Source organism: Bidens hawaiensis, unplaced genomic scaffold (assembly GCF_021521415.1).
Source record: "Bidens hawaiensis isolate Kalapana, Puna unplaced genomic scaffold, B.hawaiensis_p1.1 tig00001721_1, whole genome shotgun sequence".
Lineage (NCBI taxonomy): Eukaryota > Viridiplantae > Streptophyta > Magnoliopsida > Asterales > Asteraceae > Bidens > Bidens hawaiensis.
In genome coordinates this window covers 3359437-3431094 of record NW_027491098.1, presented here as the reverse complement: position 1 = coordinate 3431094, position 71658 = coordinate 3359437, and the positions used below count along the sequence as shown (strand labels likewise).

Genomic DNA, 71658 nt, shown 5'->3' with positions numbered 1-71658 from the left:
ATGACACCCCTTCTACCAAATCGTTTGCCATTAGGTAGTTCATCTTTCGAACATGTATATGACCCATTCTTCGATACCAAAGCACTGAGTCTTTCTCGGTTGCTTTCGAGACAAAACACGTTTCGATCGATGTAGATACATTAGTATTCATATTTAAAACATAAATATAATTTGATCGTGATGATCGCATGACAACCATGTCCTCGGGAATCACGTAAACCGGTTTCAGAATCAGACACTCTTTATCTGTAAATACTGCAGTGTATTGCTTATCACAAATTTGCGACACACTCAATAAATTATGGTCCACTTTATCACAATAGTTAACCTTCTCAAAAGTAATCTTCCCATTTAACACATCACCTTCTTGTGTAATCATACCCTCAGAATTCCCAGCAAACGCCACATAACCCCCTTGAATATTTCTCACGTTTGATAAGAGATTGAGATTTCCAGTAATATGACGAGAACATCCACTGTCCATGATCCAGTTTTCACCAGAAATGGTCTTGGATGAACCCTACACACAAAAGAAAATGATTAGTTCAAAAAGGCAGCCCAGGCCTCAGTCTTGGGCACCTTTTGATTTTCTTGAGAAAAGTTAACCTTAGTTGCATTCAATTGTTGTTCAGCAACTTGAGAATAAGTTACAGGTTTCTTAGACTTTCGTCTTAGATACGCAGCTTGAACCACATTTGAATTAATATTTTTGCACAGTGGTTCAGTAGGAATAAACTTAGGTTTAACGGAACCATGAGTTTCATTCACATGAACAACTTTTCGAGGATATATGTTCGAAAACATAATATGAGTATCATCAGCACACAACACAAGTCGTTTCAAACTCTCCTTTACCAAAGGAACCGGTTTGGAATGATCCTTGATAAAAGGATGAAGATTCTGATAGTTCTTCTAGCCACAATTTCTTACTACATGACCCTGTTGACCGCAAAGAAAACAACTTCGCATGTCAACATGATGATGTTGAAAATTTGTTGGAACATGTGACACAGATGATGATTGATGACTCACATTCTTAGTCATGCTCTTAGCAAAATCATCAGATAATTCAGATTTCTTTTTCAAGTAAAAAACTAAATTAGAACAGTTCGAAAAACTTTTCAATGTGTTTGTCCCAGTTGACTTCACAAAGTTAATTTTCTTAGCCTGTTTCAAAACTTGTTTTGCTTTAGTCAATGTGTCAGATGAAGCTGATGAAGCTGATATTTTCGCATGAGCATATTGACGTTCAAGTTCACGAACCTTGGAGGTTTCATTGTAAAACACACTCTCAATGAGTTCAGGTTTGATGATACTTATTGGAATGTCTTTTTCAGTGAACATCGTATCCATCCCCTTTAACTTAAATACACGAGCAGATGATGGCTTAAGTGCATTAGGATTTATAAAACGTAACAAATCCTCATCAGAAATTTTGGGTTTTTCTGGTTTCTTAGCCTTCACTGGTTTGACAAAAACATCTTGTTTCATCTTAGTTGTGTGATTAGAACTTGGAATGTGATTAGAACTTGGAATGTTCTTGTTCTTATGTATAAATTCCGGTTCAAACACATCTTCAATGATAACTTTGTCACATTTTCAACAAAAACTTTGTTGCTTTGAACATGAGATTTCTGAGAAATAGATTGGGTTTTAACAGTTTCAGACTTACTTGGGTTAGAATTTTCTGAAATCACAGGCTCTTTAAGAATAACATCTTTCTCAGTTGGAGAAAAAGGATTAATTTTATAATCATTGTGAAATGGTGGTGGAATTTCAACAAAACCTATACCCTTCTTTGAATCTTTTTGTTTTCCAAAACTTCTATAATTTCATTCAACAGAAAAGATGAATTTTGAAATTTCCCCAATTTGTTATTTAACTCAAGAACCTCATTCTCAAGCTCAGTTATCTTTGAACGATGTTTCAAAATTTCTTGAAACTTTTGGTCATTAATTGTCATTTTCACAGATAACTCAGCTTTGAGATCATGATTACTTATAGTTAAAGCCTCAATTTCTCTCTTGAATTCATTTGAGAAGTCAAGGATTGTCTATAAGTATCTTTTAAGGACACAATCTCTTTTAGCAGATTATCGTTTTGAAGTTTTAATGAATCAATTTTAGATTTATTATAATCACAATCAACACATGATACCTTAAAAGCATAATTACTAACCTCATTTTGCTTGGCCGTACAAGCAAACGTGGAAGAATCACTGATTTTCGCCATACAAGCAAAATTGATTGGAAGATTTGTACTTGAATCATCAGACTCAGATCCAGAATCATTATCAGAAGACAGCTCACTTCCACTATCCTCTTGAACATTTTCAGTAAGTCCAAACATTGCCAGATTTGCTTGAGTATCATTACACAATAGTCGTTGTGACCAATCATCTCCATTAGCTAACATTGCTTGTGACCCTGAACTTGATGGTTTCTTCTTAGCATCATTACCTCGTGGTGTTGAAGAATTTGAAGAATTTGAATTTTGACCACGAGGACCAGTATACTCCTTTTTCGGTTTGTCACATTCTTTTGCAAAATGACCGAATTCTTGACAATTGTAACATTTTACTTTCAACTTATCAAAACCCAACTTCTTGTTTAGAGCGGGAAGATCTTTTCCGGTTCTTTGCATGAATCTTTTCACTTTTCGAACAATCATTGCCATGTTCCACTTCAAATCCATGATTTCTAAGTCATCTGGATCAATTTGATCATAGTCTTCATCAGTTAAATCACTAGTGGCAGTTTTGCTACTAACCAAATTTTCATAAGACGTCATGAAAGCGGACAAAAAGGCAAAGTTTTGTTCAGCTTCTTTCATGTTGACATTTGAAGGTGCTGAGTAGTGATTTGTATTGGGTGAATTTCCAGATACTCCAGTTGATCCAGAAATACCAGAAGATCTAGTACTTCCAGCTGTATAAAAACAAGCTCTTGGATCACTATACAATGTAGTTGCATTATCACTTGCAGCTTGAGTAAAGAAAGCGGTCAGTGGAGAGATGGTTGAACTAAGAGGCATACTACCACCATAGAAAGAAGGATCTTGACTTTCCTTTGAAGATTTCTGACACTTAAGATCATATTCTCTGGCTTCAATCTTTTGTAAGAATTCAATTGCAGTCAAATCTTCATTCAAGAAATAATTGTTTTCCTTGAGAACCATTAAGAATGTGGAATAAGAACTTGGAAGTACACTCTTAATAGTGTCAATTTTATCCCTCTCAGAGACATCTAATTTCATCTTGTCCATCTCAGCAATCAAGTGATTGAATCTCGTTGTCATTTCTTCAACCGTCTCACCTTTCAATAAATTAAAGTTTTTGAATTGAAACTTAAGCATCACCTTTTTGCTTTCAGCTGTGTTACCCATACTTCTCATTCGAATATGTTGAAACAAAGAAGCACATATTTTTATACTACCCACTTGGTGAAAAATATTCTCAGGCAAAGCCATGGTTAGAGTAGAATAGGCTTTTGTCTCTATCTCTAATGCTTTATTTTCTTCAACTGAGTATTGTGAGATAGCTTTTGGTGTAAAACCAATAGTCTCATCCCCAATCATAGGAACAGTATAGACTTCATCTAAACAGTATAAACAATCAGGATGAACTGATCCTAAATGAGCACGAAACCGAGGTTCCCATTTGGCAAAATCACTAAACTTCATCAATCTTGGACATTTCGAATGTGAACCTATCTCGGTATCAAGTTGTAACATTTGTTGCATCAACATGTTTTGAGACACTAATGCATACATACCGGCCATTTTTGACAAGTTTCAAAAACTTCAAGAGTGTAACGAATGAGAATTGTAACGAACTGTAAACAGTTGTAGCGAACTGTGAACAATAGATTAACGAATCAAATCTTAACGAAGCTAAGATTGATCAAACAACGAATCACAGTTGATTTTAACGAATCAATCTAACGAATCAGAAAGTCAACGAATCAGTTTTAACAATGAGTCAAATTAACGAATTGACTAACGAATTAGCAAGCGGATTAATAAGAGAAATCTTGACGAATTAAAAGGTTTTCAGTAACGAATCGCTAAGGAAAACTTAGCGAAATAGATAACGAATCAGCTACAGTTGATTAGCAAATCAACTATAACGAATCAGGTTGTTACAACCGTTTGTAACAAACTCTGTCACCTTATGCCACGTGGCAAAGGTTGTTATGACACAAATCCCAAAGTGGACGCGTGTCACACGAATCAGTTAATCCCAAATAACGAATCAGATAACACGAACTAACAAATAACACGAACTGTCTAGTGAATCACTTGAATGTCATGATGAATCAACTAATTTAGGTAACGAATCAAAGTGAATAATATAACGAATCATCAGAAAGATGATAGCGAATCATATTCATCTTCAAATCTTCAAAAAGAATTTCCAGAAATCTGGAAATTGTGAACATCAACCCAGAAACCCAGAAACTTAAAATTTGTAATACTAACTCGATACCAAACCAAATCAAACAAATAACCAACCAACACACTCGTAATACGATCGCGAACCTAACACACTGATCCTCGTAACCGATTATCTCCGATAACCAACTCGATTAGACCAAAATATACCCCTGTTTCGGCCTTAAACCAAAACTGATACCAATTCCACTCAAAACCAATCCAAACTTCAATTCCAACTCACAAACCTTTACCAATACCTTTAACAACTAAAATCCAATTTCAACCGACCATAAATCATTCAATTAACATTAATTTGATCCAAATTAGCTAAAACAGAACAGTATCAATATCAAAAACTAATTAAACACCAAATCAAGTGTAATTGAGCCCCAACGGCTCTGATACCACTTGTTGGAACCCGGATAGTTATCAATCTAATAACAATTAACGGATCTCGGATCTGTGTTAAACCGATTAATACCTTAACTATAGATCTAGCTCATACTTACCTTAGATTCAGTGTTATATATGTTTATATATTATCAGTATATATGTATTAGTGATGTTATAATGTTAGGATGAAGATCGAGAGAGGATTTGGACAGGGTTTCGTTAATTAACTCTCAAAACTTAAATTAAGCGTGAACAGTGTTCACTATATATAGAAGATAGGTCTGGTTCACTAACATCCCCTGGCGAACCAGACGCTACTTCGTTACATACATAAATAAAACAAAATAGCTTAACGAATCATCCTCTGATTCGTTAACAACCCCTAACGAATCAGAGGGAATAACCTTAGGTCTTAGTTAGGTAACATCCCCTAGCGAACTAGACAATACATATAACGAACTAGACTTTAACTTAATTGTTTATTACATTAAATATAAAACAAATACGTTAACAATAATTACAAAGACTCAAGACGCAAAACCGTGCACTAACGTTTTCAAATATATTAAAATATAAATAGATAGTGAACAATGTTTCTCAAGATTTATTTATCTCTTTAGATTTTCTTCTTTCACTCACAACCACTTACAATCCTTCAAAAAAATTTAAAGAACTTTTCAACATAATTATAGAAGAGCTGCTGAGAATGCTCTAACAACCATATCCTATATTTATAAAATACTCTTATAAAAATGTAGAAAATGAATTAAGAATTAAGGTTGTTTAAAAAGCTCGCGGCTCGCTCGAAAAAAGCTCGGCTCGATTTCTAAACGAGCCGAGCTCGAGCCAGGGTCTGCTCGGTCTTGGCTCAACTCGTTAGCTTGGCTCGTTGGCTCGTTTTGATTAAACCCTAAATTTTAATATCTATATATAATAATAGCATACCAAGAAATAAATAAATAAAAATTATATATATATTATGTCACTCGATACATAAAACCTTATAAAAGAATAACTAATATAATACATATAAAGTTTTTAATTCTCTAGTTTATAAATTTTATATAATATGTATATTAAAATTATAGTTTTTGTCTTTTATATATCAAAATTGGTAGAATATAATATAAAAATAATAAAATAAAAAATAAAAAAATTAAAGGAGGCCGGCTCGACGAGCTCGGCTCGATCTTTAAACGAGCCGAGCTCGAGCTCGATTATTCTGCTTGATAAATAAAGCGAGCCGAGCTCGATTAGGTACTCTGACTTGACTCGGCTCGTTTACAACTAATAAGAATACTAATAAACAACTTAAAATGGTTTTTCCATAATTTAATTATTCAAAATTTTGCCAAAATTGTTTTGATTGAATTATTATTGAGTTGCGCCGATCGTAATTTAAACCTAAATTGCTAATTGCTTATTTTCATAAATACGTATTTTAAATTATTATATATTGTTTTAGGTTAATGATTTGGTTGTCATTGCTTTTTGCCAGACCCATTTTTTATTGGGAAAATTCCTAAAATAAGAGTTTATGAAAACGTTTTTCAGGTTTTAGGTGTCATTTGCAAGAAATTCTCAAAATATGTATTATAAACTAGTCGTGACGAGTAGTTTATGATTACACACGAGTAGTTTGTAGAATCAGTTAAAACTTGCCACGTGCCCTTAAACTAACCGTAACGAGCAAGTTCACTAATCATTTGCTCGTCACGACTAAACAAGTTTCATACATCGTAATCAACGCCCACGATTAATTTATATGTCCTTTAGTTGCGACGACTAGTTTACCTAGTTTACATTCCCTACACGAGTAGTTTATTAGTAGTTAACTCGCCGCGACTAATTTAACCTTACAATATACTCGTCGCGACTAAAGAACTTATGAATTACTCGTGGGCGTTTATTACGGGGCATAAAACTTATTTAGTCGTGACGAGTAAATGGTTAGTAAATATGCTCGTTACGGTAAGTTTAAAGACACGTGTCAAGTTTTAATTGGTTATACAAACTACTCGTCACGACTAGTTTATAATACATGTTTTGGGAATTTCTTGCAAATGGCACCTAAAACCTGAAAAACGTTTTCATAAACGTTTATTTTGAGAATTTTCCCTTTTTTATTGACCCGTAATTAATTGTGCCCACCCTACAAATAAAGTTATGTATCCACCACTAGGGACTGTCTAACTCACCTACTATTTTAAGACAGTTCGTCTAACCTAACCTGTTGAGTCAGGAAAAATTTTTATAAATAGGAAATACTAATGAGGTGTAATTGTTTATAGGAGAGAGAATTTTTTTGGGTTTCTAGGTGTTCCGCCATTTCAAATGGCGGAATCGACCATGGTAGCATAACCTGTCAGAAGTTGTCTGGTGACATAGACGTTAATTTGGTGTTCCGCCATTTCATATGGCGGAAGCCAAATAAAAACCACATGTTCCGCCATTTCAAATGACGGAACACAATTTTCACCCCTTCTAGGCTACCCCTATTTATTTTTATCACTACCGCCATTTGAAATGGAGTGAGTGAATAGTGTAAATCCTGACACATCTAACAAGGGGTGTTGACCAACACTATTCACTTCCGTCATTTGAAATGGCGGATGTGAGCAGTACCGACAATTAAGACACATGACATAACTTTTTGCCACCTTTTTGACCACATATTAACTTTCGCCATTTCAAATGGCGGAAGTGAACAATGTTATTATGACACCTTTTTGTCTGCGTGTTTTTTGACCACACATTTTACCTACCCTCACTATTCACTCTTGTCATTTCAAATGGCATAAGTGAACAGTCACTACTAGAAAATTGATTGACTTCCTACATCAGTTTCCGTTGGAAATGCGTAGGAAATCACCATTTCCAACACATTTCCAACAAAAATGGGTATGTAGGAAAAAGCCTCGTGGGAAATATTTTTTTACGCATTTCCAACACATTACCTACAAAAAATATGTCGTTGGAAGTTTCCAACGCATTTCCAACACAAGCAATTAAAACTTTTGTTTTCATTTTCTTACACTTTTCCTACGCATATTTACACATTTTCTTACGCATTACTTACGCAATCTAATTATTTTCATTATTTTATTTCTTAGAGGTGTCTACGCATTTCCAACGCATCAAAATAGTTTTTGATTATATTTCCTACGCATTTTCAACGCATTTTGTTACTTTTTTTTTTAAATTTGTTTATATTTTTTTTACACATTTCAATATGATTCCAAAACATAAATAAAAAAATCTAGATGTTTTATGTTAAAAATGCATAAAAAGTTAAATATAATGTAAAACATGTTTACAAATCAACCACAAATACGCTAATTTAAATTAAAAGGTTTACAATATAGAATTCGTTTTAAGAAGAATTGATTGCAAAATCAAATTACTAATTTGCAGAAGACTCAAATATTCTTATACTCTTCAAACTTTTTTATCTTTTCATCATTTCTCATATGCTCATTTTCCATTCCTATCACTCAATGTGCCAACTTCAAAGTCTTGTATTGCCTTCCGTTCATTTTCCAGTTGTTCTTCCATTTTGCCCAATTGGTGTCAATATTTTTGGTGCAGCCAAAGTCTAATCATATTCAAAAAGAATATTTTATTGATACAAGCTCCAAGTTTTTCCATTATATAGAGTTGTTAGGTTATATATTAAACAAAATACCTGAAGATTATGATCGATGTAGGTGAGTATTATAGGTTGCGGCGCCATGTCTATTAATTTCATCAAAACATGACCTTTTATTGCAGTTCCACGAAGCTGTAAAAGCTCATGCAGAATTTTTTTCACCATGCACAAAGGCTTGTCATCTGCTCTAGCTCAATAAGTAAGGATGAATTAGTAATACTACAAATAAAACCTAGTTCTAACAACAAACAAAAGGTTTATAACTGAAGTATAGCATACCTTCTCCTGATCTCTTCCATCCCAATTTCTTGCAGATAATCATGAATGCTTAGGAAAATGCAGTCAAAGTGAACCTTAGAAATTGTACTTTGAAGAATCTGTATCAAATTGAAGCATGAAAGCATTAAACTTAATTGCAAAAGAGGCAATAGGGATATTGAATCAATATGTAGAAGTTAACTATAAATATATCTAAAAATGACCTTTGTAAGGTTGATCAAGCATTTGACAACCGAATCTGAAAACTTCATAGTTATTGAAGCAACGTGCTCGAACTAATATTATTCAAGACGTCTAAAAAAATACAATGGCCCTAACCCACTATAGATAATACGCTAACTTGATAAGCAATAAAAATAATCAGAGAGTACAATACACCGCAATATATTTGAAATCCATTCAAATTTTCTTCTCATATCTCTCATTTTGGTTAAACTTCAAACATAATCCAAATTATCCCTTAACGTAGTGTCTGTTACTTTATTCAAGCAATAATTGAACTAGCATTTGGTAAATTTCCGATATTTGATACAACTAAAGAGTCAACATTCTTCTTGGTTCTAATTGGCTTAACAAGAAAAACATATAAACAGCGTTCTCCAAACTGGTTAAAACTTGAAAGTGTACCAAAACATTGATACCTGCAGATAGTTGGTGCTTAGCATTGACCCTAAGATTTGCCAAGTACAGTTGAGCTTCATCTTTAGATTTCATCATTTTTATTCAGAGTTGTTCCTACAAATCAATAAAAAATTATTGTCTTTTGGTTACCAACATTAGGATTAAAGTTGTTGTATAGGTAACCAAAAGTTAGAATAAACTCAAAACAAAAAGACCTAATTTACATACATTTCTTACAATAGAATCAAGAGTTGAACTCACCAATTCATTGCAATTTGGACCAAAATTATTGCCATTTTAAAAACATCGGCAGATGAGCCCAATCCTGCAAGCAATTAACGCAAACCAAAACATTAATTATTAAGAAAGATCAACAACAACTTACATAAAAGATATTTCATAACTATGTTGATTGAAAGTCCATAAAATTCACACCGGCATTTTATCGAACAGTTGGCGTGCATAATTTCTGAACAATGTAGAAACTCAAACTTTGTTCAATTCAGCCCCAAACACAAGAATCTTCATAGATCAATAAGTATCGTTAAAATACTAACTATCCAATCCACCAAATACAAACAAAAAAAACAAAAAAAAAACAACCTGCATGATCAATCAGTTTGCGCTGGGTTGCTAACTCCTCGACTACAATCATAGGAAATCGTAGTCAGTTTATAAACATGATTTGGGAGAGACGAATATGGAGGGTGGGAAACTAGTGAATCAGTTTTGGGTATGGAGTGGGAGGGAAATCAAATATATCAAAAATATATAGCGGGAATATGAAAAAAAACAAAATTCAATTTTAGGTCTTTAATGGGAGGGAAATCAAAGATTTTTTCTTTTTTTAAATTAGTTTAAGTATATATTACTTCTTATTAATAAAATACAATGTTTACATCAAATTATAAAAATATATAACAAATTTGAATGAAAAATTAGAGTTTAATCATCAAAGATATAAAGAGCATTTATTATTTTAATCAAAAGAAACATTAAATATACCTGTAAGTAATAGTTAATCAAAAGAGCATTTATTAGTTATCTAAACTAGCGCGTTGCGATAGCGAATCCATGAAACTTCAATCAGTATCGGTTTGTTTATTACGGTATTGGTAGTAGATCAAAAACATAAAGTGTTACCCTACCCATTTGATCAAATTGTGTTTTAGCACCACCCCCCAGGCGGTGTCAAGATTTTGTTGTAATGAGTCAAGCCGTGAAGTTTAATAGATTTACATTATACTAGGGTTGCAAAGGAGTTAAGCTGTTCGTGAGCTACTTAAGCTCAGATTGGTAAAATCTCCAAACGACCCTAGGTATTTATTAGCTCAAGCCAAGCCACAACTCAAATCTATAAAATGCTCAAAGTGAGTCGAGCTGCCTGAGCTCAAATTGATAAATAGCTCGGAACAAGCATAACCGCTTGTGAGCTACTTGAGCCTAGATTGGCAAAAAAAATTTTGAAACAAGAAAGCCGCTCGCAAACTACTTGAGCTCGAGCCGGGCCCGAGCCTCAAATAATACTACTTTAGTTATTGTGCTCAAGGTTGTGCCTTGTAATGGAATATCCTTACAAGAATATCCTTTGTATTGGATCCAACTCCTACAAACACATACATACAAACATAATAAAAATAATAATTATTATATATTCATATAGTTACATCTTGAAAATGGTAATAACTGTTGGCGTTAGGAATTTAATGGCATGGGGTGGTGGGATTCTTGGTAAGGAAACGAGGAAGTCGATTGAGTAGTATGTTTTACCAGTGGCCACTCGTTCAAGTATTTGATACAATCATATTCCAAGAAAGACCAACAGTTGTGCTTGGAGATTTTTATTGGAATGTCTTCCTACCAATTGGATCTTTTCAATATAAATTATGATGCCCAATGGTTCTTTATCCAGTTTGCAACCTTTGGCATGAGACGAGTAATCACGTCTTTGGTAGTTGTCTTCTATCATTGGGAACTTGAGTAAAATTGTTTCTTGATAGGGTATTGTGTTGCTGGTGGATCAAGCTCATTCTCTATTCTAGTTTGGCTCAGTTCGATTCATCCGATACCTTACATGGAGGGATCGATTATGTTTTAGTGAGATTGATTATTTCTTCACTTGGTGGATTACTTGGAGGATAAGAAACGACATTGTCTTCCAATCTAAAGGAATCAAGAAGAAGAGACTTCATGACGATATTGTTCAAGTTATTTCTTTTTGGTATTATAGTAGTTCTAGTAATGTTGTGTTACTTGGACCAAGTAGATAATGAATTTTCTAACACACTTGTAACGGTCTATTCATTGGTGACCAATCTAGTATCTTGCTAGTAGTGGACTAGTGGTCTTATGTTTTTCTCTCTAATGTTTTTAAGCCGCCTTTCAAAAATAATAATAATTATTATGAATATATAACTATTATTTATTTCATGTTCGCAAGCAATTTCCAATAAAACACAATATTTTTTATTTTTTAATAGGACGTGTTTATGATGAAAAATATTACAAAAATTTACGAGTCTCAACCCAACCCCACCCCCCCCCCTCCCCAAAAAAAGATTTTATAGGAATAAGTTATTATAAAGGAATCAGTTAACCGAAAAAAAAGATTTTATTTTCTTTTTTTTCCATCATAAATTGCATAAAAATCAACATGCTAAAGTTCAAACACGAATAATCAAGGTACTACGCGAACTTGAGCCTTAGATTCATTTCTTAAAATATATAAAAATTATTAAAAATGATGTAAATTAATTAATAAATAATAAATGAGCCGAGACCATGGTTAAAAATTATCTCTCACGGGTAATTCGGGTTCGAGTAATTCGGGTTCGGGTAATCGGGTTTCAAGTATCCTAGAAAACAAAACAAAAAACAATTTTTTTTTTAAAACTACAATGCTAAAATTAAAATAACATATTATTCTTTGCTCGTAAGCAAATAATCAAATAATAAATCAACATAACTTGATAAAACAATCCAAAAGAAGAGTAAAATTAACTCGAACCATAATCGTTTTCAATCGGGTGTGATTTAGTTGTTCGATTACGGTTGCTATTAGTAATAAACGGAAAACATAAATTAACAATAAACAATCGATCAATAATAGTTGTAATGACAACAATTGGTTATGACTAGATTTTGATAACTTTAGTGGTTAAGACTAAACTTATTATACCTAAACATATATTTAATTTCAAAACTAAAAGTTTATTCGGGTTGACCCGAAACTTATAAATCAAACCGAGAACCAACCCGAATTACTTCGGTTCGGGTTCGGGTTAGTCTTTTCTCGGGTTCGGGTCGGGTTAGTTCGAGTTCGGGTACGTGTTTTCTCGGGTTGGTTTCGGGTTTCGGGTAAAAGTGACAACCCTACAAGTAAGGAATAAGTATGTAATATTTATTTTATGGTTTCTTTCTTCTACGCAATTCTAACAAAAAAAAATATTGCAAAAAAAAACCAATAGATTTATACTATTACTATTATCATCGATATATATTTTAGATTTAAAAACTTTATATTATTATCATCAATAAATTTAGTATAAAAAACAGTAAATTTACTATTACTATCAATACTAGTAATAAACATAACTTAATAATAAAAAAAACAAATAATATATTAAAAAAACATAAATATTTTCGACTCATTTCCAACGAAATTTATCATTTATTTATTTTGTTTTCTTTCTTATGCATTTCTCACAAAAATTTTAAATAAATGTGTGCTAATGTATTTTTTGTTGGAAATGTGTAGAAATATTTGCTACGCATTTCTTACACAATTGTTTTTGTCACTAATTTGTTACAATTCCGTCGCAAATTTTGGGCAGTCTTTTTTCGTTGGAATTTAGTTGGAAATGTGTAGGAAAAACGTTCGTAAGAAATGCGTTGGAAATTTTCGTAGGAAACATTACTCTTTTCTAATAGTGAGTAGAATATAATAAAAAATATCATAGGTTTCAAAAAAGTATATTTTAAATAGCTAATTTATTTTTTTCATTTTATCTACATATATAATATTTTTTTGTAAATGATAAATAGGTGTTTTATTGTTAACGGGTTTTATCTCATCGCACTCTCGTGTCTTCGGGCAAGTCTTTACGGTCGAACCATACCTATAATTTGTTTAGTAACCATACCTATAATTGAAATACTTTATAATAAAAATACCATATACTATAGAATTTTTATGACACTTTTGACAAGACCAGCCTGGTTTTTTACGACACTATTCACTCATGCTATTTCAAAATTATGTATTATATGGTATTTTATTATAAAGTATTTCAATTATAGGTATGGTTACTAAACAAATTATAAGTATGCTTCGACCGTAAAGACTCGCCGAAGACACGAGAGTGCGATGAGATAAAACCCGTTAACAACAAAACGCCTATTTGTCATTTTCAAAATAATATTATATATGTAGAGAAAATGAAAAAAATAAATTAGCTATTTAAAATATACTTTTTCTAAACCTATGATATTTTTTATTATATTCTACTGTTCACTTATGCCATTTGAAATGGAAAGAGTGAATAGTGAGGGTTAGTAAAATATGTGGTCAAAAAACATGCAGACAAAAAGGTGTCATAATAACAGTGTTCACTTCCGCCATTTGAAATGGCGGAAGTGAATATGAGGTAAAAAAGGTGGCAGAAAGTTATGTCATGTGTCATAATTATCGGTATTGTTCACATCCGCCATTTCAAATGGCGGAAGTGATAAAAATAAATAGGGGTAGCCTAGAAGGGGTGAAAATTGTGTTCCGCCATTTGAAATGGCGGAACATGTGGTTTTTATTTGGCTCCCGCCATTTGAAATTGCGGAACACCAAATTAACGTCCATGTCACAAGACAACTTCTGACAGGTTATGCTACCATGATCGGTTCTACCAGTTGAAATGGCTGAACACCTAAAAACCCAAAAAAAATTTCTCCGCCGTTTGAAAATGTTGATGCTCGTTTGTGTTGCTAATACCGATTCCTCCTCCTTTCATCGTCATCATCATCGCCCTGCAAATTTAACGCAATGCTCATGAGCGATCATATATTCAAATTAAGTGCTCAACTTCACATTTTTAACAACATTTTTTTAATATTACTTGCCACCAATAAGATAATGATCCATCATATATAATAGGAAAATTGTGAAACACATAAATATCAAAAAGAGGTTATGAAACTCACATAGTTTCTTCGACCACCACGATAACCATCGTTGTCATCATCATCGTCATTACGCTTGCCATACCTAGGCCTGCGATCATTATCGTCATCATCATCATCATTTTGTCGACCATACCTAGTACCTCTCCGGTCATCACCATCATTATCATCATTTCGTCTATACATATTTCTCCTATTATCATCATCGTCGCCGTCATCATTCCGTCTACCATACGTAGGCCTCCTATTTCCATCGTCGTCGTCATCATTACCATATGTTTTTCGCCCACCCGATCCATACTCATCCGTTTCATTCCTACGTGGGTGCCCGGACCCATACTCCGAACCTTGCTCCTGCCTACGCCCCTGACTAGGGCGGGTGGAACCGCAGCTGGCGGACGAGCTAGAGGAGCGGTTGTAGCATATTTCATCGGATGGAGGAAGAGGGCGGCCGAAGGTTAGAGCTATGTCGTAACCGCCGCCGTATGGGGTGGGATCGTGCTCGTCGAAATCGTCAACGTCTTCATCGTCGTTGGGGTTGAAGTGGTGGCCTTTCGGGTAGTACGACATGTAATTTATGATTGAATACAAGGAGGGAAGGAGTGGAGTATATATGGTAATGGGAATGTGCATGTTACGACTAATTCGTTTTGTTTTGAGGTTGTGGAAGCAGTTGAAGATTAACGAACTTGCGTATTTTGTGGGTCCGTGTGTTTCTCAAGGGTCTTGAAATAGTGATATGTTTCGTCGCCCGGTTTGTAGCATGTCTGAGTCAGAGTAGCAAAACATGTAAGTACGTTCCGTTGCATATAATATTTTTTTAATAGATTGACGGTAATTAAACAAAGCAACGCTATTTTACAATCATAAAAAAACAAAACAGCTATTAACAAGTAACCAAACGAAGTTTAGTACAACTTTAATTATAAGAAACATCTTTTTACATACGTCAATGTTACTGAAATACGAGTGAGTTGTCGAGGACTAGTAATCAAAGACTTTAAGATGAGGATTAAAGGATCATTCGATTGAGTGAACATTGAGGACTAGTTCAGTCCCTTAAAAGAGTAATATTAGTCATTTCACCTTATTTTAACCGGAAAACCTAACGAAAGTTGGTCTTAATTAATTAATAACCAAACGGGCAAACTCATTACAAAGCTGAGAGCACAAACCCTAAACTTGTTTTTTTAAAGGGATGTGTTATTCATACACCCGTTATAGGGTGTATATAGAGATAATATGTGTGTTAAGAGAGTGTGTGAATACCCAAAAAGGGTGTGTGAATGACCATTGCCTTTTTAAATTGTTACCCAAACCCTCTTACTTACCAAAGTTCTGAGATGAAGATTAAGACACGGTTATTTTTATATTAGGGTGCTAATTTTTACTAGAATCGTGAAGCCAGAAATTCAAATCGACACGAATAGGCTAAATTCAAATGATATATAATTTTTGTTATTTTTTTTTTGTTTTGTGATTTTTAAAACTTTTTGTAAAATTTTATAGTTCTTTTTATTCGACTAGACTTGAATTTGAGTAAGATTCATTGAATCGGTTTCTCAAATCTTATTCAACTTCGAAATCATTTTTTAAATCTTAGATTAACTCGATTCCAATAGTCTGAGTAAACCATTCGAATAACCGTGATCTTACATTCATAATCCTTTGGTCATCTTCATGGCACAACCTGAGTGGCTGAATCATGCTGAACAAAAATTAAAGGGCCAAGATTTTTTTCGAGAAAAAAAAAACATATATAACTGGTAGCTTTAAAGGTTTACTTCAACTAAAAATACCCAAAGGGCTTGTAATTGAGAGGTATAACGTGTAATAGATGTTAAGTCTCCCAACTGATTGGAGGCTCTGGATGATTGAAAATAGTTATAGATTTAGAAAGTATGTTTATAGAGTATATATGAGTTTTTTTTTGAACGGCAACTTTCATTAACACAACAAAAAGCCCGCTAGTAAGTAACTAACAGGGCCGGAACAAACAACGCAAAAACGATTACACATCAAAATTCAACCATTTTTTCCAGTCTATCCCTATCCTCCTTGATCGAGCCTTTATCCAAAGAAAGCTATAAGATTTAATTTGCCCCACAATCTTTTGAACATCCACCTTCTCTTCCTTATAGATCCTCTTGTTTCTAGCTTGCCAAATACACCAACATGCAACAAGAACAATGGATTGAAAGATTCGTTTTCTGCTGTTTGAACTGGGGATAAACTTGTGTAGGTCGAAGATGTCCTTTAAAGAGAAAACAAAAATTTGAGGAATTTTGCACCATGTGCTTATATTTTGCCAAACCAAGCAAGCCACAATGCAAGATGTGAATAAATGTTCGCTGGTCTCCGATCCGCAACCGCACATTGGGCACGCTTTGCTATCCGAGATGATCTTCCTTCTAGCAAGCTCTACCGAAGTGGCCAAACGATTTTGCAAGCATCGCCACCCAAAGACGTTTACCTTAAGCGGAATCCAGTTATTCCAGCAGAATAAGTCCAGACCATTAGTCACTTCGGTTGAAATCAACAACTTTTTTACATTTGCCACTGTGAATACCCCGTCTTTATCTCCCACCCAAAACCATTTATCCGGCCTTTCATTCAGCGTAATCTGCCCTAGTTTTTGGGATAAAGAGACTAACTCGGCTATAGTTTCCCCCGTCCACCCACACTTTGATTCGAATTCCAGCTTCTAATCGCCCGATTACCAACCATTCTGCACCGATCTTCCACTGAGCAGCCCTTGACCAGCTCACTTTTGAACAGGTTGGGATACACTAATTTTAATGGTTTTTCGTCTAGCCAAGTGTCTAACCACAACCTGATATTTTTGCCATTACCAACTATACCCTTGATAGCACCACTAATGTTTAGATTGGTAGAGACAAGACAGTTTTCAAGCCTAGCAATTCAAGCCCAAGTGCCCGACATACGTCTGTTATACGGGAGGGCAGGCCACGTCCGAGGAGTAAAATGTAACGCATCAGTAACTCTTCTCCACAACATGTTTTCTTCCACTTTATGTCTCCACCACCATTTTGAAAGAAGGGCAATATTTACCTCCTTCAACGGACAAAGACCCAAACCACCATCTTTCTTTGGTTTTGTGACCTGATCCCACGCCACCCAATGGGTCTTTCTCCTAGACGCGGTACTACCCCATAAAAAATTCCTTCATTTTGATTCCAGTTTCTCTTGTTGGAGCCTTGTAAATAGAGAAGAAATAAGTGGGAATGCTCTCAAGGACAGATTTGAGTAAAGTTAAACGACCACCCATTGATAAGGAGCATGCCTTCCATTCTGCCAATCTTGTATCAAAAACATCTAACACTGATTGCCAATTATTGTAGTGATTCATATTTTCTCCAACCGTAACTCCCAAATGACAAAAGGGAACGGAACCCACTTTGCAGTGTAAAAGATCAGAGAAATTATTTACCTCCCCATCTTCTGTCTCTACACCAATTAAGCCAAATTAATTTTTAAACCTGAGATGATATGAAAAATTCTCAGAATCCTCGCCAAGTTTTTGACATTTTCAAGGGACCATTCACCCAACAGCAAATTAGAAATGTATGGGCCATTATTCGGTACTTTAAGCCCATGGAACAGTCCTTGGTTGCAAGCGTTAAGGAACATCATCGATAAGGCCTCCATTCCAATAATAAATAGAAAGGGGGAAATTGGATCGCCTTGTCTAATCCCTCTTTCACAATTAAATTCAAACGTAGGAGAGCCGTTGACAAGCACCGACGACCTAGCCGAGGTAATAATGCATCGTATCCAACCACGCCAAATCAAGGGGAAACCCATTCTTTCCATAACCATGTCTAGAAAAGACCAATTAATGTGATCACAGGCCTTTTCAAAATCTATTTTAAAAAGGAGACCTTTTTTCTTTTTCTTTTTAAGCCATGATAGGATCTCGTTAATGATAAGAGGCCCGTCAATAATTGATCTACCGCCAATAAAAGCTGTTTGGTTCTCCGAAATCACCGAATCCATAACTGACTTTAATCTGTTTGCAAGTACCTTAGAAACCGCCTTAAGGATTGATCCAATTAAGATAATCGGTCTAAAATCATTTAGAGAAGTCGGGTCTTTAACTTTTGGAATTAGGGTGATGAAAGAAGAACACACCGCCTCGGACAACGATCCATTAGCAAAAAAGTGGTTCATTAGTGCTAAGAAATCTTGCTCCAAAAGCATCCAGAATCTTTTTATGAACTTAAAATTAAAACCGTCTGGACCGGGCGCCTTATTTTCTCCACAATCCCACACCGCTTTTTAACTTCCTCCACCGAAAAAGGACAAATAAGAGAAGCGGCCTCAGATTCGGATAAAGATTTGAAACCTGAGCAAGATAAAGCCGGTCTCTCACCCCATGTCTCCTTAAATCTCTTCTTAAAGAAACCAAAAACCTCCTTTTTAATCTTATTTGGCTTATCGCACCACCTACCATTTATATCAAGCCCATGAAATCGACTCGAAATTGCTTTAAACTTAATCACTCTATGGAAGAAAGCCGAGTTATCATCGCCACAAGAAGCCCATTTAACTCTAGACTTATGGTGTAAGTCTAACGATATTTGATGGTCCATAATTTCTAAGTCTTATATGCATTCAAGGTGAACCCATTCTTCCTCTTCATTTAAATCCCTTTCTTCCATAATCCCTTCCAGCCAATCAAGATCTTGCCGCTTTTTCCTTTTTGACTTTCTTATCCCAATCTTTTATGCAAGCCTTAAAAAACTTAACTTCTCTGCAAGAAAAACATCAGGGGTTCCAATGCAAGTGAAAGATTCCCTCGAACCATGAGTTAAAAAATATGGGTCCAAAGTCAAGTTGATTTAATCTCAATAATAATAATAATATAGGGGCATGATCTGAGAGGAATCTTGGCAAAACCATTCCACATGCTTCCGACCATAAATCAACAAACGAGAAATCTATCTAACTTGCTGCTATTGCTTTTACGAAAAGTGAAAGTGGAACCTTTCATAGCGAATTCAATAAGTCCAGCGCTGATTATAAACTCATGGGCACTTGAACCGTCAAAACCCGAGTTCAGTCTTTCTTCAGGACTCCTTACCGCGTTAAAACTAATAATAACCGCCTAATTGATGTCAAAGTTTTAATACTATTTTTTTTTTTTGATAAGTTTAATATAAACGGGCTTGGATAAGTTTCTAATTAATTAATTCGTACATATTGTTACCTAAGCGGATAGGTTTAATAGGTTAACATATTGACCGCTTAACAATTTAGTTTTATGATTAGAGATGTGGACAATTGTATATGTTCGAGGTACATATTGAGCGAGTGACTCTCTCGGTTAAGTACAAGACAAAGTATGCTTCACTGAATCTAGTGTTAAGATGGTTCATTTTACAAAGTGAAGCCTAGAGCCACAAGTTTGTTTCGATATAGTTCCAAAGGTCGTTGGATTTTGAAGATAAAGATTTTAACTATGAATTCTCTCTTGGGAATTGTTTGCGGAATCAGGAGAGTGATGATTGTTATCGATGTATCTCTGAATCCGATGGTTGTGCAAACCGGTTGAGACAAAGGATAGATTGTTGACCGGCCATTTCACGACTGAGTTGGAACTCGAGGGAGCTTCAATCAACTGGCATTTCTTGTGTTTAATGAAACGGGATGCTACAACTAGGGTAATGTGAATGGATTGTTGAAGTCTTAGCGTGTTTATGGGAACTGAAAGTTTGAAAGATTTGTTTACTAAAAATTACTGGAGTTAATGGTGTGGAGGTTGCTTTGTACTTGAATGGCGGACTAGATTATTCGCAAAACCTTTAAGTGGGACAATGTTGGGTTTTATGAAGGTCTTTGGGCTTGTTTTAATTAGGCCCATTTTAGAAGTTTTTTGATGATTAAGTTAGAAACCTTAGGTGTCTATATGTAACATTTCATTGTAATTGTATTCTCGTATCTGAGCTAATAAAGAAGAAACACTAGTTATAGCCCGTGGATACAGGTCTCCTTGATCAAGCCACATAAACCTTGTATTCTCTTTGGTTGTGTATGGTTATTACTTCTGTTTCGTCGTTGCTCTAATTGATACCAAACAAGTTTCATTGTTTCAGCTTACCCCAATACTATAAAATTAATTTTCATTCTTAACTTTTTTACAAAAGCTGACCAAACAATCGTGTTTAATTTTTTTTCTCAATATTATTGTATAAATTTTATTTGAAATGAAATTGTATTTAAAATACGGTATTTTTATTGTCGAGTAAATAATACGATAGTGATTAACCTGACAATTTAACCAAACTGCTTTCAGGTTATTACCATATGTAGTCAACGTTTTGGGGTGACGTTTTGGCCCAAAATGCTAGTTTTGACCATACGGTGCTAGTGTGTTACTATGTTTTACATTTTGTCGAACGGTAACCAAAAATCTACTGTGTAAATTATTTAGTACTTTCTTATTTCTTTAATCATTAAGGATCTATACCCATTTTATTGAAGATCAACAATGGCAAGAGTAATAACGGTGGCACAGGACGGAAGCGGTAACTACCGGACGTTGCAGGAGGCAATAGACACCGTACCATTCTCCAACACTTGCCGGACCGTCATTCGTCTGGCTCCGGGGATCTACAGGCAGCCTGTGTATATCCCCAAGACCAAAAACCTCATTACCTTCGCTGGATCCAGTCCCGAACTCACTGTTGTCACATGGAACAACACCGCCACTAAAATTGATCATCATCAGGTCCAATTTTTCTCTTCTTATACCCTACCATAAACCTTTTGGTGATCATACTTTGGTGTCAGTGATGGGTTTTATGAGGTTAATTTAGGGTTGGGTTTTGTTTTGTTGGTTTATTTTGATCACAGATTGTTTCCAAACAGTCATGATTTGGCGGAACTTTTGCCACTTATTGTTTGGGGGATTGCGGGTTTTTCACGGTTAGGATACTAATTAACAAAACCCGCGTGTTGCGGTGGCGAATTGGAGCACTGACATTGAAGCATACAAAATATTGAATAAACGTCTGAAATAGTATCAGCACACGTATATATATGACACAAAAAATAGGCGCCCAAATTAGTATCGCCACTCGTATAGCTTGTGATACAAAAAATAACGTATTTACTAAAAATAAACGCCAAAAATAGTATAGACACCCTTATATATAATACGAAAAATAAACACCCAAAATAGTATCGGAATTCTTATATCTTATGATACAATAAACGCGCAAAATAGTATCAGCACTCGTGTATCTTATGATAAACGAAAAGGTAACATATTTACCATATCGGAAAAAAAAAATGTTACTTTTTTTTGTTGAGGTGGCACACCCTAAGGCTGTCGCGTGGACCAATGGTGTTATTGTGTTATCACCGACATTGCATTTTAAATCTATGTATAGTAGCTTCTAGTTCGTACTAATTGATTGTGTTCATGTAATTGGTATGCTCACAGCCATCAAGACTGATTGGGACTGGAACATTTGGATGTGGTAGCACCATTGTTGAAGGAGAAGACTTCATTGCTGAAAATATCACATTTGAGAACTCTGCACCCGAGGGTTCGGGGCAGGCTGTGGCTATCAGAGTAACTGCTGACCGGTGTGCTTTCTACAACTGCAGGTTTCTTGGATGGCAGGTAATGAACTAATGACCGTCTTTCGTGTAATTGTATTGAAACATTTATTTAAAGTTTTTATCTTTTTGCAGGATACACTTTATTTGCATTACGGGAAACAATATTTAAAAGATTGTTACATTGAGGGAAGTGTGGACTTCATATTTGGAAATAGTACTGCGTTACTTGAACACTGTCACATCCACTGCAAATCAGGTGGTTATGTAACCGCTCAAAGCCGAAAATCTTCTCAAGAAACAACCGGTTATGTGTTTCTAAGGTTTGTAGTCAACTACCTTTCGGTTATTTACATATTTTAATCTTTGCATACACTACATATAACTAACTGTTTTTTGTATTAGGTGTGTGATTACAGGCAATGGAGGAACGCAATATTCGTATCTTGGGCGACCGTGGGGCCCGTTTGGGAGGGTGGTTTTTGCATGTACATATATGGACGCGTGTATCAAGCACCATGGTTGGAATAATTGGGGTAAACCTGAGAATGAGAGATCTGCTTGCTTTTATGAGTATAGGTTTGTATACATAAAAGTTTATATATCAAGATAATTTATGTTTATTAGTTAGATGGGATATGTTTTGTCAACATTGCAGATGTTTTGGGCCCGGAAGTTGTCCAGATAAACGTGTAACATGGGCACGGGAGTTAGTTGATGAAGAAGCGGACCAGTTTCTGATGCATTCTTTTATTGACCCGAACTCGGAAAGGCCTTGGCTGGCTCAAAGAATGGCTCTTCGGGTACCTTTTTCTGCTTAAAATACCAAAAGTCAGGTTGACTAATACTCATGATGGTCAACCAGTTTGACAAATATTGGTGACGTTATTATGATCATTTCTTAGAGAATAAAGATGAGTTTATTTGTCAAATTGGTGTTGTATTGTTGTTAGCACGTTGTTGTGGTGGTGCATTTGTCCTCTTGATAATCAAGGTTTTACCTCGGGTAAAATGGTCGGGTTTTAACTTATAAGTTATAATCCATCTTGAGATTCAGATTGTATGATTTCCTATATTATTGTATCATATAATAGAAGTTTGTAGCCCATAGCCCCAGATGTGTTTTGCCTATGATTTTAGCAGTTCTCTGTTTACATAATAAATATAAACCAGTATTTTGTTTTAATCCTTTATGTTAATTATTATAAGTTATACTCATAACTTCAGACGCGCATACAACACATGAATGACCTATTGGCATTTTGCAACACATTCTACTTGCTTTACAAAGATTAAGTGTTATGTATTCATATCAAAAGTTATATAATTTAAATTTGATTAGTCACGCTGGATTGGTTTAATTAAAGGTTCAAGGTTTTTTCGAAAACCAAATTCAGAATTCATGTCGAATAAGGAAACGATTCGAATATTTGAAACTCAAAGTTTAGTTCGTGATGGTTCAAATTTCTGATTTCTGGAGTCTGATTCGAATAATGACCACCAATAATATAAGCCACGGGCACCCTAACAAGAATAGACAAAAATTTTTATAAGTTTCATTTAAAAGATCTTGGCTTGTAGTTTAGGGTTTTGATTTATGATTTGGTTTATGATTTTGGGTTTTGGATTTTGTTTATAAATTTTTGTGTAATTGATGTATTTTAGTGTTTGAAATTTCCATTTTTGTGTTTGATTTTTGTATTTTTCTTGTTGAATTTGTGCAATTATGGTGGTAAAGGAGGATGTGGCGGTGGGTCGTGAAGCACATGTTCATCTTCGTGTTGAACAAAAAAAAGAATCTAATTGTAACAATTGACATTGTCAATAAAGTAATTTAGTTGAAATCATTAATAAAATTCCAATTTGTGAATTGTGACACCTAGAAATTTGTAAATTACTTTCAAAGAATGAGAGAAATTTTATGAAAATATAAATAGACTGAGTTCTCCAAAATTTTGTTTTGTTAATAGAAGTGGTTGAAAGAAGATATATATTGTTTAAACATGAGAAAGTTTTTGAGAGAACCTACTTTGGGCCATGTAAGAGTTAGCCGGTTAGGTAACAATAGGAGACTTAGGGCATGTTTGGCTAAGCTTTTACTTTTTGTTTTTTTGTTTTTGGAGGGATAAAATGTTCAACATGCCCATCCAAAAAGCAAAAAAGCTTTAATTTAGAGCTTTTGGAGGGGTATTTTGGACATTTTACCCCTCAAAAAGCAAAAAAGCAAAAAGAAAAAGCTTAGCCAAACACCCCCTTAAACTTAGCGTATTACAAGGCTAGGACTACACATAATTAGTGAGAAGAGTCCATGTCATGTATTTATATTGACAAGGCTAATAGCCAATGGCCCGCTGCAACGTTCATGCCACTGCCACCATGCCAACCTAGGAGGGAATCGCACCCTCTTGCTATTTTCATGACACATAATCTAATGACCATTTTTATTGATTCCTAGCCGCCTGTTTTATATTTGGAAAAAAACGAGGTTCTTTTTCTTTCTTTGTTTTTCCTTTTCAATAAAAGAGCTAATGATATAAACCGTTGATTTGGTATTTTCGTATGGTAATGACTAATGACTTGACCATTATGCAATCTACTTTAACAAATTAAAAATTTTAAAACCCATTTAATCCCCCATCACTTACAAAACGTTGCCTCCTCATTCCAACCGGTGACAAATTGATAAACATCAATATCGATAAAGATTATTAATTGATAAACACTAACGTCTTTTATATAGCCAAGTCCCTGCCACCTCAGCTCCATGCTGACTGTCATTACACCTTGATGTCATTGACTATTTTGTTTATTATATATATGTATAATTTTATTTTTCTTTCATATAAATTCAAAATTGTCTTCGCGATATACTACTTATTTCTTACAAAAATGAACCATATACAATATAAGTTATCTGTTAAATACTGTTCATACTTTTATTAAACTTGTATAAACTTTTTATTAAACCCATACCAAATACATGCAGATATATAAATAAACTACAGGCCACTGAACTTTTTCCTCCTTCACTTTAAACAACTAACAGATAACAAGAATAAACTTCTTCCATTATGAAAAAAACTCAACACAAAAATACATTCCCAGACTTATGATCCACTCACACTCTCATAACAATGTAAAACATTGCAAAGACAAAACTCCATTTTTTCAACTTGCAACAATAACATAAACTCAAGTACCAAACAGAACAACCTTACTTCAACTTGTAGTAGAGGATCAAGATAATGGCAACAACCAGTACCGAAACAATGCATCCGATAATCCACTTATTCCTGTTCATCCTCCTTGACATGTTGGTCAAAATCTTTTTACTCTTCCCTATATTATCATCCACTGCATGAAGCTGAAAAGTACCTACTTATTTACTAGTATATGCATAAAACCATGTAAATAATGTTAAACAAACATACTGTTCCATGTGCATGCAAGAGAGACTGTCTTTGTTGGTTTAAATCTTGAAGAATCGAAACCCCGAGTTCTTCAGTCTCCAGCATTATCTTTCTACCGTCCCTCACTCTATTGCTCGTTTTATTCAACCTTTCTGTTGACATAAGTAGTCTTGCTTTCTGATCCGCAGACACCTGTTAGTTACATCAAACAGTTGTAAATCCCATCAAATGATAATATTGTCAACATATGATAAGCATAATTATTAGTTACCGCTGTTGCATCCGCCATTCCTGATTCTAATAACTCGTCTCGAGCAGCTTGATTTAAATTGGATGTTGAAATTTGTTTCACTTGACTCTTCAAATTATTCAGATCAGATTTGTATTCCCTTAATTTGGCAAGAAGCACTGCCTTCACATTTGGCTGCAGGCTTCTAGCCTCAAGGTCCATTTTCCTTATCTAGAGAAATATATAAGTATTACTTCAACTTGTGACCAACAAATGATAATAATATGAAAAATTATTCACAAGTACAATACTTTAAATATAATACCATAGATTCAGCCTCTTCAAGTCCAACTTTTAACTCAGAAAGTTTCTGCTTCTTTTGCTCTGCAGGTAACGAAAAAAAGTATTTTCATTCTCAAAAGTAGGGATGCAAATGAGCTGATGCTCGGCTCAATTTGACTTGCAAGAGCTTGAGGCCAGCTCATTTCGAGCTCTTTTTCTAAAGCTCGAGCTCGGCTCATTTATTATTATTATTATTATTTCTTAAATAATTCATATATATTTTGAGAAAACCTTAAAACAACCCTAAGATCGGCTCGAGCTCACATGCAAAACTTTAAACGAGTCAAAGTTCAGCTAGAGCTCGGCTATGTACTGTGAAATTAATACATAGAATTCCAAAAGAATTGGAACTTCAAAATATACAAGGCTCAGCTCGGGATCGATAACCAAACGAACTTTATTTAAGGCTCTGCTCGTTTGAGTTTATTTATCGATCCAATCTCGAGTAGCATGTGAGACAATTGCAAATGCAATCAATATTAACAGGTATAATACACACAATTGAGTGTTTATATACAATAGCAATGACATATATATAATTTGGAACACAATTGTAGATCGAATTAGGGCTTAGACTCACCGCCATCAAGCAGACTAGCCGATGTACACTTCTTCGACAATACAGCCGAAAGCTCGCAGTATTGGCGCTCGTAACCTTCGAATACCTCACTCATCTCGACAGCAAACAGATCTTCAATTGAAATTACGTAATCAGAATTGAAAAGCTAATTAAAACGGATAATAATAATCAAATTTCAGTCATATGCTAATGAATACATGATCATCATAAGGATACACGTACGGATCGTTTTTAACGGATCACGTGTGTACGTGATAAAATGCGTAAACATGCATGATTAGTGTTAATAAGACGATGAACCTGATAATCGATGAAGAATTGAAAATCAAATGATCGGAAGATTAGACGAATTCTGGCAGTGAATTCATTTGAATTACGGAGTATTAATTTTATTTATTATCTGTTTTCGTGAAAGGAGAGTGACAAATATGGCTCGTGAAAGCCATGCCACGTCGACTCATATCACATGACATGTTTTCAGCGTCTTTTGTTTCTAGTTTTTGTTACCATGTTTTCAGATATTTGTGAAATATTCAAAGTTTTATTATTACTATATATATTAATTTGCAACTTTTGGTTGCATCATAGGTTGTACACCATGTAATAAAATTTGTATCATAGGTAAAAAAAGCTAAGTGTTTTCCACTAATTACTATGCATAGTTTCATATGTGTTTTAAAATTTGTGATAATCATAAATCTTATTACTTTACTATATATACACACACACAACACACATTAAATTGTAAGTTTTGGTTGGCGGATCATTCGGTGACGATGAGTGTGTTTGTCTGGACGCTAAGACTAAGTAGTGTTTTGGCCGCGATAATGGTTTTGTAGAGGATAAGAGAACGAAGCAATGATAGTAGCATAGCAGTGGCGGTAAGGTGGTGGTGTCATACTGATTTGGGGTGAAAGTGACCTGACGAACACGTCTACTAAAATTAACATCCCCGCCGCAACGCGACAGGGTCTTAAAACTAGTTATTATTATATCATAGGTTTAGCCTTTAGCTAACAAAAAATGTTTATTCCATTTTTTTTGAAACAATGATGGTTGGGTCGGGTAAACAAGTCGCGTGGAAAAGTGGATTGGATTTGGTCTTTAAGCGGGTTCAGCAGGTGGTCAGTAGTAACTTCGCTCATGCTAAGGGGAACGTTGTGTTTAGTAGGTAGGGTTTGCTATTCCGAAGGGGGTAGCGGCGCAGCTTGTTGCCCGTCTATCTGTCGTTAGTCTGTAATTATCTATGCTATTTATAATTTGATTTAATAAAAATTACATTAACCGGAAAAAAAGTATGAAATAAACTTCTAATCGTAGCCGCGTGACCTTCCTTCGACAAGCATGTCAGTATTGTGTATGAGCTATGTAAGTTTATACATGTACAAAGAGATGGTGTCTAGTTGTAAGAAAGAAAGGTTGAGGAGATCAAGATCATTTAAAGAGTATAGCTAAGAGAAGATATATGGCGAGTATGCTTACAATTTAAAAGTATGTCAATCTTTCGAAGAAAAGTGCACACTAAACACCATCTCTCAAACAGTGACTTGAGAAAGGTATTTGTATTTTCTCAAAAAGAAAAGTGAAGTTTTATCAATTTGACGTGAATTAATACGAATAAAACTAGGTATAGGACCAAATAAATTAGTTTAATAAACATTGACTTTATAAAAATAAAAAAATTAAACAATCTTGAATACACATTCCGCAATCCGCATGCACAAAATTTAACAGAAGCATAAAACATTGAAATAAATGATTTATTAAAGTTGGATCATGTATGGGTTGATAAGAGTTCCTCTTTCGTTCACGTTATTGAATCGTGTTACAAATCATGTATTGAACTACTTATATTTAATCATGTGAAATATGCAGCGTATCAAAGAAATGTTCGTGACACCATCAGAAAATCAACAGCAAACAACATCACACGAATAAATGTGAATCCAAATTTTCACAATTCAATAAACATTTCAAGTATCTATCAAATACAAATTTTGCGGGCCTGGCTCGAAAATAAAAACCATGCCCTCAAGGCCTCCCACCTCCAAAGTCCAAAGTTTAAGGTCTTGTTTTTTGTGGGCTTGGCCCAACTTAGTTCTTAGGTAGCTTTTATATGATAAGCCTGTTAACTCCGAACCCAAACTATTTTAACGAAATTCTGTTTCATGACCTTTGACTTTGAGCATTATTTCAATTTTCAATCGCATTTGTTCTTGTTTCACTTTGAATTTATGGTTTTAGCTTGTTGTTGTCGATTATAAAGTACGTAAATTAATGCATTTATAAAATATTTAGCGTAAAATAGATTTATCCAAACCGAATCAATTAGGTGATGTCAGTTAAAATTAACTTTCCGTAAAAGTTGCTTTTACAGGGGTGAGCCAATCAATCAATGATGAAGTTATTGAATTAACTAGTGAGAACATGAACATAAGACTTTGAAGTTGTAAAATAATTGTAACAAAAAGTATTTAATTTACCCTTGTATCTCATTCTTTAAAATAGAGATATGGTTTAGAGAAGTTATCTTTTTATTGTTTAAAATAAAGATTCCTTTTTGTTGAATATGGAAGGTTTTTCAAAAATATATAAAATTTGGAGAAACATGTGTTTTTAGTGCAATTTCATAGAACCGGAGAAAAAGGCATGAATGCTCTTAATAAGGGTACAAGTCAAATCTCTGTAAATTGTTATGAGTGTATGAAAAAAAGAAAATAATAATAATAAAATAAGCTTATGTAAATAGGGTTTGGATTAAATATAAATGAAATTAACATGCTAAACGTAAGAATCAAGTAGAGTAATTATATACAAGTAGAATAATTATGTAATTACATCATAACGTGCTAAACGTGAGAATCAAGTAGAGTAATTATATATACAAGTAGAGTAATTATGTAATTACATAATTACTCTACTTGATTCTCACGTTTAGCACGTTAATTTCATTTGTACGTTAATATTTCCCTATGTAAGTATTATAAAGATAGAGATATTGAATGAGATGTGGGTGGTTTTTAAAGGTTAAACAAATTTTCGAAAAAAAATGTTTCTTCACTCTAAAGTTTAAATTCATTCTAGTAGAATCGAATTTGTCATTCAAAAAGGGGCGACAACGTAGTTTGTGTCCGCTCACCTTTCTTTTTATTGTAACTAGATACTTTTATTGCCGTTAATAGAGTTAAATGTTGCTTTCATTCGTTTAACAATTGTGTCATGTATGTTTTTTTTTTCTTAACCTCCATGTCAAGCTGTGGAACGAGCTTTGGAGTTAAATATTAGACAGACGTATGTATCTACTGGCATTATTATTAACATGTGATGACAGTGGAATATTGCAATAAAAAAACAAATTGTTGTTGTTAACTATAGGTAAAATAGTAAAATAACGGTATACCTACCCGTGGTTAGTGAAACAAGTCATACATATCTGTTAGCTTACGGAATCCGTTAAATTAGTAACGGAAGTCACAATACCGATGGAAATGTATGAAAACAAATTAACGGTACACACACACGTAGCCTTGGCACGTACTCCGATTAGAGTCGGTAAAAATAACAATTTCTGACGAAGCTTAAAGATGGGTGCATATTAAGATTCCTTTCTTTATTATTATTATTATTATTTCTCAATCCGTATCTATCGCCCTGAAGTTATCGTTCATTCAGGTCATAATCTCATTAATTAACTCAACTCGTTGCATTTTCTGATCGAATTCCTAATTCATTTGAAGCTGTTATTATTTGCAGTTATTTAATGTTTTAATGGCTTCAATTTCTTTCTTCATATCTTAATCCGTATATATTGATGTACAGTTATCGTTGATTCAGGTACTAATTCTGTTAACTTCGATGATATTAAGTTGTTCAATCGTTATGTGGTTATATTATTATGATTTACATGCTTTGACCTAATTGCTAACATCAAGTTAGTTCTAATTAGTAGAGGTAGTTAATTATATAGTGTATTGTTTGGAATAGGATGCTCAGTCATGTGTGTTTAGTGCTGTTATGGTTTAGGGCTTCATTTCACAAAACAGCTAGTAGTTTCACATGGAATTTAACTCCACTGTGATCCAATTTTTAATTAATAAATTCAGTTTAGCTGCCAAATTATTAATATTATTGGATAGAGGGATAAGTATCGACGAAATATTAATTGTTGTTATTTTGATGGTTTCATTGGTTCATAGCTCACTAGACAGTATTTTATGTCTCTGATTTTATTCTAGGGTTATGCACTTTTAAGCTGATCAAGCAGTTGCTTGAGAAATTGTATTTTATTTTTTGAAAGGAGGTATTGTATTCAACAAGGCAAACTAGCAAAGACTAGTCACCGGCAACACAGTTACAAGGTACAATGAAACATAAAATTATAACTCTAGTATGTCAAACTTGCACCATTTCTCCCTATCCGCCACCACTTTACTTGAGTTCGTGTCAACTTCATTGAAGATCTTGTCATTTCTTGCTCTCCGTATACACCAAACTGTGACCAGGAAGATTGCTTGAATTAACTTTATTTGTGTTGGACTGCGGACCGAGTGAGAAATTGGTTTTACTTTAGATAGTTGACCATGTGATATCCAACACTGTGGTCCATATTTTAGAAGTTGATTTTGATATTTTCAAGTAGCAGACTTTTTTGGGACTATTACAAAACCATTAACGCTTTGAAGAAGCTGCAGTTTTCAGCATTTGGAAGAATGATTCTTTCTGCTCTTTTGACTTCTGTTGGGATAAATCTTGGTTTATGTTTTCTGTTCTTCATTCTATATTCCATTTTGAGGAAACAACCTGGTAATGCTAACGTGTACGCACCACGCTTAGTTGCTGAAGGAAAACTTGAACCGAGAAATAATTTCAACTTGGAAAGGTTACTGCCTTCCACCAGTTGGGTGACCAGGTCATGGCATCCGACTGAACAAGAACTCCTTGTGCGTGCTGGTTTAGATGGTGTTGTTTATATGCGCACTATTATCTTCAGGTAACCTTGGACTTTCAAACTGTAAAAAACTTGTGAATTTTTTATATTGTCAATTTGTCATGCATGAGAAAACAATCTATTGTTTCTTGCTTTGTTGCAGTTTGAAAGTGTTTGCTTTTGCTGGCATAGTCGGCCTTTGTGCTCTTCTACCAATCAATTATATGGGAAATCAGATAGTTATTGATTTTTCTGACTTCACAAACAAGTCTCTGGAATCATTCAGTATTTCAAATGTCAATGATGGATCAAACAGGTGACTGTTTACCATATTGATTCTTGAACACTTACTATTGTTATCATTTGCTACTTAAATATTCTTAATCTTGAGATCACATGCTTATGTTAGATAGTGATTTGTTCTATTGGATGCATGTTTCTGTGGCTGATGAAGGTTATGGGTTCACTTTGGTGCAATGTATGCCTTCACTGCATTTGTCTGCTATCTTCTTTATCTGGTAAGCATCTGTATAGTATTTCCATCAATATATCACGTTTTTCCCATTGAATTATTGAGTAATTATAAAAATCTGCAGGAGTATCGTGATATTTCTTTGAAAAGGCTTGCATACTATTACTCATCTGAGCCTAAGCCAGATCAGTTTACTGTATTGGTTAGAGGCATTCCAAAGTCGTCAACAGACAGCTTAAGTGCAAATGTTGAGAAATTTTTCTCAGAATATTATCCTTCACAATATCTGTCACATTACATGGTGTATCACACTACCAAGATTCAGAAGCTAATTGTAAGTGGCCCTTTGAAGCTTACACATGTGGTACTGTGGATGTTCTCACATATTTAGATAAAGTGGTTGTTGGATACCATATCAGTAGAGAATAGAACTTAGATTTTGCTGGTATACAATTTATTTCCTATTATTATATACCCATAAAAATGGAGAGTTTTGATTTTTGAAGTCTTATAGGCATGCTAAGTTAATATTCTGACTGCAAACTCTACATAGCATTGAACCTCAACAAAAGCAAAATCCATTTTCTCTCACTAGTTTAGTATCTAGCAGTGTTTTTATGTGCTTTATGAGCTAACACTGAAATACCACCAACTATTTTTATAGGTCTTCATCCTCTTTATGTTCACTTCGTTTTTTGATTATTGCTTTTTATCTGTAGTAGATTCTTTTATTATTAAAGTCTAGATACTCAAGGGACCTCTATTTACCCATTCACAAGTTTGCAGCAATTTGGGATGCCTAGAATTTGTTTAAAAATTCTTTATTAACATAGTTTTATTCAAATTGCCAGTTCACCCCTCGTTGTCATCGAAACAAATGGTCAGTTTTGCCCATCACTGACACACTTGAGCGATCCCTGCTTAGATCTTTTGAAATATGGCCCATAAGCACTATCTGTTATCAATAAATCTTTCATATCAGAACGTTGAGAACTGCGAGAACTGCGTTTGTACCCCTTGCTTTAAGTATTATGCAGAATATGATTACATAGTCGTGTACCCACCATCTAATTATATCATCAATGGACAACGTACAAGTGCTTTATTCGGTTCCCGCAATTCTCAACATAAAACTGGTTTTGAAAAGAATGTGTCCCTTTGAATGACTATATGTCTGGTCATCTCTTCCCTTCCCAGTTACATAATCTCAAATCACAATCCAATTGTTAACAGTCTTGGTGATATCTAATTCCTGTTTGTATTGTAATGTCATAATAGGGTGATGCTGATAAAGTGAATAGAAAGCTTGCTTATCTGAAGTCAACACAGAATACTTCTCAAAGGTTTGGGCGCGTTGGATTTCTTGGGCTTTTTAGGCCCAAAGTTGATCTCGTGGAGTATTATGAAAAGAAGTTAGAAGATCTAGAAAATAATGCAAGGAAAAGGCAATCATTACTTAGTGGGAAGGTGAGTGTATTATATATGTGAACCTCATGTTACATTGAAGTATGTTTATAAAGTTGTGTCTGTTTGATCATTTTCAATAGGAAGTTCCTGCTGCTTTTGTATCTTTTAAGTCACGGCTCGGTACTGCAGTAGCTTTACACATCCAACAAGGAGAAAATCCTACAGAGTGGCTCACTGAACGGGCCCCAGAACCGCAGGACGTATACTGGCCTTTCTTTTCTGCATCTTTCCTAAGCAGATGGATCGGGAATGTCATGGTGGTTTTCGCGTGTGTTATTCTCACAATATTGTTTCTCATTCCTGTTGGCATAGTACAGGGTCTCACTAATTTGGATCAACTGGAAACCTGGTTCCCTTTTCTAAAAGGTGTATTGAATATGTGAGTGTTAATTCAGATTACTATTTTCTAATAATCTGCTTCATTCTTAAGCTGAAGTTACTTTCCTGACCGATTTGCAGAGCGTTTATTAGTCAGGTCATCACGGGATATCTTCCGAGTTTGATTCTCAAGATGTTTTTATACTTGGTGCAACCTGTCATGATAATGTTGTCGTCTATACAAGGCTACGTGGCGCACAGTCAGATAGAGAAAAGTGCCTGTAACAAGATGCTCTGGTTTACCATATGGAACATATTCTTTGCAAACGTGTTAGTAGGATCAGCTTTGTATCGTGTTAATATCTTTCTGGAGCCTAAGGAAATACCAAATATATTAGCTGCTGCTGTTCCCGGACAGGTATACACATGTTAACAAATACCCTTATGTAATCATATTAATAGGTAATGCTAACATTTTAATGTGTTTTTACAGGCTACATTCTTTATAACATATGTTGTGACATCTGGGTGGACTAGTACGGTTTCGGAACTTTTACGGTCGATGCCCCTTCTTTCCAATTACATGAGAAGACTATTTTCCACCAAAGCTGATGAAAAGTTTGAAGTGCCTTCGCTCCCTTACAGCAGTGAGATACCCAGCATATTATTATTCGGACTTCTTGGAAGTACATACTTTTTCTTGTCGCCCTTAATTCTCCCGTTTCTACTGGTTTACTACTGTCTGGCATACATTATTTACCGTCACCAGGTTAGATGGACTCATGAAATTTATTTCTGTCTATAGCCGTAAACGAACAGAACATTTGTTTAATAAACAAACGAACGAACATGAACAAATATGTCATTCGTTCATTTATGTTTGTGAATGTTCGTTCATTTAAATTCATTTCTTTTGGCTCGTTTACATTCCTATATATTTGTTAGTTTACATTTGCTTAAGTTTGTTTGTTTACATTTGTTAAAGTTTGTTAATATATTTGAAATCTTTTTGCCCATTATTATAAGTTTGCAATTTAGTTTAGTTTTAACAACTTTTTCTGCTCAACAAATTGTTCTTCTCACTAATTATAACTGGTTTTAGCTCAGTTACGTTCGTTCATCTATGTCCGTTCGTTCGGTTACGTTCGTAAACTGTTCTTTATACTGTTAACAAAAGAACCCGAACATTTTCTTTTTCACGAACAAACACGAACAGGAAAACTCCTAGTGTTCATGCTTGATCATTCGTTTGTTAAAGTTAAACAAACAAACGCAAACATGCTCCGTTCGTGTTCGTTCCGTTCACTTACAAGCCTAGCTGTCTATACCAGATATGTAAGCTTTTATCCATTTATTGTAAACAGGCCAAATCTGGTTTGATTTTATCTAACAAATCATACAGATAAAATAAAAAGAATTAGCTTAAAAGGAAACTGATCAAACGGGTCACACGGGTCGATGGTCAGCCAAAGTGTACTCTTAATGAATTAAACCTCATCAATCTTGTTGAGAACATAAATATGTGATTATATTTGACGCATGAAGAGTTTTGACCATAAGCTTATGCTTGCAAAAATTATCAGTTTGACCCGACCCTTGACAAGAACATAAATATGTAATTATATTTGACACGCTAATTTATTATAGGAAGTTTTGAAAAGCTTTGACCAGAAGCCTGCGCTCGCAGAAATTAACAGTTTTGACTTGACCCATCTTGAGCTGCATTAATGTTGGTCTGATGTGTTTTAGACTGTTTAAATAATTAATAAATATGATACTAGTTTTGTTTCTTTTACAGTTACTGAATGTTTATTCACCAAAATTTGAGACCGGTGGAACCTTTTGGCCAATTGTGCACAACTCAATAGTATTTTCCTTGACATTGATGCACGTGATTGCTGTGGGTATATTTGGTCTAAAGAAACTTCCCTTAGCTTCTAGTTTAACTATTCCACTCCCAATCATCACTCTTTTGTTTAACAACTACTGCCGGAAGCGCTTCCTACCAGTTTTCAAGGGATATCCTGCTGAGGTTTGTTAAGAACATTGTTATCTACATTAAATAAACTTTCCCATGCTTATGACTGTGTTTCATAATAATACTTTTTGTACAGTGTATGATAAAGAAAGACAGAAGTGAGGAAGATATGTCTGATTTTCACGAGAGATTAAGGACTGCATATCAAGATCCAGCTTTGAAGCCCCTCAATTTCTCTGGAAGAACTGATGACCACAATGCCCCACTTCTTGCTTCTGAAACGTGACCATGCTTTTTCAACAGGTTAAATTTGTTTGCACCATATTACAAGTTTGATCATAGTTGTAGAAATGAGACCGAACCTGGCTTGACGTGAAATATTTGTTTTAGGTTTTTCTTGTTGTTTAGGATGTAATATAGTTTTGTCATGTTGAAGGTAGAATAATGTCCGATTTGTGATATTAAGCTTGTTTTGTTATTTCCGTTGGATGGTAATTACAATAATATAACACCAAGCTTTTTTTTGAAGCCTTGAATACTATCCAGCAAATACTATGTATTTTATGTACTATGACTTTGTATATGTTAAACCATTCTTTTTCTCAATGCACGTTCGTCAGAAGCTTGATTTCCTAGAATGTTACTCCACAACCATTACTAATTTGTTCTTAATGTTATGACATTGTGTATACTCTTTCCTATATTTATAGCTGTGTTTCAGTTGTCTAGTCTTAAATTCTGCTTACATAAGTTCCTGCTAACACCTCGTTGTACCTTGTGACTTCTACTCTCGGTTAATTATGACTTGCACAAATTTAAAAAAGATCAAACCCTTAATGATAAAGCAACAGTGACGTGCATGTCGTGCGGCGAAAGTTATACCTTGCATCGGACCTGGTTATTACAGCTCTTCAAAAGGTCAGTGAGTCCTTTAGTTATGTCAATGTTGATTAATTATCATAATTTCTATATAAATATGTACTTTGCAAGTCATGGCATATGCCCAGATATTCCTGTATAGTCATGTACTTTTAAAACCTATTAAATATAGTTAGGTTGAGGGTAACCACTGTTCTGTTCATGGAATGCCACATGGAGGAATAAAAATGGCCTTTTGACTTGTCATTTGTTCCGAATATCTAACCCAATCCCCTTCATAATATATTTATCAAGCCCGTTAAGAAAATAACTCATTGCTCCATGTGGCATTTTACCGAAGTATAGCCTCTGAGGAGAAAGATTTAGCATCTCAAACTCTCAAAGTTTCACCAAAAAGTAAATTATATACTAAACCCATAATTACAGTATGATAATGTTGTTTTGCAATTTATAAAATTGTGTTAAGACAATTTAATATTACCATATATTTAGAGTCAAAACCTAACCATCTTAATGAATTGATAATATGCAGGAATAATATATATTAATTGCATTATTTAATTTTATATCTTTGTTAATTGTGTCATTTGTAATATTAAATTGATGTGGATGTCAGCAATAGCTGCCACTAGCCAATTTTGTCTCCTGGCTTTGAACACTATTAGATTCTCCATCAATGTTGACAATAACAATAGATTGAGCATCTAAGCAGATTGTGGTGAGTTCCTACTTGTAACAGTTTGGTCCAACACACCCGTTTTATCCACCCGACCCGTTTCAACCCATACTAATATCTTGCCTATTTTGACCTGTTGTTAAGTCAAGCCAAAGAGGCACCAATAAAGTACTAACCAGTTTAGGGGGGTCAAACTCTCTTTAGAACGGATATTATAAAACATATATTATAGTCCTTGATTAGGTAGCGGAGTAGTGTCCAAATTTCACCTTTTAGGCCAGATTATTAGAATAATCTAGAGATGTGACAACTGAAAAGAACTATGAACTATTCAACTCTATATGTTAACTTAATAAATAACGGTCGTATACCTGAATACTCGATTATTCTAGTCCTTGAATAGGTCAGGAAGAACCGTCCAAATTTCACCTTTTAGACATCATTAAAATAAACAAAAAGATGTGACATACATCATGACTTCTTCGCCTCCTTACTAGTTCTGCATCTCTATATAAACACACCATTTTTAGCTTATTCGTATCTCAACTCAACTAGATACCAAACACCTTTAGATTCCTTTAAAATCACAAATTACACTTGGGGTATGGCTAGGAAGAGAAAGATAGCCACTGGTCAAGAACAGAGCCCCGAGTTCAACATATCTTGGGACGGGATGTTAACTGAATCAGTTGTAACCGTAGCACTAGGTGGGCCCCGGCGAGCCCGGAAGAAATTTGTGGGGGTCCGGCAACGACCATCTGGCAGATGGGTTGCAGAAATCAAGGACACCATACAGAAGATCAGGGTATGGTTAGGAACGTTTGACACGGCTGAGGAAGCGGCTCGAGCCTATGATGAAGCAGCGTGCCTGCTACGTGGAGCCAACACTCGCACCAATTTCTGGCCTTCTCAACCATTTTCATCCACACCCGCACTTCCCTCCAAAGTCACAAGCCTTCTTCTCCGTAGGCTTGAAGCTAGAAACAAGTCTTTAGCAGCATCTGCGTCACCACAGAGTGGTTCTACGCAAACGGTTGATCATTATTCTGTGGTCGCACAACCGCAGGAATTTGGGACTGATGGGGCAGAGTTCTCAGACACATTCTTTACTGACTTTCTAAGAGATCTCGATATGAGTGATCTTTACTGCAACACTACCTTTGAGTCATCTATACCCGTTCATGTGACTCACTGTGATGATCAGGTGGTGGCTCCGAGTTCAAGTGAAGATACAAATAATGGAAGTCAAGTGAAAGAAGATGATGATGATGAAGAAACGATTGATTTCAAGTTTATCGATGAAGTGGGGTCTGCGTCCACCTGCAGCTTCTCTCCGTTTGATATAGCTCAAGAAATTGATCTGGAACCTAGAGAAGAAGATGACGAGCCATTGACTATAAGTGAAGCAATGAAAAGAATGAAATACGAGCGGAAGTTCTCGGCTTCTCTTTATGCTTTTCATGGTATACCCGAGTGCTTAAAGCGAAAGTTTGGAACAGGAGGGTCCAAAATGCAAAATGGAGCAACTGAAGAGGCCAAAAAAGCGATGGTAGAAAACAATAAGGCGAGTGATGTGGGTTCGAGTGATGGAGAATTATTGCTTTGGAGCTCCCTTGATCTTCCTACCATTTGCTATGTTAGTTAGACTCGATCATATGCGTTTATATAGTTTATGATACTTGTTAATGGTTTTAATAGTGAGAGTGAAGATACCTAATACTTTTGTGTTTGTTAAGATTGTATGAGTTTTTGTCCATTGAATTTGGATTCAATATACGACCTGTTCGTTTAACATCCCCTTGTTGTCCGGGTTTGGTCAAAAGCTCAGCCTAAAATGCTTGTCAAGTCCAATGGTTTTGGTCATAGTCCAGTCCATGAAGGACTAATGGTAAAAAAACTCATTACGCAGTATTATGTGTTTGTTACGAAAAATTTGTTTCAACTTACAGTTGGTTACAATTACATAATAAAAATAGATTAGAAGACGCTTGACATTTATTGATTTGTAACTTGTAAGGAGTTTTCATTCGTCTATTATATCTTCTCAGTTCGTCTGGAAGTACAATGTATTTTTTTAAGGTTACTAGTGTTCTCGCTTGTTAGAAGATGCATCATATACATCTAGCCTTAAAAACAGTTTCCAATATATATATGATTCATACGAGAGGTAGTTAATATGCAGAAGATATGTGTTGCTTTCTTTTCGTTGACTATGTTAGTGATTATCGGGATAAACTAAAAGCAAAGCAAGAATCTGAACAAACATTGATACGAGTTAAAAGATGTGTAGTGCATGCTCATTCGAGATATTACTAATGACAACACACCTTATAGGGTTTCAAGATTATGGACTATGGGGTTTCCAAAAAGGCACCACCCCTTGGTTCGGTTTGGGGCAGCGCCAGGTGGGGTCCAAAGGGCAGAGCAACTCATAGAGCAACACAAGTACAATTGAAAGTTCATTCGGGTTTGCATGACCGATGAAAAATTAAATAGAAATTATTATTAGTGATAACTGAGATAAAAAAACAACTTTACCCATCAATGCCAAATGGGATAAACAATAAGTTACTACTAATTAGTGGCAACTTGGTAGTAGTGATAAGTTACTACTGGCCAATAGTAATTTAGATCAATGGTAAGTGTAGGGAGTAGTAAGTCTTTACTACTGATGGAGTTTTTCTTAATGATTTTTATGTCGATGTAATTGAATAACTAATGCCAGTTATAACTACCAACTGAAATGTATAATGGCTCTCCATCTATAAAAGGGAATTACTTGATCTAATTCTAGTATAATATGTGTTGATAGTCGCTTTTGTGTAAATGTACATACAAGTTTTAAAAATAGTGCGTCAACTATTTCAGATAGCGCATTTAATAAAAACTATTATTGTGCACCAAATTTTTATGTATATGCTAGTGTTTTATGCTCAATTGTGCATAAATAATTATTGTTTTGTAGTGCTTTAAAATTGCGTGACATAATCATATGTGAGATGCGTCAAATATTTAAAGCTACTTACTGGTTAATGGCATGTCAACTTTGTATGTATGTATTTTTTTCGTTTCTTTTATAATAATTATCTATACTATACTAGTTTGTATCCTGCGTGACACGCAGGTTACTTTTAGTTTTTATTTTTTATTTTTTTATTTTTATATATTATTGATGATTTAAGATGTTAATTAATTAATATTGATAGGTTAATAATAATATTTTACAAATGTGGACATGCAAATGATAAATTTTCTGAAGTTGTCATATCATGTAATCTCTGTGGTTGAGTGATGGGACATGCTAGGAAGTTTCAAACGATTCATTCGGATCATGCTTTTATCCCTTAACATGTTTATTTTGCAATAGTGCTTTAATTATTTATTTATCATGGTTTTTAAAACAGTTTGTTTACAAATTCAAATTTGTTCGCTGGCATATGAGCAAAATGATTGAAGATGGTTATCATCTTCATCACAATGAATCACTAACATATATTGGTAATATATGTCTGAAGAATGATTATACAGCAAATAAATGTTTGATTATTGTTTCCATACAAAATATATAATTTACCATTATTGTATCAAACTTTAAATCCTCGTTTGCTTCCAAGAATGCGCAGATTGTAACAATATGCCATTCTCACAACTCTCTTTCCATCCAATCTTCTACATGAGTTTAGAACATACTTAATAACTGTAACCACTTCGCCTATATCGTCATCCTCCACAACACCACTGCCGCCCTTATCACTGGTTTGACTATTTGTTGTTTCTCGGAACCATCTTGAACTTTATCAAAACCTCTTTCTTTACACTATTAATTAACAAAAAAACATTAGGCATAAAGTTTCATGCCCAAATTCAGTAATTTGTGTCCTTTTTTTCATCCCTAAAACTTTCAATCCCAAAACTAACAAACCTGAACCCACTATATAATCCAGATAAATTGCAATCTATCTGTTTTAAAAAACCCAAGATACCGACAATTATACCAACACAATTATCTTTGTTGTAAAGGATATCAACTCATGTTTTACTCAAAGTGAACCCTAATAATGTATGCACCAAATACTAATTTATTTTATAACAATTTATATAGTTACTAAGTAATCTAAAAGATGCACATTGACAATTTTAACTAATTTTTACAAACGTGTTTAACCGATCAAACCAACACTCGTGAGTGATTAAAATGCCACAACCCACACAAACGTGTTTAACTAATTTTGCAAAGCCACTAAACGCATTTTATTTACTGTTTTCCGCCCCCAAAACACTGGAAAATCTGCACCCTCGGCTACTTTCGTTTAGCCATCCAAACTCATAACGGGTAATCATTTGTTAATCTTCAATACTTAAACGTCCCCGTTGAACCTTAAAAATTTAGATGAAACCTCACTAATATGTAAATTTAGAATCAAAAGCACTTAGCAAGGTACCTTTTTATGTCGTTAGATTTAAACGCTGATTGTTTAGGTTCCTTTCTAGTGACTTGCTGAATCTTTGCTCCCTCCGGACATATAATTGTAACTATGGTAAATACCAATTTGGTTTTCGGTATTCATATCCGTAATAAGCCAAAAACATTCAGCTGCCAAACAATAAAGCAACTGGGAACCTAACTCTAAAGGTAAAACCTAAGATTTTTCAAAACTTACAAGTGCAAATTTAATACAGTGCCTCTTGCAAATTTAAAATAACACAAAAGAAAATTGGTTTACAGAGTAATCCATTTGACTTAAAAGTCAACATGCCATCACATATATATTAATAATGTAACAATTTTAATCTGTATTCGGTGCGATGCGGCTGCTCTAGACCTATCCGTGTAAGGGAAACCGATGGACCCTCTAAATAATAGCATAACAAACTTTGTTTTATTCACAAAAGCAGAATGTTAGGATGCAAACAGATGTGCCTATTGAAAGCTTTTGATCCTATACAAAACAACCAAATCAATATATATATTTTTGTTATGTATATAAATTTTCCATTTATGCTTGGACCATAATAACATTCGTTTATTGAATAAACAAACATAAACAAACTTCTGTCAAACGGTTCATTTACTTTGAATAAAGAAAACAGTTAACATTGAACCCAATAATACACTTCGCATCATTAGATATACCTTGTTAACATTGAACGCGATTCGCCAAAGAACCTACATCATCAGGTTTAATATGAATAATGAGTTCTAGGCTATTATTTCAGTTCTAGGCTTTAGAAAGGATTTATCATAAAATACACTACAAATCCATAAATACATCTCTACACACAAATTTAAAACTAATTAACATAAATATGGTGTAATGACGAATTGCTATATAGTTTCTTACATATTATAATAGCACAAAAATCATCATATTAAACTTTGGAATCAACAAATGAAGTACCCGTGGTTCAAAGTTTAATGAAGAGGAATAACCAGGCACCAAACATGTCACTCCACCGATCACCAACCTCCATCACCATCTCTAACACCAATCAATCAACAAAATCAATTAGGGTCAGAGAATTAGAGATTTGATATTAAAAAAAGAAGGGTGAAGATACCTTTAATGCAGATCGAGACTTGAGAATCTAGAATCAAACATCAATGACCCAAAAAATGGCATATATTTGGGGCTTGCAAATTTGAATCACAAAAAATCACTTGTAATGCATCTCAATTATTGAACCAAAGACTGTTAACCTAAAATTTTTAACCTCATTTAAACCACAATTTGAAAACTAAAAACAAAATATAAAATAATTCGGAAAGAAATTAATAGCCAAATGAGTAACAACGAAAACAGAAGCTTCAAAAACTTGAATTGGTGTAAAATTAATCAAATCACCCGACTTAACTAAATCAAAACCCATAAAAGGTAAAGCTTAGACGAAATCGAAGTCAACGTTTTAGGGTTCGTGACCTGCATACCAAATTGAAATTGATTAAATTAGGGTTTTCTCTATATGAATCCTTTCGGATTAGGGCTTTTATATTCAGAGATTAGCAGGGTTAGAAATCAGTTTTTAATCATCTATTGGCAACTAAAAACAAATCAATAGGATCGTACTAACCTTGAATCAAAGTATAGTAGCCCTGGTTTACATCGGATTGAAGGAGATTGAATGGGTAGCGATTGTTGATTTAGGGTTGAAGTGATGGTAGTCAACGTTATATTAGATTGGTTAGGGTTTCAAGTTTGAAGTAAGGAGATGAAAGGGGACGGTGGTTTGTCCTTGGCAGGTACGATACCCGTATTTGAGATGTTATGACCCGTGTAAAAGTTAAACGGGTCAAACCGGGTTAAATCAATGAGATAGAAATAAAGAAATATGATGGCTCTAGAGAGAGTAGGGAACAATGTGAGAATGACACATAAGATTTTATGTTAGGCAATTATATAGATAGTTAGATATAATACATCAAACAAGGGCAAATTAAGACACTCATTTTTAAGTAATTTACAACACTTAAAGCTAAGGGTGTTCATCGGATCGGATAACGGATTACTCAGGTTATTCGGTTCGGGTTATTCGGATTTGAAAATTTTTGGACCTATCCGAAATCCAATCCGATCCGAATTAGGAATATTCCTATCCGATCCGAATCTATCCGAATTCAATTCGGATCGGATTCGGATAATATCCGAAATTATCCGAATAGTCCGAAATAAACCTAAAAAATTTTCGTATTTTTTTGTTCATAACATTTAATAGTTTAGAATCACAATAAACGTACAAACCAAAAAATACGAATTACTCTTAACAAAAATTTAAAGTTTAAACTTCAAATAATAGTCTAATAAATATACGAAACCGGAAAATACCACTAAAAACATGTTTTTTATTCGGATTAAACGAATATCCGAACAATCTGAACAATTCGAATTTTTCAAATTCCATATCCGAATCCGATCCGAATCCGAATTAGTTATTCGGATATTCGGATTGATCCGATCCGAATAAGAATTCGGATCGGTTTATTTGGGTTTCGGTTTCGGTTCGGATTTCGGTTTTTTTCGGATTTCGGATTTCTTGAACACCCCTACTTAAAGCATGAGGTACATGTGTTAGTAAGGGTAAGCTTGTCTTTTAAACACAATCCATTCAACTTACAAGTTTGGTCCCTCATCTTTAATCATATTATGTTTTTAATTTAAGTTGTAAACTAACTTCTCATCCATGATTTTTAAACGACTATAGCATTTTCAAACGTTAATATTTTTATAAAAAAACTACACCATAAAAACAAGCATTTTATTCTCTTTAATTTGGATATGATATTGTTATAAGTTTTTTCATTTTAAATAAATTAATATGTTACGTAGGGTTGTTCAGTGTCGGTTTTGATGGTTTTTAAGTTAAACTTGTGAGCCCAACCGCTAATACTAATTTTTTTGTCGTCCAAAACCAAACTCAACCATTGAAAGTTGAAACCAAATCGTTACTAACGGCCTGGTTCCAGTTTGGTTTCACAATTTAAATTTTAATAATAAATTTAGTTTAAAATAATTATTAATTTAAATATACCATAAATTTTAACTAAACACCAACATAATATGATACTTGAAAGGATCATAAATAAAAAATGATAATTTTAGCCATATAAATGGTAAATATTGATTGAAGATCTAGGACGTGAAATAATAACAACAAAGATCATAAAATAAATCATACTGCAATTAGGTTAACTTGAAGACTTATAGCCAAGTTATTTGCAATAAAAAGATTATGTTCAATTAAATTTTAACTATATCTAATATATATTACAAAACATATATAATAATTAATAATAAAAAACGTTAAAATGCATTCAACATTTACAGTCTAGTCTGGTTTATCACGGCCGGTTGCCAGTATAAACTGCGAACCAACCGTTCACTACGCTTTGACAATTTTGAAACCGACCAACAAACCGGAACTAAAAAAAAGAAAAAAGAAGTCAAACCAATGACCGGTTTAAACGATTTCAAGGTTTTAATACGTGATTATTTTCTAATAGTGCATCTTTTGATTTAAACCCATATAATATAAGAAGCTATTTTTGTTAACATTTAGAATAAACTAGTATTTCGACCCCGCAACGCGCGGGAGGTTGTGAAACCATTGCCGAATACAATAACAAAAATGAAACATTTCATTGAACACAACGAACCATAGCTACAAACATATTACTCTCGTAACAAAGAGTACAACCACCAATACAAAGGGTCACAAACAGCCGTCAACACATGTCAACAATTTCCAACAAACAACCAAAAGACCCACACATGTTTGAACAGGAGTGGTTTACAGAAGTTATCATAGCCACCCCCACCAAATACGGCCTAAAACAGCAATAGTAAATCCTCCTCAACTCAGTTCAACTTGAATCAATACACCTCCAATGGTAAACCCTGCAACACATTAATCTTAAGATCCAAATTTTTAAAAGTAAATTCAATGTTAAAATGGCATACCTATCATGAATGCATACATTTACACTTCAAATCTTAAGATCCAAATTTTTAAAAGTAAATTCAATGTTAAAATGGCATACCTATCATGAATGCATACATTTACACTTCAATCAGATCACATATCTCAACAATCTGCAAACAATTTAGAAGCAGTAACTCTTGTGATATTTAAATTCTCTTAAAAGGAAAACTAAAAGAGAAAACATGTTGATTTCAACTTAACAAACAATGACCAATGGGATTTAAGAAAATGTAGTTATACAGAGATGGCGCAACGAAAAAAAGAGCAAGTTTGAAAGAAAATTTTTAACCTACACCTGTGAATTAAGTCAAAACATGTGGCTTTTGGTATATTGCTCATAGTATTTAACAATATAGGCAAAACGTAGAAGCTTTCAAATACAAAAGTAACCCCGAAACCCCCACCCCAATTTTGCACAACCGTGCCTCGAAACAATAGACATTAACCAACAACACACATAGGAGACAAAACAAAACAATAAACGTCAACCAACAACACAAAGAATAAAATTAAATACACGCTAAACACAAAAAATAACAAATTAAATATACACTAAATTTTGTAAAAATTTAGTGGCTCAAAAACGAACATCATGACCTAAACTCAAGAATCTGACAACTGAATTAAAATAACCCACAAAAAAATAAAAAATTCACGCGGTGTTAACCAAGGCTCAGGTCCGGCACACTGCTGCAACATAGATTGCCACGCGTGAGACCAGGACATCATCACAGCCATAAACAACAGGGAAGATGACAGATTCATTAACCAATAGTCCTCCATCAAAATAATCCGAATTACAGAGTAATCATCACCAAATATGCGAGAGTATAACTGTTAAGTGATATGTGTGCTTATAAACTCAACCCAATTAGAAACCTTGATTTTCCATCAAACATAACTCAATACCAATTTATAGATGGTACCAGAAAAACCAAATAAGGCATTTCATCAAACACCTTGCATGCGTGAAAAGAAACCATACCAGTTTCAGGTACCAAATCAAACCATGAGTTCTTTCATTAAAGATTTCCTGAACAAATGGCATACAAAGCCTAGGGTTCCTGAACAAAATCAGACAACAACACTGATAAATCCACCACCGCCAGAGGCAACGGCGTACACATGCGATTTAAAACTTATACCACAAGGACGAAGGTGACAGCCAGTGAACCACCACAGACCTTTCACAATCACCACTCCGCCGCCACCAAGGTTTGGTCGGAGATCGGTGGATGGAGAAGCGTAGGAGGGAGTCAAGTCTCCGAGTAAAGTACGCAGCCGACACCACAGTCACCTAGGTTTCGGTAACAGTAGAAATCGAAGGAGCAACAATCACATCCAACAACCACCATCGAAACGGATGTGAGAAATAATAATGAAACGGTGGGATGGAGACTGAAAAAGTGAAAACTGGAAAGCAAAGCAAAGAAAAGAAATAGAAAAAGTATACACACTTGTATTAGATTAATAAACTACTGATGGTGATGGTGCAGTTTTCAGCAAAAGCACGTGTAAAGGAGGAAGATACGTCTGAATACAATCGAAAACACACAACATGTGATGCAACATCTTAAGCCTTAAATAATGTAGAACATAGGGTACAACATAGACATCAAAAGCTACAAACAGCAATGCTGCAGAAGAAAGTTGAAAATTAATATATATGATAATAATATTAATAGTGACAACATACTAATATTGTTAAGGTTACAATAATACATGTGTGTAAAAGGTATACAAGTTTGTTGAAGAATATAACCACAACTGAAAAGACCATAAATGATTAGTGGTTTTCCAAATAAAACTAGTATGAAACGAATGTATGCGATAAAGCAAATAAAACTAGTATGAAAAGAATGCAAATAAACGTACTAGAATTTAATCATATATTTGTGTTGTGCGGGCATAAATGTATTGGACTCACCAATCACCATGAATGTGCAAGCAAAAGCATAATAATACATACAAAATGAGAGGTGGGAATCTTGTTCCTCCAAAACCCATCGTTTTTATAGGAAAAAAAAAACATTCAAAAGAATCATCATCATCATCATCATCATTTCTATAAATTTAAAAAATTCACAAACCTCCCATTGGTTTCACAAACAACAACAATCAACCAACCTATAGGCTATAGGTTAATTAGGTTCAACCCCGATCCGACCCCTTCTCCTCCCCTCTCCTCCCATGATCTGATCAATCGAGCGAGAGAGCGAGGAGATTGTAACTTCATCACCCTCTTCATTATTATTCTTTCTTTATATGCATACCAATTGAAAAAATGTTGATCTTTATTTGCAGAATTATTGAATTTATGCTGGCATTTGTCGTTTTGAGTTTTCAAGATCAAATGTTATTTGCAGCATCGACACGTTAAGAAAGAAAAAGAGGGAAAATGGGCGGATGTACTTCAAGCCCGGCTAGAACGATAAAACCAATGAAATCACTGCGTCGGCATAGCAAAAAGATACGTAGGCCTGAAAAACTTAAGAAGAAGAAGAAGACCGATGCCGGAGACCCCCCGGTTGACACAACCGTCACCTGCAGGGAAGTGTCTTCTGATTCTCTTGAACCCGCTGATTTGCACACTAGTCAAAGTGCCGCTAATGGTACAAGTTGTTTACTCCTTATTCTAACTCGGTTTGGTCAAAACATGTCGGGCCATGTTGACCCTAAACAATGTTTTTTAACGTTCACACAATAATCTAACTTTGTGAATAAAATGATAGTTTTTATGTGTCCAACATACTTGGCCCATGTTCTTTTAAGTTTTTGTTAGTTTTTTGGTTTCATCTGTTTAGCTCGTTAAAGACATGAGCATTCTCGTGTTGCAGTAGACGAACCTTGGTTTGATTCCGTTAGCAGCATGGAAGATTCTGAATCTGATGATGACTTTAGTAGCGTGAATGGAGGTAACTTCTCAAACCGGTTTTTTAAATTTAAACCAATTATCGCGTTCTTAGAACATTTTCTTAAAAAAAAATATGTCATTTTGTATCAATACCATGTTAAATGGGTTGAAAGTCGACGGCATATTCAAAGGATTAAAAGGCCTTACTCAATTTCTTTGATTGGTTAAAGACGATGATCCAAACCGGGACGATGACGTGGCATTCTTGGACAACATAAACCGCGAAACAAGCCCTACAAACAAGTTAGGACGTAGTTACAGTAGCTATAATGGTGACAAAAACCAAGCACCGATCTGGAATCCAGACGCACCACAACTGTTTCATTCTGCTAGTTTCCATGATAATATAACAAACACATCAAACTCAGGCTCACAGAACTTGACAGGAAAACCCACAGTTATTAAGCTCGCAAAGAAAAAAACCGATCACAATGGAACTCGTACGTATAAAACACTCTAAAAGATTTACTTATATGGTTTTGTTTCAAGAAACCATGATGAATCAAATGAAATGAAATGCAGGTGCTACAGAAAAGTTCTTTTATCGTCCACGGGCTGGATTCTTGATTCCGTGTTGTACAGATGAGAAACCTACTCCTGGATGTTGGTCAGCTATTGAACCGTCCAATTTCACTCTCAGAAGCGAAAATTATTTCAAGTATTTCATCAAATTCCCTACCTTTATAAACATCAGATCATTTTAGAGACGTGCAATTGGGCCTGGGCCTGGGCCTGAGCTGAATCAGGCTTGTGGCCTAAACTGGTTCAGGTTAAAACCTGGTCGGTTGGGTCAAAGAAAGTCAAGCCCGGTCTTTTTTTTAATCAAATTTTCATGTTCATAAACTCAGGTCATTTTAGAGATGCACAATCATTCCTGGGCCCGAATCAGATTTTGGCCCAAACCTGTTCAGGTTGAAACCAGGTCGATCGGGTCAAAGAAAGTCAAACCGGGTTTTTTCATCAAGTTCCCACCTTTATAAATATCGGGTCATTTTAGAGAAGCACAATCAGTCCTGGGCCTAAATCGGGTTTTGGCCAACGCCAATTTTTTCCTCAAATTCCCCACGCTCATAAACATTGGGTCAATTTAGAGATGCACAATCAGTCCTGGGCCCGACTCCGATATTTGACAAAAGCGGTTTGGTTCCAACCAGGTTTTTGAGGGGAAAAGGATCTGATTTGCCAGTTGACCGGGTTGGTTTCAGATTTCAACCCTTCTGCTTGGGTTCAAAATCGGGCCCGGTTCCCAACCCGGGTTTTTTGTGCATCCCTAGTTCTTATAACAGACTGAGAAGGGTAGAATTGTATTTGTTTCCATGTAACTATAACAGATCAATGGCCATAATTTGCAGAGACAAATCAAAGAAACCGGCTCCAAGTTACTGTCCCTACACTCCATTCGGTGTGGATCTGTTTGTATGCCCGAGAAAAGTCAACCACATTGCCAAACACCTCGAGCTTCCTAAATTAAAAGGCGATGGAAAATTGCCACCTCTCCTCATTATCAATATTCAGGTTTGTTTTTACAAATTCAATACCGCTTAAATTAATATAAAGAAAGACCTAATATTATATTTGCTGCTACAGTTGCCTAGTTGCAATGCTCAAATGTTCCTCAGTGACAGTGATGGTGAGGGTTTAAGCCTCGTCTTATACTTCAAACTGTCAGACACGTACGAGAAAGACACATCCGCTCAGTTTCAAGACAGCATTAAAGTAAGTAAGATGTCTGGTTACTTATGTCATATTCTGTAATTCATATTCTAGAGTGAATGAACATGTGCAGAATTTAGTGAATGATGAGATGGAAAAGGTGAAAAGTTTCAGAAAAGAAACGATTGTAGCGTTTAGAGAGCGGTTGAAGATAATGGTGGGTGTGGTCAACCCGGATGACCTCGTGTCTAACAGCACCGAGAGAAAGCTTTTGCACGCTTACAATGAAAAACCTGTCCTTTCACGCCCTCAACATAATTTCTTTCGGGTACTTTCCATTTTAAACTCAATATTAATCAAGTAATGTAAAACCGCTCTTAACTTAACAATCTCACGTATCTAAACACAGGGATCAAATTACTTTGAAGTTGACCTGGACATTCATCGGTTTAGTTACATAGCAAGAAAGGGTTTAGACGCGTTTCGTGAACGCCTTAAAGACGGGATAATGAACCTAGGCCTAACAATTCAGGTAACTTAAAAACTAAATCATTTTCTACAAACAAGTGCATAAATGATTACCTGTTTTTGAATAAAACAGGCTCAAAAACCAGAAGAGTTGCCAGAGAAAGTGCTATGCTGTTTGAGATTAAACAAGATTGACTTTGTTAATCGTGGTCAAATACCGACGTTAGTAGCAGGCGATGAAACTTAACTTCATCCTGTTGATTCCTACTTCATATATGTTCTTGGCCCCATTTGTACATCAATCCTGAGATTTATTTAAAAACAATGTGAATTTTTTATGTCTCCTGAGCTTGGAATGAGAAGAAAAGAAAAGAAAAGAAAAGGAACAATTTTTTCTCTCTTTATGTGAACTTTTGAGCCAATGATACGGTTCGCTGTTGTAGTTTTGATGTACCCATTGACATTTTTGTTACAGGTTTTGTAAATACAGGATCATTTTTCATTATCATTCAACACTGCCTGAGACTATCTTTTTTAGTTTGATTTTAAATCTGGCCATGAACTGCTTGTTTATAATTGGTGAAGTGTTGACTTTTGTATGTACCTCAATCAGTACTGGGATTTATGAGTTCTTGAACTCCAAAATTTTGTTTGACCTAGTCAGCGGTGGGACCAAGTGTCAAAAATGGTTTCTTGTTCAACCTGTCATAATTACAAATGCACAATCTTCAACATCATTGTAAAGTAAAGTAAAGTGATCAATATCCAATTTTACAACAAAACAATTAAATTTGACTTCTAAAGTCAACAATTTTAACCTAAATTCTAAGGGGAACTTACAATCAGTAAATCCTGAGAATTATGTACTTTTGATGAATCAAAAGAACCAGATTTATTAACACTTTTCACCCTACAATTTCTAAATCCACTGCAAACAACGCTAGTAGACTTTACATTGTCTGGCATCTGTTGGGCGGCTGCATGCGCCGACACTATACCGTCACTCATGGTAAAATTTCTGCCACATCTTCTCCTTGCCCATACAAAACCACCATTTGAAGTTGTTGCTTGAGTCGGGAGTGCACAAAGACCTTCATATTTAGACCCTTGTGATACTTTTAAACATGAACCATCACCATCGTTTCTTCTTCCACTATTCGGGGCGTCTGTAACGCCAGCTTTACCGAAAGAAGTTTGTTCTTTGTTAGGCAGGTACTTTGGCAAGCTTGCAGGATCACACGCATACGGTTTCGTATGGAAATACTGTTTACATTTAACAGAAACTGGTTAGAACTAACATACAGCAGTCAAAACTCTTCATTTAGGTCAATGACATGCTAGTGTACAAACATACCTCAGCTTTTAGCGCAGATGTGGCGGTCCCACGCTTGCAAGGGTCTATAGAAAGTAACGTGTGGATAAGGTCAACTGCAGTCTCCGGTAGCTGTTTACACGTTTCCCGAAGACTGCTTTCATACGCGTGATGCGGTTTAAACATCGTTGCAAGCGGAAGCTTCGACTTGTTCCAGTATTCATCAGGCGGTGTTCCACATAGCTTCAATATTTTGTGCAATTGTTCCACCTGAAAAAGATGTAAAATTACACATTACGGATGTATACATACATATATATATGTGTACGTATAGATTACAGTTTTTATATGTTTTCACCTCAGTTCGGCCCTTGAGAATCGGTTTGCCGAAACAAAGTTCAGCAAAAACACATCCGACACTCCAAAGGTCAACCCCCGTCCCATAATTTGTGCATCCTAGAAGAAGTTCAGGAGGCCGATACCATAAAGTCACCACATGACTAGTCAATGATTCCCTGCACTCAGGTCCATGGAACTTCGCTAGACCAAAATCACCAATCTTTAATATTCCCTCATTATTCACCAAAATATTTGCTGTTTTAATGTCACGATGTAGAACTCCAAGAGAATGACAATATTCAATACCGCTCAATAATTGTTTCATATAGCATTTAATCTGCATAAAACACAACCTCATTTAGCTGCATTTAATCTTTGTTACATTGAATTATTTAGTTCATTTTGGTTAGTTAGATGTTACTAACCTGGGAGTCAGTGAACTTAATATCGGGGCATGATAATAATCCAGCGAGATCATGCTCCATATACTCAAAAACAAAGTATATATTACATGATAATGTGGATGTTATTAACCCTTCTAGTTTCATAATGTTAGGGTGGTCGAGCGTACGGAGGATTGTGATTTCTCGAGCCATGAACTTCACACTATCGGGTTTCAAATTGTGAAACCGCACCTTTTTTAGCGCATAAAATCTACCAGTTTTCGCGTGACGCGCTTTGTACACACTACTATATGAACCTTGTCCAATCTACATAACAAAAACATTAAAAAATCACATCATTGTTCCTACAAAATCAAGATTTTAAAACAAATGCTGTACCTTTTCCAATCTTTTGAAGCTATTCGATTTCAACGGTAACCAACCATCAATGGCTTCACCAGCAACTGCACTAAGCCAAGAAGGCCATCCAGCAGCCACATGTTCGGCTTCCTTAAATCTTTCGACTTTCAAATCATTCAAATCACCCGGATCGAAACCCGAACACCCTCCGTCGTCTCGACGATTACCATCACTCTCCAACTTCTTAATAACATGTCCATCATTATAATCAAGATCAAGATTCTTGAGATACCTAACCACATGCTTGGAATTAACACAACCCATGATGTAAAAAATCAAACCCAGTTGAGAAAAGCCCTAAATAGAGAAAACCCTAATTTGAAAAACTTGAAATTGGGGTGTGATTGATGCGAGACAAGCGGAGGAAAAATGAAATTGAATAAAAGGAAAGTGAAAGAATGTGAGAGTGATGCTTGTGGGGCCAATTTGATGATGATCATCATGATCTCTAATTTGGTGTGCTCTGCAACAGAGAACTAGGGTGTTAAAAAGATGATGGTGGTGGTGCAGAGTGAGAAATTGGGGATTCACCAACCGCTTAATTGCCTCAACGAACAGAATAATAATAATCATTAGGGTGGTCCAATCTTGTTTATTGGTGACCGAATTAATCATTTGCTTCTCCTTAATCATTTTGTTTGTTTTTTGAATGGTTTTGCAATATATATTTGAATGAATATTATGCCATATGTTTGTAATTGGCAAAATGGCAAAACAGGTCCTTTATGGTTTTTCAATAGTCGTCCTTTAGAAAACTTAATGGCGGAAATCATATTCTGTGTTTCCAAAATGTTGCACGTTACGTCCTTTTCCACTAACCCAGTTAGATTTTTTCGTTAAGTCTCATCACATGATATGCACGTGAGGGTAAAAACGTAATTTCATCTCCCAGATCATTTCCCCCTTTTTATAACACTCCCCCGTCTTTTCCCTCATTCGATTAGAAATTAGGGTTACCAGCCGTTATCAAATTGGGGGAAAATTGGGGGGAATTACGAGCCGTGAATGATGGTGTTCTGTGAGTGTGGTAAAGAAGCCGTGATTAAAACCTCTTGGACGGATAAAAATCCAGGTCGTCGGTTCTACTCATGCCCTGTCCAGGTACAATTTCCTATTTCTCTTCTTGAATTAGGGTTCTGTGAATGTGCTTAACACGAGTAATTATATGTTTTTGCTTGAAATTAGGGTTCAAATTGCAAATTTATTGGATGGTTTGACCATAAAAAGTGTCAAAGGTGCATGGACATCATACCTGGTCTTCTCAGAGCTAAGAACAGTCTTGAGGAAGCTAATAATAGTCTTGAAGAAGCTAAGAACAAGCTTGAGGAAGCAAACAAGAATCTGGGATACAAAGCAAGCAAAATGAAAAGGATGTTGATTGCTAGTTGGATATGTTTCATAATCTATGTACTTTTGTTCTAGATGAATGTAGCTTTTATTTAGGTTAATAAGGTGTTTGTGTTGTCTTTTATTGTTGATTGTTGTTGTTGTTGACTTATGACACCATCCTAATGTAAGTTTTTTAAGGTTTATTGCCCTTTCAAGGTTGTATTGGTTGTTTTTCAGGTTTCAATTGTTAATTTTGACTACACATTTGCACTGCACTAGACACATTTTGACTGCACTAGGCACATTTTGACTGCAAATAACCAACTTTGACTGCACTAGACACATTTTGACTGCACTAGACATATGTTGACATTAAATAACCAACTTTGACTGCACTAGACATGCTGAATGCAATAACCACAATGTGAATGCAATATAAAGTAAAAAAAAAAATCAACCAAAGTCATTACCTCAATTAGTCAAAGACATTCACTAAAAAGGGATTACATAAAGTAAAATAAAGAGACTACCAAAGTCATTACATAAACCATTCAAATAAAGACATTACATCTACCATTCAACCAGTCATTACATATCCAAATTCAAAACACCAAATTATCATCCTAAAGTCATTAATCCAAGTTCAAAACACCAAATTACCAACATCCAAACATACATTAACACATACATAAACTAAAACATATTCCAAAAGACAAATCATCCTTACATCCTGCCCAATCTTCCAGAAGACCAATCACCTTGCCTGCTTGCATGTCCTTATGTTGTGTCCTGTATTTCCACACTTTGAACAAGCTCCTTTGGTTTCTTTATTTGACAACTTACCACCTTGAGTCAAGTCCTCTAACTCAAATGCTGATCTCTTCCTAGCCTTCTTTGGTCTACCAACTTGTTTGTTATGTTTGGGAGGAGTAAGAGCTGTAGGAACTTGAGACCTTGGCCATAAGGGCCTGCCATTGATTGGATTGATCTTGAAAGAATAAACTTGTCTCCATGTGTCCATTCTATGCACTGGATTAACCCAGCTTTCCACTGCACCAACCCTTCCACCATTAAGAGCCTTGTTCCAAATTGCTGCCACCACATGTTCACAAGGAATACCTGGGTTGCATATATAACATAGTTCAAACACTACCCAACTACCCAACTAACTACATAATGAAATACAATAGACAATTGTGTACCTGTCAGCTCCCACCTTCTGCATGTACATGTCCTCTTAACCAAGTCAACAACTCTTTGCTTACCTGGTCTGCCACTAACCTGATATAGATCTCCCCCATTCCACTGAACAGTATAATGTGCTGCATTTGTCCTGATGTTTGCAACTCAGTGGTGGCAGTGAGTGTAAGCAACCCTTCACTCTTATCTATAACCTCCAAAACATTCACTATCCGTATCATTAAGTATTCCCTTATGTATTCAAGTGCTGATATGATAGGCATGTCTCTGCCTTCCACAATCTTACCATTAAAAACTTCACACATGTTAATCAACATATCAGACACTGCCCTCCCTATGAACAAATCAAAGTAGTTGACACATTAAAGATGACAGTTGACACATGACACAAAGCTAAAGATGACAGTTGACACATTAAAGAGATAAAGTGCATACCTGAGAAGTGTGACTTAGACCAATGTTTAGGATGAATGTTGGACAACCACAAGTGGGCATCCGGGTTGAATGCTTTCAACTCATCCATTGCTGTCTCAAATTCAGGAATTGTTGTTGCATGAGCACACTTATATAACAGATCTTTGTACAACTTCCCTTTATAAGTTGCTTTAAAGTTCTCATGAATATGCCTAACACAATATATGTGCTCAGCACATGGTAACAAATTTTCAATAGCAGGAAGAAGGCCCTGTTCAATAAAGTTACAACTTAAATCCAGATATAGTGCAGTGTACAAGAAAGTTATAACTTAAAAACAAACATAAAATTAGTAACATACCTTTTGTCTATCACTCATGAAAGTGAAACATGAGTTTGGACCCAAATCCATATCATCTCCTAAGTTTTCTAGGAACCAAGTCCAAGAGCTGAGATTTTCTGTCTCTACAACTGCAAAAGAAACTGGGTAGATTCCATTATTTGGGTCAACTCCAACTGCAGATAAAATTTGACCTGGGAATGGTCATTTCATGAATGCACCATCTAGACCCAGTAGATCCCCTCCCTATTGCCTTAAACCCTTGCTTTAAAGCACCAAAAAAAACATAGATCATTTTGAACCTTCTAGTTGGTAGATTTGTGCCTGTGCCCTCCTCAACCTGAATTTTTACAGCGGTACCTGGATTTTGTTTTTTCAATTCAAACACATAATCCCTAAGCATACCATACTGTGTTGTGTAATCCCCTTGCACCATTTTCTTGGCTTTAGCCCTAGCCCTGTATGCTTTTAATCTGGAAATTCTTAGTTCATATTGTCTTTGAAATTGCTCTTGCACAGACTTGACAGGTATTTCAGGGTTGGAGTGAACTTGATCTAGCAATTGATAAGATAAAAAGGTGGATGTGCAAGCACTAACTTTCCTTGTTTGAAGACATTTATGCTCATTATTTAATCTTCTCAACACCCAAGATTCAACACCTTTTGGTTTCGAAACTAACATTGACCAGGGACATTGAAATTTGTTTGGGTCTGTCTTTTTCCCCCTACCACCAACATTAATAGGGCCCTTAGTCTTATCTACCACAACCTTTTGTTTCCCTTTTTCTAAAGAACCCCCTTCACTTCTCTTTGTTTTACCAGCATGTCCTTTGGCTTTTGGTTGACTGTCAATATGCACTCCATGATCATCAATATCAAAATCTGGTAAATTACCACCACATTGTACCCTTAATCTGACTTTATCATCTTTTGCAAAAAACAGCTTCCTCCTACTTTCAACTGAATGTATTTTAACCAACAACTTCACTTCTTGCTTGGTACCAAACTCTTGCCCTAGGAAAAAGTTGACTCTAGATTCCTTATCCTTATTTGCATTTTCCCTTCTAACAGTATGCAAGTGGTGTTTTCTAACATGAGTCTCATTCTCATCAGATTCTGACCCACTAGGTATTTTGTCATTGTCTATAATTTCATCTTGGATATCTATATCTTTAGGGTCAGGGTTCTTATCTTTCACTTCTAAGTCAACATTAAAAGTGTACTCCCTCATATCAACTTCAGGATCATCAGTAATTTTGCACTCATCACCTCTAAAATCACTATCACTATCATTATCATTCTCACCCTTATGCACAACCTTTGTTTTCACATTGAAGTCAAAGTCACTATCACTATCATCCTCACATAAATTACCTTTAAAGTCACTATCATCACTATCATCTTCACCCTCACTATCAGTCTCAACCCCACCCTCAATATCACTATCAACCTCACTCTGTAGCACAACATCCTCATCCTCACCATCTGGCCCAATATCACCATCTAGCCCACCTTCAACCTCTGGCCCAATATCAACATCTATCCCAACATCTGCTCTAACATCAACCTTTGGCCTAATATCAACATCTATCCCAACATCTGCTCTAACATCAACCTCTGGCCCAATATCAACATCTAGCCCACAATCACCCTCTGGCCCAACAACTTGTTGCCCAACATCTACATCAACATCTAGTCCACTATCACCTTCTACCCTACAATCAACATCTAGCCTATCAACATCTAGTCCACTATCAATCTGTTGCCCAACATCTACATCATCACCCTTTAACCCAACATCCACCTCATCACCCTTTAACCCAACATCCACCTCTAATCCAACACCACTTGACTGCCCAAAATCAATTGAACTCCCAACACCACTTGACTGCCCAAAATCAATTGACCTCACAACACCACTTGACTGCCCAAAATCAATTGACTTCCCAACACCACTTGACTACCCAAAATCAATTGACTTCCCAACATCACTTGACTGCATAACAGGGACAATAGCATAAGGTCCAGGCTCATCAATTTCTTCAATAGACAATGATATGCCTTTTTTTGGCTTAGGTGAAGACCAAAACTCTTTAATATCTTTAACCCCATGTTAAGTATAGACATTAATGAGCTTATGATGTTCCACATGTGTAGCTAGCTAACCTCAGCACATCTTGGTCGCTACACAGGTCTTCAAGACCATCATCTAATCCTTTCTCAGGATGTAAAAATTGATATAAGATAATATCAATAGTGGAATACCCTAACACATTCATCATTTCACTAACTTCGTAAATGGAGAACCTGTCAATGTCAATCAGGTCCACGAAATTAAAAGTACCTCCTACATATGTGCGATTTGGAGGACTAGTCAATCGACCACCGTGATGGATCTTTAAGCTAAAAATATTTGGATAACCAGCTGCAAAATACCATAACTTTGTAAGTAAAATGCCCAAAAAAAAACCTAATTATCAAAGAAAAAAACGTAATTTCAGTAAGCCGTAAAATAGGTCAACATCATAATCTTCCCGAGTTTCGTGTATTTCCCATGTCATTTTTACATGGAATAGTTGATCGATGATGATGATGATCGTGGAAGATGAACGTCGGAGAAGACAAGCAGGAGAAGAAGATGAAGGATTATAAATGAAAATGAAAAGACGGGGGAGTGTTATAAAAGGGGGGAAATGATCTGGGAGATGAAATTACGTTTTTACCCTCACGTGCATCTCATGTGATGAGACTTAACGAAAAAATCTAACTGGGTTAGTGAAAAAGGACGTAACGTGCAACATTTTGGAAACACAGAATATGATTTCCGCCATTAAGTTTTCTAAAGGACGACTATTGAAAAACCATGAAAACATAAAGGACCTGTTTTGCCATTTTGTCTTTGTAATTTATTGTAAAATATATACTATTATCATGGAGTGATTTCTTGAATGTACGGTGACTCAAGAAATAGCATTTCCCTAGTTAACTTAACAAAAGAAAAGAAAGGAAATGAAAGGAAAACTTTATTTTCCTTTCTTTTCTCACATCCTAACTCTTTTCATTTCCTTTCCATTTAATTCTTTCCAATTTGGAAAGAAAACTTTCACCCATTAAAACATTACATTTCCCACACTTTTCATTTCCTTTCTTCCTTTAAATGAAACTTGGGAACACCAGTTTTAAACTTTCCATTCCTTTCTTTCTATAAAAAAAACTTGGGAACACTCCAACATCTATCTTTCCATCTATTTTCTTTCCTTTCTCTCCTTAAGTGGAGCTCGGGAATACGTTCTCAATCTTCATCCTAATCAACATAAAATTGTGGTCTCTATAGTCTAAACTCTAAACATCCTTTTGGGATCTTCAAGCCCCTAAAAACTCGGTTTGCCTTAGTTTAAATTGTTAGAGATTTCTCGCCCGGATCTCCATCTTCATCTTTATAATTACACTACAAAACACTACATTTATCTTTCCTGTTCAATTAAATAATATTACTTTATACCTTTATCATTACAGTTTTCTCTCTCATCTACTCACAACCAATTCAACAAATATTAAAAAATAAATAGGGACAAACAAAGTTTTTCCAAATTTACAAAAATCACTACCTTTTCTCTCTCCACCCTATAATTTACACTCACAACCACTCAAAACCTCACCCTATAATTTACAAACTCTCCTCACAATAATATAGGGAATGAGTTGAGAATGCTCTTACATGTGCTTTACTATTTTTCCTATAAAATAAAATAATTTTTTTAGTTAAACATAATTAGGGTTTACTTTATGCTATTGCTAGTATGCTACTCCTAAAATGATAATAATTATTAATTTCAAAAAATAAGCCCACTTTTACGCCTTGTTCTTGAGTTTTTTAACCAAAGAAAGAAAAAGAAAGGAGAGGGAAGGATAAGAAAGGAAAGGAAAGGGAAGGATATTTTTTTTAATTAGGTGTGTTCTTGAGTTGGAAGGAAATTAAAGGAAAAGAAAGGATAATTATGTTATCCTTAGTAATCATCTCATTTTTGGGAGGATAACTTATTGGGAAAATACATTAATTTAATCCCTCCTAACTCCTTCTACTCCTTTCCTTTCCATCCTAAAAAAAACTCAAGAACACTTATTTTTTGACTATTATTAGTTTTACTTTCCTTTCCCTCCTTTAAAAAAACTCAAGAACAGGACGTTAAAGTTTGTTTTAAACCTCTAAAAGATTGAAGTCGTATCTGTTTAGACGGTCTGTGATCGTGGGCTAGAATTAAAAAAAGAAAACGTAAACTGTAACTGAATAGTGTTACACATGAGAGAGTTTGTCTTTAGGAAAGATGAAATCCAAATATATTGTTGCATTGTGCTTATTTATATCAACTTTTACGTGTAAACTTTATACAAAAGTATAAAAACCGAGTTTTGCGTCATTGTGTACAAGCCACCAAAGTACCAATGTACTAGTCGTCAAAGCTGCCAAAGGTTACGTCTTTTCAAATGTTTTTTTTGGTGTTCCTCTCGTAATCTTTAAAATATGATGTCTTATGAAATTTCAACTTTGGTGTTGCTATGTGATTATTTTTATCAATGTTTCAATGTGATTTTTTTTTCGCGAGGTGAATACTAATATACAAATCATGGATATCAAATCTTACAAATTTTAATAGCACTGTTGCAACATGTCGGATTACCGAACCAATTGCGAGTGAACAATGTCAGAAATAGTTGTATTTAAATAGAGACATTGAGTGGTTTTTTTTGTATTGTAGGCTACAAAAAGTGTTCACCCATATCATGACGAACAAAGCGATTCTAAACGGACAACAATGGTACCAATTAGGGATGAGCTCGTGATGGTACCGATCCCGAAAATTTAAAAATATTTGATGCCGGTACTAGTGCCAAAATGTTTGGTTCGGTACCGGCACGGTTTCTGTATTTCGTGCAAAATTCGGGAAATACCGGTACCGTATCGGTACTGAAAACTTAAAATTTGGTACCGATTCGGTACCGGTACTAAAAATGTTCATCCCTAGTACCGATATTGAACTATCAGTGATGTAATGACGTATCAATATTTCACAACCTTATGTTTGGGTTGATTTGATTTACGTACCAAAACGAATCAAACTGATACCCACCAAACAACTGTTGCAACGCGCAGGGAATTCTACTACTAAAATTGTTGGCGATAGCTCCCAACAAGATGGCTAAACCCTAACAGATACCCTTTTCGTTTCCTTCTTTTTGTGCATGAAATATATTCGATCTCCTTATGGGGGTGGTAATGAGATGGGTATGACTTATGAGACAGTTCAAAATTGTGTCTCATACCCGATCCAATATAGATTAGTACCTGTCGACTAGTTATCTGACAGGTGTACCTAGAGACGTCAAGTTTACTTGTAGGTTTGTTAAAGTTAAACATTAGGATTTACAAATAAAGTTTTACCATTCAAGTTTTATATAACTCGATTACAAGAAACATGAAAATTATAAACCTAAAATTTAGTGGATTTTTTATAACAAAAAAACAAATGTAAACCGATATCGTTTAGGTAAATGGTTGTCCATGTTTCAGGTAATCGGGTTGAGCATGACCTAATACCTTACTCTCAAAAGAATTGAAGACTAATTCTATACCCGAATACCCATCTATTTGGCAGTAACTTGGGTTTCAGACCTGACACCAACTTGGGCTCTTTCAATCCTAATATGGGTCACGTATTAAATCAAAGAGAAGCCAGCCTTCCACACGGGTTAAATGTTAAAAGGAGAAAGAAGGGTGCAACAAAAGCTAATCAAGACTGCTTTCACGTAAACATACATGACCCATCCCCATGTTAGGAAAATAAAATCTATACCATACAACATTCCAAAAGTTGCCCTCAAAGAACATACCAAGACCTACAATGACAACACATCATCTACCGCTTAATCTCAAGGACATAATAAAGTACAAATAGAGCGACTAAGGCCCGTGATGGACTCGCTATAGGCAACATGACCACATTGATCAAAACAATATTTACACGGTTATTGCCTCTTCTTTCATCTGTAACAGAACCGGTCTTTCATTGTTTCCTAAATTGGTGTCTTTGCGCTGTGGCGGTTTATTAATGTAGCCTCGATGCTTAGATACTGGAATATCATGATTATGCTTCCCTTCATACGTTGTTACCACAGACTTCGGGTCCAATGGAGCCCTTTCTACATGCTTTCTCACATTGCATCCTGCAAATGTGCACTTATAGTAACTCCTGCACATGCCAAAACTTCATATAACCAAATTGAACCATTTTATATTTTCAGATAAAATCCCAAATATATAATTATAAACATCACCTTGGATTAGTATTCCCCTTCAACACTTTCTGCCCGTATTTGCGCCACTTGAACCCATCATCCAAAAGATCTACTTCACTTCTTGTCTGGACAACAATTTTCGATTCTGAGACCACATTTTTAGACACGGGCCCGACTTCCATATTCCTTCAATTCAAGTGCAAAAATGTCAAAATTAACATAATTATACATATTTACATAAACAATGTATTCAACATACCTTCTTTTTGGATTAGGTTCATCATTCGGTTCATCAACTTTCACCAACTGATTAAACCCTTGATCAGTTAACTGATTACAACCCTGATCAAGTATCACCAACTGGTTACACCCTTGATCAGGTACCGGTTTATCCACCACACGCGTTTCCGGCTGATAATTATTCGGTTTATTCACATCACCGCCGTCTCTAGCTCGCTTGCCAGGCTGAGGCGGGTCATGATTATGCTGCCCCTTATACACAATATCAGTTACATGACCATCAAGCGACTGCCCGACCTTCTTCTTAACCGTGCAGTTAACATGTGAGCATTTATAGTAGCTTCGCGGATTTGCCTTGACCTGTTTTTGACCGTACTTCCGCCAATTGTAACAGTCATTAGTATCCGTATACACAGAATTCATTTGTTGAGATTCTGTAATGTCGGATAAATCATCGGGTGACCCGGTTTGGGAATCGAGATCCGATTTTTCATTGACCGCGTTGAGCATCTGGTGTTGTTCAGAAGGGTGATATTCCGTTTGAAAAATATTATTGGAGTAAGAATGAGATTGAGATTGAGATTGAGATAATGCAGCAGCTTGAGATGTGACGTGAGCCAAAGCCTGCTGGTGAGACATCCCAAAAGGACTCTGCACAAGTCAAAATTAAAGTTGAAAATGAATTAAGTTGACTTCAAAGGTCAAAGGTTACAGTTTTCTTGTGAAAATTGTCAAACTTTAAGTCCAAATAAAACAAATTAGTGATATAAATATATATAATAATATAACAAGAATGAATGAATAAAGTAAATGCAATATATGATACCTGTAGAGGTGACAACAGGCCAGGTGAGTTGAGGAATCCAGAGGGGCTAAAAGCAGGTGGGAACATGAACCCAGATGGGGATTGAGCGATTACTAAATCCTTGGGTCGGTTTAGCTTGAAGCCGCCCGAGTCCGGTTGTTTGGGGTGGTCGAAGACAGAAGCAGGTGGGGAAGCCATGGCTCCGGCGAGAAGCTGGGAGAAAGAGCGGGAATCATCGGCGTCTGGGTAATAATAATCGGTGAAAGGAGGGTGAGTGGTCCGGGGCTGAATTGGGTTTGGAATGAGGAGGATTGTGGTGGTGGTGGTGGAAGTGAAATCATAGGTGGGACTCGCCGTTGTTGTTGCGGTGGTGAAGTGCCGTCGTCTATCTCCGCCATGAGTACTGTTGGATTGGATATTTTGTTAAGAGATTGGTGTAGATGACGGTGGTACTAATAGCAGCCGCCACTTTCAGTTTCACTCTCTAAAACACGCGGTTTCTGTGTGTAAATTTGAGTGACAGATTCCGGTTTTATAACTACTGACGGAAATGATTTGCTGGATTTGATTGTCAGCTAGTATTACTTATCCACTTGTTACAATATACGAATACTGTAGAGAAAGAGAAGAACTGCGTATCATACTGGTATTGACTTATACCAAAAATGCTCGGTTCATTACTGGTATCGTACGCAAAGATTCAGTAAATAACTTGATACTAATACCGGTATCGATATCAAAATGCTCGTTTCAGTACTGATTCATGGTATCATTTATTCATCCATAGTATACAAACAACGGTTCAAGGAAGGTGTTTGTGTGTCGCCTAATCTTTTTATTTGTAATCTTTTTACAATAATAAATACATTTTGTTTGAATAAACACTTCGAAGTATACTTTATTAATAGGTAAGTCAATTCATAAGATAGAAGGTTAAAATTTGACTAATATAGATAAGGAGGTTATGTGTACTTGAGTGGAGAGGCGGAGCCATCTCAGTGCCTTACCAACATATTTCTAAGCCGAGCGCACTAGATGAGCGCCATCCAGTTTTCACCAAAAGTTTAATGCGGTCTAAGTGCTTGGGTGTGGGTCTTAAATCACAGTCTAACCAATCAAAAAATGTTTCCCATTTTTATATAAACAAGAAAAAAAATACTAAGAGATAAAACAAAGTTAAAATCACTACACACCTTTGTGAAAGAAATGCTAAGTTAAAATCTCACGATCTACATGATAACGACGTAACACCTTAACATGTTCTTACGTTAAAACCATTACACATAATCTGAGTATAAATGATTAATAGCAGTTGATTATGATTAAATGTCATTTAGAAAAACGAACACAGTAAATTGCATCTTCTGCTACAAAAATGACTTTGGAAAAGTTATGATAGCGAACTATTGATAAATAATACTAAGTTTTTAAGGAATCGAAAGCTCGAAAGCTTATAGATGTATCGTGATTTGAAAAATATCTTATCCTATTATGAGGATTGTATAAATATCTTTTTACTTGAGTTTACAGCAACGAAAACTACAGAAAGAAAGAAGTGACATTGAAACCTAATTCCCTCACTTTCCTACTTAGCTATTAGTTAATAAACTTGTTTTGTTATTAAGGAATGCCTCAAGAATGAAATTTTTATATCCGCTATAGAAAATATCATGTATTTCTTTTTTTGGTGTATTTATTTACTTAATCATCTCATTCATTAAAATATAGTGTTTACATTGATACGTAAGACAAGCGGACAACAAACAACGAAATAATTGACTATACATACAATCACACTGGTTCATCTAAAATAGCTTATTTTAAGCTTCATCTTTTTATCTATTTCTTATCTTCTCATAGATATTTAACTTTGAAGTTTCTTATAGAGATTTATAAATTACTACTCATGTCATAAAGTTGATGTCACATAGGACAACGGCAAAACGATTTAGATACATTGCGAGGTCAATGATAAATTTTCTCGTGTATTATTGATTGTGGCATGGTTTAACACCGACATGTATAATGACGATGGAAATGAGATTGATTGTATCAATGACAAATAATTTTTTCTAAAAAACAAATAAAACAGAAACATGAACACCTTAATAAAGAGTTAAATATGCTATAAGTGTCATCCTTTATTGAGTTTTCAGAGATGTTATGAATACGTATATTAATATATAGCATTGATGGTTGTAATCGGATGACAACCAAAAATAAATATTTTTAAAATTGAGCCGACTTGAGGATACAATCAGCAATGGTCGTCATTTAGATTGACTTATACGAACTTATTCATATAAAGAATATGAAAACGATTATTTGACAATAAAATTGATTATTTGCCATACAAAGGGAATATGCCTTAAGTGTGACAAAAGGCAAATGCGAATACGCGATTGCTCGATAGAATTTGAATCATATTAACTAATAGGTGGAGGCATGTAACCATAGTTCGATATTTGTGTCATTCATAATTCAACTATTTCGAATCTTACAAATGTCGTTTTCATAATACAGTTCATGCACTTTTTCTTATTTGAAATCTTTTCTCAAACTTTTAGTTATATATTTAAGTATAACTTTGGACTTATTGAATAATGACTTTAAATGCATAGATATTTATTAATGAAAACGTCAAAAGAAAACAACCAGACAGTGTGTGTATAGCCAACACTGTTGGGTTTCAACAGTGGTTCGGGATAAAAACGGTCAAGTTATTTCAAACCCGTTTAAGTTATAATTTCGTTAAATAGATATTAATCATTATTAATATATAAACTTAATCGAATTATAAAAACGTAGCGGAATATAAACGATTTAAACGAACCATAAACGGAAACCCGAAACCGGATCCGATTACAACAATACGAGTACGATAAACAATAATAAATCAACCATAGATTAGTTTTCGATATACCTCGGTTATCGAAACCGGGAAGACACCGAAGGCTAACGAGCACGAGCTAGAAAATACGACACAATCAACAACCTATAAAAAGCTCCAACAGCAGCAACGGCGGCGGCGGACTTCTCCGGCGACGGCGGGATACGGCGGTGGTGGGTTGGTTCCGTTGTACAGTAGTAGAACAGCAGCAGGAGTTGCAATATGCAACAGCAGCAGCCACGGAACAGGAGACTTCAAACAGGGCTGCCGGATTTACAGGTCACCGAAAAACGTGTTCGCCGGAGCACGTAAAGGTGACCGGAAAAACGTTGTGCAGAACACCGACGACCAAAGTGAGCCGGTAGTGATTATTGAGGTGACCGGATGGCAGCAGGTGTGACAGGGAGGCGGCGGCCGGAAAATCGGTTGCCGGAAGTGGTCGCCGGAAAACCGATTCACCGGAAAACGGCGCCGGATATTAGGGGCAGCTAGGGTTTTGTGTTTTGTTAAGGTTACCATTAATAACATCTTATACTATATATAGATATTATTATTAGGGTTTAATCAAGTTAAACCAATTTGGGCTTGAGCCCAATAAACCAAACAAAGTCTTTAACTAACATCCAGTCCACCTAATTGATTGTGTCGGGCCTAATTAACATTTAAGTAGGCCATTATCTCGTCACCCCCGGTGTAACTCAGTCCGGGTCACATTCGGGTCCGTCGCGTTGACTTGACCCGAACCGACCATTAAATCCAACAGTCTCCCACTTGGACGGATTTGGGCCAAGTATCACAACGCTAACAGCCAGAGGCGTTCTAGCTACACATAGCTGTCCCCAACCGAATATGACATTTTAAATCCATAACCAAAGTATCTTGGAATACCTTATTGCAAGATAATGAATTTATAGTAATCGTTGTCATCTATCATTTCTGTATAAGACATTAATTGAACATTGAGACATAGATCAAATCAATCTCATATGGTGTTCAATTATTGTAATTCTCGGTATAGAGTCAAAGTGGTCCAATCAAACACACAGTTAGTTTGGGTGAGGCCTCACACTTTACCAGTTTGAATCAACGAGGGCGCCAATATGTCTAACTGTTACATTTTAATGCAAGAGTACAGAATTCCATCTTGACTACATACAACTCCCACTGAACTCCAGAACATTCCCAATCAATGCCTTTATGGCTGGCAGTTACGCAACAACGGTTGACATGATCAAAGAATATTCCTCGGTAAACGAAAGTTCTAATATGTATCTCAGGTCTAAGGATACTAAATGAGCATACTATTATCAAAACATCTTATGATCAAGATCCATGAAGATGATTTGATGCGAGTTACATCCAACGTCATTCATAATGAGGTCTGTGAGTTTGGAAGTCAACTGCTTGAGTCCAAAGTCAGAATAGTCTTAATTCAGAATTGCTCCCACGAGTCTGACCGACTACGGATAATTTAGAATACAATATTCACTAAATGTATTAAAATGAACACAGTTGTATTATTCAACGTTTGCATTTAACCATTAAATCAAAAGTGAACAGAGAAGTACAACTGATTAAACGTCCATACATCCAAATACTAAATCAAAATAAATCACTAGCAAGTCTAAGCCCAATAGCATCTCTATGCTAATCATGCTTGTCCTGAGTCATCGGCTTAGTGAACGGGTCAGCTAGATTTTGATCTGTGTCTACTTTGCTTATCACGATGTCACCTCGTTCCTATATTTCCCGAATAAGATGAACTTCCTTAGAATGTGCTTGGTTATGTGATGAGACCTTGGCTATTTGGCTTGAGCAATAGCACTTGTGTTATCACAGAATATCTCGATTGGTTTATGAATACTCGGAACCACATCGAGATCGGTGATGAACTTCTTCATCCAAGCAGCCTCCTTAGCAGCATCTGATGCAGCTATATATTCGGATTCGGTGGTAGAATCCGCCACTACACTCTGCTTGGAGCTCTTCCAGTAAATAGCTCCTTCATTGAGAGTGAAAACGAAACCTGACTGTGAGCGAGAATCATCTCGGTCAGTCTGGAAGCTAGCATCAGTGTAACATTTTACAGTGAGTTCCTCTTCAACTCCCCCAAACACTAAGAACATGTCTTTTGTCACACCACATTTTAGGGCCTAGACGTGTGACCACAAGTTGGTACCACTTTTGTAAATACATCAGAGTTGCGGGTTTTATTTTAGCGGAAGTCTTTAATAAAATATTATTATATTGAAAACTTATTAAAATCTCGAGTTTAAATACTCGCTTGATATTTCAAATATATTTCTTTATAAAACATAACTCTTTTATAATATTTTCAAATAAAATATCTGAGCCATGATAGCATCTAATGACTATAACTCCAATCTTTTATTCCTTCTTGCTTGTCTAACCTTTCTTGTTCCCTGTAACATGGGGAAAATACGTCAGCACAAAGCTGGTGAATAACGCTGACTCTAAAATACATTTTCAATACCTTTGTGAAATCAACATTAATACCTTTGTGACTACTCATTAGGCACCCAACTAAATTGGGATAAGATTACCCTAAGTACCATGTACAATTAATTATATACACAATATCATTTCTCTAAACAGTCCCGTAGACCTTCAGAGGCATGTTGATGATATGCATGGCCTCGGGGAACTCCGAGTCACCATGTATGTTTGGATCCAGACACATGTATACTCTTAATCAGAGTGTCCGTTTCTTATTATTGTAACACAAAGTTTTAAACATTCGGACTCATTATAAAAGGTTTGGGGCGTATTCACCTTTTCTGTTTGTAATCAGTTTCTGTTACTGATTCCTGTTTTCTGATTCTGTCTCTTGATTGGTTACCTCGGACCTATAGTACGAGAATAACATTTTGTATAAATAACTAGATCATCGATCTAGCTTCAGACCTCTAGTCTGTTTTTGTATAGCGTTAACCTTGATAAAATTATTTATAAAACATTTTGGACCTTTAGTCTCTTTCTTTATTTACCAATCATATGCTACGTTTCTTCTTCAAGAAGAAACGTCTATACAATATCATATTTCTTAATAATAAAGAAATACTATCTTAACTATAACCCTCACTTAAGAAAGTTATATGATTCTTAATCAAAATCAAGGTTTGGCTATAACTTCGACTATGGTCTAAGCCATTTATAATAATAAAATAATAACTTAGGCAGAACCCCTTACCTCGCACGGGTATTCGGAGTTAGATATTCCTAAGTTTATATGGGCAGCACTTCTACTCTATATGCACGTTTATCGAGGCGTCCTTAATCAACCCTTCTTGGCACGCAAATCGAGACAATGTACGGGTGTCGTCGGGTCGTGCACGTACTTCGAGACGAAATGTCGGGTTTCTTGAGTGGCACGCACTTCGAGGAAACACCGGGTTTTGGTACGGATTACGAGGTTATAATTGTCGGGTCGGTGGCACGCAAAACGATATTCGGTACGCAAACCGAGGTAGAGAGAGTGTAAATTCTAGAGAGAGAGTGGAGAGGTGTGCTGCAAATGAGCCGACCCCCCTCCTATTTATAGCCATTTTTGGATCCCATCGTGGTACGCGATGGGTCCTACTTCTACCGCCATCGCGTATCGCGATGGCTCCTTTCCTGTGGTCATGCCACGTGTCGCCACGTGGCCTGACACGTGTCGCCACGTGGTCTGACACTTTCTGCCACGTGTCACCAGAGTGTGACACGTGTTGATGCGTCATCACGGCCCATCGCGGTACACGATGGCCGTCTCCTTGGACTCATCGCGTAGCGCGATGGGTCGCTGTATATGATTTTTCAGTTTTAGTCCCTCGTCTTTTGGTAGCTTGTCACATCGGGGTCTAACTCTCGTTGTCCAAAAATACTAAGGCGGCTCTTAAGCGGCTCGCGGCGATGCGAGCGTGCGAAGTGCGCCATCAAAGCGCCACATTGCGCCCAACGCCCTTCGCAATTGTCCTCGTCCTCGCCCGAGCACGAGCGCGAGCGCGTGCGCGTGGGCGTCGGGTGCTACGCACCCTCCGCTAGGACTACTTGATGCATGATATTCATAAAAGAATATTACTGTGGAAAATCTCTTCCTTATAAAGAGCTTCCATTTCTTTACCACTTTCCATGTGGGATGAGATTTACATTTCTTATTTATACCTTAGTAGAATGCTTCCACTTTCTTACATCTTCCAATGTAGGATGTAATTTCTTTCATGTAAGTAAACTTTAACTTATGAAATATTTTTATTTTCCTTATTTTTCTTATATATCCTTATTTAATATTTTCTCATTACTTATCTTAATATTATTTTTGATCCCTCAACATTCCTAAGTTGTCAAATTTAGATAAAATTTTGGGGATGTTACATCTTTGGTCCTATTCAAGTACCTTAGAATGTTCTTCACAGCAGTCCAATGGGCAATGCCAGGACTCTGTTGAAAACGACCAGTCATGCTCAAGGCATACGAGACGTCAGGTCTAGTACACAACATAGCATACATGATAGAGCCAACCGCAGAAGCATATGGAATTGCTTGCATATGTTTAGATTCAATGTTCGTTGCCGGAGATTGTGATTTGCTCAACACGGTTCCCTTAGTCATTGGAACAGCTCCTTCTTGGAGTTTTCCATTGAGAAGCGTGCCATTACTTTGTCTATGTAAGTACTTTGACTTAGCCCTAGAATCCGCTTAGATCTATCTCTATAGATCTTTATTCCCAGAATATATGCGGCTTCTCCAAGATCTTTCATTGCAAAACA

At 35.5% G+C, this 71658-nt stretch overlaps 6 protein-coding genes, 1 long non-coding RNA gene and 1 pseudogene across 12 annotated transcripts; 4 read left to right on the top strand and 4 right to left on the bottom strand.

Moving 5' to 3' along the window:
• Positions 1-21037: 21037 nt before the first annotated feature.
• LOC143596371 (pectinesterase 31-like) lies at positions 21038-23321 on the top strand. The gene is made up of 5 exons (XM_077075164.1): positions 21038-21299; positions 22017-22199; positions 22271-22458; positions 22541-22714; positions 22794-23321. Exons 1-5 carry the CDS (start codon positions 21060-21062, stop codon positions 22954-22956), a joined length of 948 nt encoding a protein of 315 aa, XP_076931279.1. The 5' UTR covers positions 21038-21059; the 3' UTR covers positions 22957-23321.
• Positions 23322-25089: 1768 nt separating this feature from the next.
• Positions 25090-26790, bottom strand: LOC143595584 (vesicle transport v-SNARE 11-like). Its single transcript, XM_077074567.1, has 5 exons — positions 26697-26790; positions 26100-26158; positions 25817-26005; positions 25567-25737; positions 25090-25499 (listed from the first exon to the last, which is right to left on the bottom strand). The coding sequence occupies exons 1-5, from the start codon at positions 26788-26790 to the stop codon at positions 25350-25352; spliced, it is 663 nt and encodes a 220-aa protein (XP_076930682.1). The 3' UTR covers positions 25090-25349.
• A 3481-nt stretch (positions 26791-30271) lies between these two features.
• LOC143596344 (hyperosmolality-gated Ca2+ permeable channel 2.3-like) lies at positions 30272-36386 on the top strand. 3 transcript variants are annotated; one of them, XM_077075154.1, is made up of 11 exons: positions 30272-30368; positions 31339-31686; positions 31787-31939; positions 32078-32141; positions 32220-32429; positions 33374-33562; positions 33643-33941; positions 34022-34298; positions 34374-34649; positions 35679-35912; positions 35995-36386. In XM_077075154.1, the coding sequence occupies exons 2-11, from the start codon at positions 31406-31408 to the stop codon at positions 36142-36144; spliced, it is 2133 nt and encodes a 710-aa protein (XP_076931269.1). In that variant the 5' UTR covers positions 30272-30368; positions 31339-31405; the 3' UTR covers positions 36145-36386. The 3 variants fall into 3 exon arrangements, with proteins under 3 accessions (XP_076931269.1, XP_076931258.1, XP_076931263.1); XM_077075143.1 differs by having other exon boundaries at positions 30276-30530; XM_077075148.1 differs by lacking the exon at positions 30272-30368 and having other exon boundaries at positions 30553-31686.
• A 1251-nt stretch (positions 36387-37637) lies between these two features.
• LOC143596363 (ethylene-responsive transcription factor ERN1-like) lies at positions 37638-39117 on the top strand. Its single transcript, XM_077075158.1, has one exon. The coding sequence runs from the start codon at positions 38018-38020 to the stop codon at positions 39056-39058; it is 1041 nt and encodes a 346-aa protein (XP_076931273.1). The 5' UTR covers positions 37638-38017; the 3' UTR covers positions 39059-39117.
• A 1795-nt stretch (positions 39118-40912) lies between these two features.
• On the bottom strand, positions 40913-43720 carry LOC143595575 (uncharacterized). 3 transcript variants are annotated; one of them, XR_013146548.1, is made up of 5 exons: positions 43483-43720; positions 42973-43111; positions 42845-42893; positions 41482-41926; positions 40913-41344 (listed from the first exon to the last, which is right to left on the bottom strand). It is a non-coding gene; the product is annotated as an uncharacterized LOC143595575 (long non-coding RNA). The 3 variants fall into 3 exon arrangements; XR_013146549.1 differs by having other exon boundaries at positions 40913-41326; positions 41465-41926; positions 42845-43111; XR_013146546.1 differs by having other exon boundaries at positions 42845-43111.
• Positions 43721-47920: 4200 nt separating this feature from the next.
• LOC143596337 (protein ENHANCED DISEASE RESISTANCE 2-like) lies at positions 47921-51201 on the top strand. Its single transcript, XM_077075133.1, has 8 exons — positions 47921-48803; positions 48973-49242; positions 49325-49460; positions 50155-50317; positions 50390-50518; positions 50589-50783; positions 50865-50987; positions 51057-51201. Exons 1-8 carry the CDS (start codon positions 48758-48760, stop codon positions 51168-51170), a joined length of 1176 nt encoding a protein of 391 aa, XP_076931248.1. The 5' UTR covers positions 47921-48757; the 3' UTR covers positions 51171-51201.
• A 121-nt stretch (positions 51202-51322) lies between these two features.
• LOC143596330 (cyclin-dependent kinase C-2 C-like) lies at positions 51323-54005 on the bottom strand. The gene is made up of 7 exons (XM_077075125.1): positions 53357-54005; positions 53000-53284; positions 52594-52911; positions 52278-52505; positions 51764-52186; positions 51516-51625; positions 51323-51438 (listed from the first exon to the last, which is right to left on the bottom strand). Exons 1-6 carry the CDS (start codon positions 53639-53641, stop codon positions 51584-51586), a joined length of 1581 nt encoding a protein of 526 aa, XP_076931240.1. The 5' UTR covers positions 53642-54005; the 3' UTR covers positions 51323-51438; positions 51516-51583.
• Positions 54006-62495: 8490 nt separating this feature from the next.
• On the bottom strand, positions 62496-64476 carry LOC143596319 (putative WRKY transcription factor 4; annotated as a pseudogene). Its single transcript, XR_013146689.1, has 4 exons — positions 64021-64476; positions 63214-63845; positions 62994-63140; positions 62496-62908 (listed from the first exon to the last, which is right to left on the bottom strand). The product of XR_013146689.1 is annotated as a putative WRKY transcription factor 4 (transcript).
• Between the last annotated feature and the right edge of the window lie 7182 nt (positions 64477-71658).

Bases quoted from the DNA above. Each gene is read 5' to 3' on its own strand.
- LOC143596371 (XM_077075164.1), top strand. From the start codon at position 21,060: ATGGCAAGAGTAATAACGGTGGCACAGGACGGAAGCGGTAACTACCGG. The intron at 22,200-22,270 runs GTAATGAACTAA...ATCTTTTTGCAG, and splicing joins GCAGGTTTCTTGGATGGCAG to GATACACTTTATTTGCATTA. The intron at 22,715-22,793 runs GTTTGTATACAT...TCAACATTGCAG, and splicing joins GCTTGCTTTTATGAGTATAG to ATGTTTTGGGCCCGGAAGTT.
- LOC143595584 (XM_077074567.1), bottom strand. From the start codon at position 26,790: ATGAGTGAGGTATTCGAAGGTTACGAGCGCCAATACTGCGAGCTTTCG. The intron at 26,006-26,099 runs GTATTATATTTA...ATATTTCTCTAG, and splicing joins TTGAAGAGGCTGAATCTATG to ATAAGGAAAATGGACCTTGA. The intron at 25,738-25,816 runs GTAACTAATAAT...TGTAACTAACAG, and splicing joins GAATGGCGGATGCAACAGCG to GTGTCTGCGGATCAGAAAGC.
- LOC143596344 (XM_077075154.1), top strand. From the start codon at position 31,406: ATGATTCTTTCTGCTCTTTTGACTTCTGTTGGGATAAATCTTGGTTTA. The intron at 31,940-32,077 runs GTGACTGTTTAC...TGGCTGATGAAG, and splicing joins GTCAATGATGGATCAAACAG to GTTATGGGTTCACTTTGGTG. The intron at 32,430-33,373 runs GTAAGTGGCCCT...ATGTCATAATAG, and splicing joins CCAAGATTCAGAAGCTAATT to GGTGATGCTGATAAAGTGAA.
- LOC143596363 (XM_077075158.1), top strand. From the start codon at position 38,018: ATGGCTAGGAAGAGAAAGATAGCCACTGGTCAAGAACAGAGCCCCGAG.
- LOC143596337 (XM_077075133.1), top strand. From the start codon at position 48,758: ATGGAAGATTCTGAATCTGATGATGACTTTAGTAGCGTGAATGGAG. The intron at 49,243-49,324 runs GTACGTATAAAA...AATGAAATGCAG, and splicing joins AACCGATCACAATGGAACTC to GTGCTACAGAAAAGTTCTTT. The intron at 50,988-51,056 runs GTAACTTAAAAA...TGAATAAAACAG, and splicing joins ACCTAGGCCTAACAATTCAG to GCTCAAAAACCAGAAGAGTT.
- LOC143596330 (XM_077075125.1), bottom strand. From the start codon at position 53,641: ATGGGTTGTGTTAATTCCAAGCATGTGGTTAGGTATCTCAAGAATCTT. The intron at 53,285-53,356 runs GTACAGCATTTG...TTTGTTATGTAG, and splicing joins GCTTCAAAAGATTGGAAAAG to ATTGGACAAGGTTCATATAG. The intron at 52,187-52,277 runs GTATGTTTGTAC...AAATGTAAACAG, and splicing joins CATCTGCGCTAAAAGCTGAG to TATTTCCATACGAAACCGTA.